This window comes from Apium graveolens, chromosome 8 (genome assembly GCF_009905375.1).
Source record: "Apium graveolens cultivar Ventura chromosome 8, ASM990537v1, whole genome shotgun sequence".
Taxonomy (NCBI): Eukaryota; Viridiplantae; Streptophyta; class Magnoliopsida; order Apiales; family Apiaceae; genus Apium; species Apium graveolens.
The window spans coordinates 34,831,042-34,903,130 of record NC_133654.1 but is presented as its reverse complement, the minus strand read 5'-3'; the positions used below and the strand labels follow the sequence as shown (position 1 = coordinate 34,903,130).

The 72,089-nt window shown below is 35.3% G+C and overlaps 1 long non-coding RNA gene and 1 other non-coding gene across 7 annotated transcripts; one reads left to right on the top strand and one right to left on the bottom strand.

Moving 5' to 3' along the window:
• Positions 1-36,337: 36,337 nt before the first annotated feature.
• On the bottom strand, positions 36,338-40,287 carry LOC141677145 (uncharacterized). Of its 6 annotated transcripts, XR_012557348.1 has the most exons (9): positions 40,130-40,287; positions 39,166-39,967; positions 38,754-38,906; positions 38,405-38,629; positions 38,074-38,263; positions 37,338-37,644; positions 37,102-37,226; positions 36,906-36,973; positions 36,338-36,785 (listed from the first exon to the last, which is right to left on the bottom strand). It is a non-coding gene; the product is annotated as an uncharacterized LOC141677145 (long non-coding RNA). The 6 variants fall into 6 exon arrangements; XR_012557349.1 differs by having other exon boundaries at positions 37,338-38,263; positions 38,356-38,629; XR_012557347.1 differs by having other exon boundaries at positions 37,338-38,263.
• A 27,435-nt stretch (positions 40,288-67,722) lies between these two features.
• On the top strand, positions 67,723-67,829 carry LOC141681155 (small nucleolar RNA R71). The gene has a single exon (XR_012558597.1). It is a non-coding gene; the product is annotated as a small nucleolar RNA R71 (small nucleolar RNA).
• The last annotated feature ends 4,260 nt before the right edge of the window (positions 67,830-72,089 follow it).

Here is a 72,089-nt window from a genome sequence, read left to right as displayed (position 1 = left end):
ACAACACACACACACACACTATATTAACCTATAAATGAAATATTATTTGAAATGACCCTGCTTTACATAACCGTGGATCGCAACAGGTTAAGGTATGAAAACAAGCCACAACCTTAACTTTTATTACAATGTACCCAAATCCCAACTAATTTGACTTACAACTGATAATGAAATTGTTCTTACAATCTTACTATCTCACTACCATATAAAGCTCCTGCTAGCTCGATCCAACTCAATGAGGAATCCTAGCTCGTACTCTGGACTAAGAAACCACACTATCAACCATATCCTTTTTAACTGTAGAATACATAAAAAGATTCGCAAGTGTGAGCTAACTAGCTCAGCAAGTCATAATAACGATAACTGAGGTTAAACAATGTTCAAATGGAATGATTCAGAAGAATCAAGTTTCTTGTTAAACAATCATTAGAATTGGATATTCATTTTAAATTTTAAAACCAAGGTTAGGCTCCTGATCAGTCACGCACTAACGCCGAGCAAGGCTCTCAGCTTTGCTCAATATATTGGATCCAAGGCACACATTGGCCTACTACGACCACAAATCCGGTCTGACTACGAATCTGGTCCACATAAAGAAAACTATCCAATTCTAAAATAGTTCAATATGATAAACAATGTACTTCAATGAAACAGGATCATAATCAATGATGATAAAACACTTGAATAAAAGTGTAATGCAATTCATGGGTATCACAAGGGTGTATCAAAGTATGTATAAGAAATGGCCTTCAGCCTGTAGGAGAATCAGGTATTAGATGAGCAAGGATTTTACAAGGTTTATTTCTTTGATGTCACAAGGTATGGTTGAGTATAAAAGTTTATGTATGTTCAATAATTCTATTCCAGTGTTTGGTATATGATGGGTATATATTTGTGGAGTAGTATCATATTTGGCAGTTTAGTATCTGGTAAATCAACAAGGAATGGTTCACAAGGAATAAGGCTTATGACTCAAAGATCAAATGATGTGGCTCAGGTTCAAGGTTGAATGATTCAAAGTACTTACAATATAAAACAGAGCTATTTTGAATACTTAAAAATATGTCACGAGAGAATTTAGGAATATTTGCATTATATCTCGAAAAAGGTTTAGAAGTACTTGCCTTGCAGGGCTTTATAATTATTACTGATCGACTTTGAGCCGACTCTGCTGCTCAAGCTTTATTGTCTATCCACTAGATCACCCTGGATTCGACATCAACACTTAAGTCCTTTGATTGGAACCTTACTGAGCTTTTCGACTGACCACCAAACTATCTTTCGTCCAATATCAATTCTCGGTCCTTCCTACTAGAACCTACAGAGTCGAAATACCCTAATTTAGACTTCCAATTATGCTTGACATATCCTCACTAACAATCTACCCGTGCGTTAACAAAACCCGACTCGTAACACATACATTATTGTAATACAGGCATCAGTTAGGGTTCATGTATTCAAAACTCAGCTTAATATTCACTTCTGGAAAATACATATACTCATTGTTTCAGAAAATGGGTTGTCAGTTATATTTTACAAAATAATTCATTTATAATTATATAGTTATATACATTCGACTGATATTTCCGATATTTTACAGGATACGTTCCCGAAATTCGGGCAGCGTGTCTTTTGTTTATCGGACTACCTGTCGAAACATAATCGACGTCAAATCCCAATCAATCAATCCAAACAATTAATCCAACAACCACCATTTATAGTCCCAACCACTCAACAACAACCGCAATCAATTACGCAACCACAATTTCGATACAATCTTAATAATCACAATCACTTTAACCGTTTCATTACAATATTTACGAATTAACTAATTCGATCCAGAATAAAAATATAAAACTAATTTTATTTATTTTAAATTATTAGGACTCAGATATACATCATCATCGTCCACCGTCGGCTCGCCGAGGCTCATCGCCGGCGGCGATAAAATTCACGGGTTTTCAAATATATCGGACATCCTTCGCGAATTTCATTGATTAAATTGTATAATTCTGCAAAATAATCTTTTTAATTCACGAAACTTTAAATCATTTAATCTGCAAAATTAAAAGTGCAGTTAGTAAATAAAATGAACAATTGACAGCACAGCCCCTCCTCGCCACGCGCCTCGCGTGGCCGGGAAGAACCACGGAGACCGGAAAAGAAAAATGAAGGAATTAAGCCATGGCATGGACACCCGACCAAATCCTGTGCACACATACAGTTTACACGACACACACACACAGCTATATACACACACGACATATACAATTACACACATAACACTCACCACCGCACCAGAATACCTCGCCGGAAAAACTGGCGGAATCAAGGCGGCCAAAGCATAGCAGAAATGGGGAAAAACAATGGCGGCCTTAACAGAATCCGGGGAAAACAAATTTTGGGGGAAATCAGGGGAATTACAGAGACAGGGGAGGGAGACGAGCTCAAGAGATTATACAGAATAGTGAATGGCAGCGTTGTGGTGTCTGGTTTTATTTATTTATTTATTTCTCCCCCACCAATTGCTTTCCACGTGTATTACAATTGAATATAAATCGAACACGTGTTCTGGTAATCCTTGAGACTGAATTTCCGACTCGTTTTCCTCAATTTAACGAATCGAGGTGCACGCAAAAATACACCGAAAAATTCCCGAAATTCTATAAAAATTCCCGAGATAATTAAAAGTTAATAAAATAAAATCTTCATAATTTTTAAAACATTTCTGAAATGCGCGACATACACGCAATCCAAAATTAGCGAACCGAGCTGCACTTTAAACAAATTCATAAAATCACGAAAATAGACTTGAAATGTTACAAATATCCTGAAGTTTATAAAAATATAAATTTTGTAATTTTAAAATAATTTCTGAAACATAATTTATACCCGCTTTTATCAATTAAAAGAAATAACGCGCGGGTGAAATTTATCCCAAAAATTTCCAAAATAATTTTAAAATTCTCAGAATATTCCAAAATTACATAAATATGAGTTTCATAATTTTTAAAGAATTCTGGAATTAAATACAAATTTTATAAATAAATGCGAACAGAAAATCATACAGGGCTAAATAATTGATGAAATATTGATTTCTAAATTTTATAAAATCCCAAAAACAATTATTTTAATTATAGAACCATAAAAACAATTTTTAGAAACAATCCAAATAATTATGAAAGATAAAACTGTAATAAAATCACTTTTTAAAAGCGAAAAAAATCATATAACCCAATAACTAACCACGGACTTAAATCCCACACACTAGTAATCACATATACACAATAACAAAACAGTAACTCGCTGACAGAACCCATATACATATTTTATTTATTTAATTATTCAGAAATTATACATTTAAATAATACTAAAAATATACGAGTCGTCATATTCTTCCCCCTTAAAAAGATTATGTCCTCAGAATCTGATCTAACTAAATAAGTGAGGATATTTGTCAAGCAAATCTGACTCTAATTCCCAAGTAGACTCTTCTACTCGAGGATTTCAAACGTACTTACTATAGATATACCCTCATTTCCAAGGACTCGCCTTTAACGATCAAGAATTTGGATCGATCACTATATGCAGAACAAACTTGGACAAGAGCCCATTGGCTCCTAATCAATCACTTAATTCAAATCAGATACTTATCACTTTAATATTGACAGGAAAAACATATAATATGTACATACTGTTGTGACGGTAACATCAACTCATGAACAACTTTATCTATATTTATCAATACCTCGAATGGTTCACTAAATTTAGGACTCAACTTGTCCCTTCTACTCATACTTATCCAATCTCTTTCAAGATGAAACTTTTACTAACAATACTGGTCCTATTTCTATATTCATACTCTCTCTCTATACAAATCCGCCTTCTTTCTTTGTCTACTCTGAGCTGCTTCAATCAATATCACTACGCCCTTTGGTGTACTGAATTAACTTAGGATTTAAAAACTTTCTTTCTCCCACTTTACCTCAATAAAGTGGGGACCTACACTTGCGTGGCATTCTAAAGTTGACATCGATGATAATGATCATCACAGTTTTTCCTTAAAACTCAACCTCTCAACATATCTTATATTTCCTGAATTGCTTCCTCACTTTGACCCTTTGTTGAAGGATGATAGGTAGTACTCATTTTCAACTTAGTTTCCAAATATTTAAACATCTCATATTCGTTTCTAACAGTTAAGGCTGAAAAGTAATCTCATATATTCACTTATTATCACCTTTAGGTATTTGAACTTCATATTCCACTCTTTCTAATTCATTTATTAACTCCTCAGTGGTCTTACTTACATCTAATCCTTTCTTTCAGCACCAGGCATCTGTTACCATACGGCTTTGTTTAGGTAGTTGTTGATGAATTAATCAGAATCTTTTGTTAACCTCGGTCAAAATTTCATACTTGAAAACTCAATGTATAGTTGCTTTCCTTCTAATCTTTGGAGGAAAATCCTTGGGCATTCCACACAGACTTTCTTATTCTTTGAATAGTTGAGGATGTTATCAATAAATACAATTCGCTTATCCGAGTACTCCTTATACACCATGTTCCTTAATTCCTTATAGTCAACTGATACACTTGTTATTTCACATAATATCACCAGAGCTTGCAATGCTCATAACTCATTTTATTCATAATCTCTGATATGTTCTCAGGTTGGATCTTAAGTTAATCCCCGAAACATAACACACTTCTTGATTAGGTCTCGTAAGTAATCAATTCTTTGTAGGGGTCACTTATTCTTATTCATTGTTTTGTTAAACTCCCGATAATCAGTACACAATCTCGTAATTTCATCCCTTTTTTCTAACAACATCACTGGTACACTTTATGATTCGCTTCTTGTAAAACCACTCCTTGGTCTGCCTTGTCCACTAGGCTTCCGATACTTCGCCTTAATTCTTTGACATGTCTAACACTTCCTAATCCATTTTGAAATTTCCTTCTTATACCTGCTTATCAATATTTTCTTTAAATTTCCGTATATCTTGGCATTTCTTAAATAAATTAAATACTTTATATTGTGAATTTCCTGTAGGATCCCATTTCTTAATTTTGTTTACTTGTAGCATCCAAGTGCTGGAAGAAAATCTGAGAATATCGTGATCGTTCTTTTGAGTGCATAAATTTCCTCTTACTAACTGTTAACATTGTGATCCATTATCTTCTCTTGACATCTCTTTATCTTTTCTTAACAACTCTGACTGAAAGGTCATACTACCCATCATTGTTTCCTTTGGATTATATATCTGACTTCTAACTCCAACTTCTGAAATTCCATAGGTAATTCTTTCGGTGCAGTCTCTATGTTTATTTTCTCCTTTTTGTTTATCGCTTGCCACTACATTTGCTTTTTCTTGTGAATACATACTCAAACTCTTATGGCCCGTATAGATCTTAAACCTTCCTCCATACATGTAATGTTTCCCAATATTTCAAAGCGAATATTATTATTACTGCTAATTCCAAATTATGAGTAGGGTACTTCTGCTCATAAGGTTTCGGTTGTCTGGATGCATATACAATAACTTTATTGTGCTGCATCAACACACATCCTATTCCCTTATGAGAAGTATCACTATAAACTACCAAATCTCCTTGATACTTTCAAAGTGATAAAGCAGGTGTTGTAACCATTCTCTCCTTTAACTCCGCAAAACTTTCTTCACCCTTCTCCATTTCATATAAACTTCTTGATTTTTCTGGTTAGCTTCGTCAAAGGTATTGCAACTTTCAAGAAATCTTGAAAAAATTTCCGATAATAACCGGTCAATAATAAAACTTCTTACTTTTATTGGTGCTTTTGGTCTTTCTTTATCCATATTAACTTTAATTTCTGTTGGATCCCCTTTGGTCTCCTCCTCACTGACTATTTATGCTAAGAATTATACTTCCTATCATCAAAACTTTCACCTTGTAAACTTTTCATACAACTTCTTTCTTCTTCAACTTCCCATCTATAATTAAATACTTTGCATGGTCCTCCTTTGACTTTAAGTAACATAAATACAACTTATTTGGATCTTCCTCCAAGATTCTGTTCATCAAGTTTAAATATTACTAGTATATCGGTTAATCCAAATGACAATACTAGAATTTTATAACAACAGTACCTAGTTCTAAAAATTATCTTTGATATGTCCATAGGTTTAATCTTCAATTGGTAATACCCAAAGCTTAAATCAATCTTAGAAAATACTCTGCTTCTTTCATCTGATCAAACAAATCATTAGTTCGAGGTAACGGATACTTGCTCTTGATAGTAAACTTGTTGAGCTTTCACTAGTCGACACATAATCTCCTACTTCCATCTTCCTTATTAACAAATAATACTGGTACACCATATGGGGTACACTAGGTCTAATCGCTCCTTCTTCTAACATCTCTTGCATTTGCTTTGCTAACTCCTTCATTTTAACTGGTGCCATTCTGTGCGGGGCCTTGAACACTTGTTTCATTTCAGATGCTAAGTCAATCATGAACTAAATTTCTCTATCTGGAGGAAATGTTGGTAACACGTCTGGAAACATATCTTGAAACTCATTAATTACTATAAAACCTTCAAATTCTGTTTACTCCTGACTTCTATTCATAATCACCGTAGTGCCTACCTCTTGGTCACCGTAACCTCTTAGCTTAAGCAATCGTTAACAAATTCTTTACCTTCCTTCATCTTCTGAACCTCATCAAATTCTCATTTGGCATCTTCAGAACTATCTTTCATCACGACGGTCTATCTAGGCATCACGCTTAAATAGTTAATCCATTCCTTAGAATAATGTCAAATCCTCTTATCTTAAATGATATCAATTCTTCACAACTTATTGCCAGAAATCTCAATTCCACCATTGGTACTCACTTATTTAACAATTACACGTTCTTGACTTGCTAGTCCTTTAGTCATAATCTTATCAATTCAACAGGGTAATTCATCTTATCAACAAAACCTTGAGAGATAAATGATCAAGTTGCTCCCACATCTTTCAATACTTTAACGCATAAGGTATCCACAATAATCATTCACGTCATCACATCCGTATTCTAAATAACATATTTCACAGGAAAAATCGCAAACTCTCGTTCTCGGAGACGTATTCCTTATTGGAGTAGATTCTCTTGACTCTTAGTGCATCCCTGACTGGGGCTAGTGATTTGTAATCCTCTCCATATACCCTTGTTTCCTTTTCATGCATGAGAGGTAGATGGAACCTTGCCCGCTTGGTTCATAATACGTTGATTTTTGTTTGAAAAACTCTTGCAAAGAATGACAGTACAACGAAACAACTAGAAGGATTCACAATTTAACAAAATTAGAGTTGAAAAGAAGTAATGATTTAAATATGAATAAGACAACCACATTGGTACTTAAGATGGCCAGTCTTTCGTACCATATGGCATACAGCACATGATTAGGTGGCGTCCCACCCAACTCTTTATCATCCCGACAAAGCGTCTCACCATAATACTGATCTTCCCAATCAGAGAGCAAACTTGAGGGAAAGAATTAAATTTAAAAGGAATGAAACATCCTCATTTTTCTTATCACCGTAAAGAATTTTCAAAGAAAGAAGTTCATACATATTTAGGATTCAAAAAGAGAATATATATACTGTAATATTGCAGAAAAGAATGATACTATTGGTCACCATCCACATTTCACCCCTGTACCTCTTCTGAGCTGGTTCGATCAATAAATCCCATTTGATTCATTTAATAACTTCAGAAAGTCTGCTGAAATGTCATCGTAATTTAGGCACTAGGATAGATTCTTACTTATTTGTGTCTTTAGGTCATACCTGCACGTTTAATACTCTAACAACTCTATCATAAGTGCGCTCTTACCGGGTAACTTAAAGTTTTATCTATGCCACTAAAATGACGATTCTTTTATTAAGAATGTTCTTCCTTTAGAAAAGTCTGAAAATCTTCCCAATCTTCTTTGGTCATGCCCAAGCTCCTTTTAATTCAATGAATTCTTTAAACTTTAATGGTCTCTGCAACTAGATGAATAGCTTTTCCGTACTCTGGTTATGTTGTTAATCTCATCAAATAAGATTCACATTCTGCTATTAGGATTAATCGAAACTGCCTCGTAATAGCGGGTCCATTTGGCCCTCGGAATCAACCATACTAATTTCTGGAACACGTACTTTCTAAGTAATATGGTCTTATAATAAACAAGAAACTCAAGTAGTGATTTGACAACCAATTTTTAAAACTTATTTTATTCAAAAAGGCTTTTAGAAATTTTGTAAGGGAAAATCTTTTTCAAAAACTTGTTTAAAAATTTAGAAAATCGTACATCTGGTTTTATTACTATATGAGTTGGTTGTTGTCCTTCCTACCTATAACAAGGTACCAAATTAAAGAAATGATCACAAAAAGGTTCATTCACTTCAATCTACCTTTTCCCCTTTATTGGTTCCATTTGTCTTCCTTAACTGACGAAAACTTCAGTTATTGTTGCATGTTATATTATTTGTAGCTTCACATCAAAGTTTCCATACCAGTAATACCTCCGTCATCATCTTTGTCGTCGTTAAATAGAACAGGCTATCCAATAGTCAACAAGTCGGCTGATGTCACATCACATGGTTACAATATATATATATATATCCCATCGTCATAACACCAATATCTAACTTCAAGAGAGTTCCAGATCCATACTTTTCTCTAATTCTCTTTCAAAACTCATCTAATCCCTTCCACATTCTAATCAGGGTTGGCCTATTCACTAATGGCTCTTGTAATCTGGCAGCAGCTATCCTCCGGAACACTTAAATCTTCTTTCTAAACTTCTTCTCACCTTTATTTATATCTCAGGTACTCACCATTTACTGTAGCTCTCGAATCCATCCTCGTAAGTACTATTGCTTTATAGGACAAGTTTTAAATTGGGGTATACAACAAAGTGTAGAGTAAACGGAAGAGATACACTCACATCCGAATGTCCAATAAAACAAGAATAAACAGATGGAGGTTCTTAAATAGGTACTCATATCAAGAGGTGGTAAAATAGCGTAGAATAGCTTGAAGGGGTGCAGCTGTTATAACAGGAGGTAATACAGTTAATACTGGTGGGATAACAATATGCGAGTCAAATATGGGATAAAATGACGATCCTCAAACGGAAGGCTCCAAACGATCAGATGATACAGGGAAAATAGGATCTGCCATTTCCGTTATCTAGAAATCACATCGCGAGCTAAGAATCTTGAATCGCAACACAAATCGTATCGAAAACCTACTATACAGTCGCACTCAACCTTACGACGTCCTATCTTTCTATTTCCTATTCCTAATCCTAACCCTCTACCCAATCCCGATAATCTAGGCTTATTTCAGTGACTTATAACCTGTAGCTCTGATACCCACCTGTGGCGCCCTCCTAACCCGGGTCGGAAGTTTGAGGTCCACAACACACACACAATATATAAACCTGTAAATGAAATATTATTTGAAATGACCCTCCTTTACACAACCATGGATCGCGACAGGTTAAAGTATGAAAACAAGCGACAACCTTAACTTTTATTACAACATACCCAAATCCCCACTAATTTGACTTACAACTGATAATCAAATTGTTCTTACAATCTTACTATCTCACTACCATATAAAGCACCTGCTAGCTCGATCCAACTCAATGAGGAATCATAGCTCGTACTCTGGACTGAGGAACCACGCTATCAACCATATCCTTTTTAACTGTAGAATACATAAAAAGATTCGCAAGAGTGAGCTAACTACCTCAGCAAGTCATAATAACGATCACTGAGGTTAAACAATGTTCAAATTAAATGATTCAGAAGAATCAAGTTTCTTGTTAAACAATCATTAGAATTGGATATTCATTTTAAATTTTAAAACCAAGGTTAGGCTGCTAATCAGTCACGCACTAACCCCGAGTAAGGCTCCCAGCTTTGCTCAATATACTGGATCCAAGGCACACATTGGCCTACTACGACCACGAATCTGGTCTGACCACGAATCTGGTCCACATAAAGAAAACTATCCAATTCTAAAATAGTTCAGTATGATAAACAATGTACTTCAATGAAACAAGATCATAATCAATGATAATAAAACACTTGAATAAAAGCTTAATGCAATTCATGGGTATCACAAGGGTGTATCAAAGTATGTATAAGAAATGGCCTTCAGCCTGTAGGAGAATCGGGTATTAGATGAGCAAGGATTTTACAAGGTTTATTTCTTTGAGTCCCAAGGTATGGTTGAGTATAAAAGTTTTTGTATGTTCAACAATTCTGTTCCAGTGTTTGGTATATGATGGGTATATATTTGTGAAGTAGTATCGTATTTGTGCAGTTTAGTATTTGGTAAATCAACAAGGAATGGTTCACAAGGAATAAGGCTTACGGCTCAAAGATCAAATGATGTGGCTCAGGTTCAAGGTTGAATGATTCAAAGTACTTACAATATAAAACAGAGCTATTTTGAATACTTAACAATATGTCCCGAGAGAATTTAGAAATATTTGCATTATATCTCAAAAAAGGTTTAGAAGTACTTGACTTACAGGGCTTTACAATTATTACTGATCGACTCTGAGCCGACTCTGCCGCTCAAGCTTTATTGTCTATCCACTAGATCACCCTGGATTCGACCTCAACACTTAAGTCCTTTGATTGGAACCTTATTTGAGCTTTTCGACTGACCACCAAACTATCTTTCGTCCAATGCCAATTCTCGGGCCTTCCGACTAGAACTTACAGAGTCGAAATACCCTAATTTAGACTTCCGATTATGCTTGACATATCCTCACTAACAATCTACCAAATCATGGACACCCGACCAAATCATGTGCGCACATGCAGTTTAAACGAATTTCTTTTCCGACTCATTTTCCTCAATTAAACGAATCGAGATGCGCGCAAAAATACACCGAAAAATTCCCGAAATAATTAAAAGTTAATAAAATAAAATCTTCATAATTTTTAAAATATTTCTGAAACGCGCGACATACACGCAATCCAAAATTAGCGAACCGAGCTGCACTTTAAACAAATTCATAAAATCACGAAAATAGTCTTGAAATGTTACAAATATCCCGAAGTTTATAAAAACATAAATTTTGTAATTTTAAAATAATTTCTGAAATATAATTTATACCCGTTTTTATCAATTAAACGAAACAACGCGCGGGTGAAATTCATCCCAAAAATTTCCAAAATAATTTTAAAATTCTCGGAATATTCCAAACTTAAATAAATATGAGTTCCATAATTTTTAAAGAATTCTGGAATTAAATATGGATTTTACAAATAAATGCGATCAGAAAATCATACAGGGCTAAATAATTGATGAAATATTAATTTCTAAATTTTATAAAATCCCAAAAACAATTATTTAAATTATAGAACCATAAAAAAAATTTAGAAACAATCCAAATAATTATGAAAGATAAAACTGTAATGAAATCACTTTTTAAAAGTGAAATAAAATCATATAACCCAATTACTAACCACGCACTTCAATCAAACACACTAGTAATCACATATACACAATAACAAAACAATAACTCGTTGACAGAACCCATATTCATATGTTATTTATTTAATTATTCAGAAATTACACATTTAAATAATACTAAAAATATACGAGTCGTCATAGTGTTATGTGAGCATATGTGGCTATATGAACTATTATGCTTATAAGATAATTGCAAGCATATTTGTGTATATAGGCCTAAGTGCCAAAGTGGTTAATTTCGGTTTATAAGTAGGTTGAGTTGGTGAGAATATATTATAATGAGATAATTATTATTTTGTGTAGTCTCGCGAGACGAGGGTAAACTTGTCATTATAGTCGAGTAAAACTCCCAGTTGCTCCCACCTACCAGTTAAGTCAAGCCTTTCTCAAGGCAAGTGTTTCAACCTACCTTTTTGTTTACACTGCAAGTGTGTGTTAGCCCAGCTTTTATATATGATGCGAGAATTCTAATTCACCTTGATATACATGTACACATCTATCTTTCGTATTATAAGCAAGTGCCATGAACCCTCAAGTATTTATTGTAAGTAGTTTACTTTACTTGGAGATTTCTATGCAAGTGATTCAAAAGTCATACCATGCTAGTATACCAAAGTAATTGTGATGTTGAACCATGTGCAAGTTATACTCAGTAACCTTATCTTGATACCTAAAAGTCAGTTATTCCTTAAAGTTGTTTATGATTGCTTAATAACCATATTCTTACCCCTAAAACATGATACCCTGTTATACTTTGGAACTGATGCTCACCTTCTTTATATTTTAATACCTATGTCTTATCTGGAACCATTACCTTGAACCTAGTATGACTTAGTTCCTTTATACTATCCAACAACCCTGTTAAACCTCATTGTCAAATTCCGTGTGAATAGAAACTTTGTGATTCCATTTGATAAGGTATCAGTCTAGTTGATCATGGTTTTAAAGTTGATCTAGAACCCTTGATAAAGATGTTCATTGTTTAATAGTTTAACCGTCACTTGGCATCAATTCAATTTTTATAATAAAACTTAAAAGGTGGATTTTCAGCTCCAAAGGGGGACAAATGTTTTCTTTAAATAGTGGATCTGGACTGAGATGCAAGTCATTTCCACTCTTAATTTGTAGGCTTAAAGGTTGCCTAGGGATCCCATTAATGTTCTAGAACCCAGCAAGGTTCGGGATTACTTCGCGGCTGATCACCGGTTGTAATCCGTAGCATCATAAAATGGTTTTTGATAAAGAAATGGTTTTGAACTATTTTATTACAAGAAAAAGATGCCATCACCCTGAAAGTTTATCTCTTGATACTATAATGTTGAATCTTACATTTCCATTATTATTCTTTTATTCTTGTTTATGTATATTATAGCACTTGTTGAGCATTTGGCTCACTACTTGCTTTACCCTGATATTACAGCTAGCAGATATGGTTAGATTCAAGCAGACAGCACGTAAGACTTGTGATGCTGATTCGTATGTTCGAGCTCAGGTAGATTAGTGATCGTTTTGTGTGAGGACTCGATATTAAAATCAGGTTGTAATAGTTAATAGTGTTGGGCTGTTTCAAACCCTAAACTGTAAGATCTTGGATTCGATGTATTTATTTCCTTTTGTTAACTATTTTAAAAATTCGTATAGTGTCTTTTGTTAAATTTGGGGCGTGACGGTAGCACTCGACGGATGATCAAATATAGTCCCGACGGATGATTTCATATAGTCCCGACGGATGGTAATTTGACATCCACCGGGTGAGTAGCTAATGTAATAATAAGTATGTAGGATTTTATCTATCACAGAAGCATGGTAAAACATTTTTATTGATATAAAATCCATATAATATGCATACAGATCGTAAATTAAATCGAGGGATCGTTTCTAACCTTTAAAAGCGATCCAAGAACCACGAGCGGAGATCCCTAGCAGCTGCTCCTCAAGTGTTAAGCACTCCACCGATATCCACCAAGAAATCGATATAATGAAGGAGGAGGAGGTGGAGAGAATTAGGGTTTTTGTAAATTTTTAGGTTGAGGCAAAAATAGTGTTTATAATAGTATATTTATAGGCAAAATTTTCAGCTGAAAATTTTCCCATAAAATATTATTATTATTAACCCTTTATTATTCTCACTAATAATTAAAACACCTTTTAATTATTAATCTTTTTTCTAAACACTTTAGAAATAATTCTCTCACTTGATTTAATTTCCAAAAATTAAATTCTTAATTAATAATATTAAAAACTTTTTATTAATTTAATTTATAATCAATTAAATCTCATTTAATCAATTATTAAATTTGCCAATTAATTATTTATTTCATAAATAAATAATTATCAGCCATTATTAATTAATTCCTCCACCATTAAATCATTCTCTTTTTTGGTGTGACCCTGTAGGTTCAATATTATGCCGGAAGTAGAAATAAATAATAATAAAACTATTTTATCATTATTTATATAAACTCTCTAATTCATTAAATATGATTAATTAATTAATCATATTTATTCTACATCGTGAGGGATACTTCTCAGCATATCGCGACTATCCGGATAATACGAATTCACTGCTTAGAATACCAAGAACCTATTCAGTGAATAGTTACCGTACAATCAATTCCTTCTACCCTGCAATGTCACGATTAAATACAAGACATGGAACTTGTGTCAAGCCTATCTTATTTAATCACTTGCTTTCCCATTCACTATGCTTAGTTCTATTTAATGTAAATTTGAAACTCCTTTCTAATTTCATTCACTCTGGCCAGAGATTCCTGAACTAACATAAGTGGATCAGCATTGAACATTCTTTTCCTACACTGGAAGGGGTAGATCCCTTATTGATCATACACCATCTTCGTGTACAAATTCCTATACCCAGTAGAGCCCTTATAATTGTCCCTTGAGACTAAGAACTAAACCAAAGCATAGTTCAGTGTACACAAGATGACTATGATGACCTCAAGTCTAAGGATACTTGTACAACTATCACTATGTGAACAACTGCTGACACGTGAGTGAACTCCATCAGTTGTTTAGCTGTGTGAGTCATGTTCAGTGAACTTATTCTATAATAAGCACCTACATACTAGCTATAGTGTCACCACACAAATGTCTATGAGAACAGACATCCTTCATAATGAAGCAAGCATAGTATGTACCGATCTTTGCGGATTATTAATTACCAGTTAGTAATCCTACGACCAGGAACTATTTAAGTTTAGAGTTCTCATCTTTTAGGTCTCATTATTATGATCTTATCACAATCCATAAAAAGCTTTACTCTAAAATGTGGTATATCTTATTTAAACACTTAAAATAGATAGAGCCCGCAATAAAAACAAAACAAGTCTTTTATTAATATCAATGAAATCAAAACAGATTACATAAAAGTTATTCCTAAATCCTCATACATGATTGGACTTAGGACATATCTCTTTCAAAGTATTGTAGCACATTTCTACAAACAACTTTGTGTAGATTGTTAGGAATATGTGTATTAGTTTGATGATAAGTTCAGCAAAACACTTAAGTAGAAATCTAGTGTTTGTAGCCTCAACGGATAAGACCATCTTGGCTATCCGTTGAAGGAGTAGCCTTACTTAGCAATAAGTTTGGTATTGTAGCACATCTCACTCTCTGGTTTCAAGCTGTAATTCTTAAATGTTGTTAGGAGATAATCAGTCATGTTGACTATTAATGGATGTACAAGTAGGAGGGCTAATTGTAAATATTTCATGCCTTGTAATTTTGTATAAGTGAAGAAGTATCAACTGATATTGAAGATCTTCAACGGAAAAGAAACTAAGCTTCAACGGATGTCTCTAACGCTTCAACGGATAAGTGCTTCAACGGATAAAGCCATCAATGGATGAAAGCCTCAACGGATGCACTGCTAGAGCATCAACGGATAAAGCCATCAACGGATGATAGCTTCAACGGATGCTCAGTCTCATAGCAGTTGATAGTGACAGTTAACAAAGCTGACAGAGGCACATGGATTGACAGAGATGTGGTAGCCTATTTCAGGAACAGCAGAAAAAGCAGCCGTTTTTAGTCTGGTTCAAAATGGAAAGTTAACAGATAATTCCATATTACACTGGATAAAAATGGAACAGAAACAAGTGGAGAACTATTGTCTTATTGTACTTTATCTTTGTCTTCACTTGTATTCTTGGGATATATAAACCAAGTAGTGGCTAGTAATTAGATATGAATTTTTCCCTGAGCTGTTTAGAAATATCAAGAGAGAAAATCATCTAGTTTGTACTAGGAAGCAGCTGTGATTTAATTTTGAATCACAGATTTTCTGAAATAACACATCTCTGGTGGAACAACAAATCCACTAGAAAAGTTTTTAAGTTCTTTGTGTTCATTTCATTTGTGTTTAAATATATATCTATCTGCATCAGCTCCAAGCAATTCACACACATTTGATCACTCAAACACTTAGTCTTACAAATTGCTCAAAACTTGAAAAAGTTTTGAGATTTACATTCAACCCCCCCTTCTGTAAATCTCATTGTTAGTCCACTGGGAATAACAATTGGTATCAGAGCAAGCTCTTAACATACAGAGAGTTTAAAGATCTATTCTGCTAACATCATGAGTAAGAAGGATATTGGTATAAAGATTCCAATCCTGGAAAGAGATAACTATCATCACTGGAAGGTGAAGATGCATTTACATCTTCTCTCTCAAGATGAAAGCTACATCAACTGCATTGAGAATGGTCCTCACATCCCACACAAGGTGGCCACAGCTGCTACTGCTACAGTTGCTGTTGGACAGTCTATTCCCAAGCCAAAGGCAGAATGGACTGTTGAAGATATTGAAGAGGTCCACAAGGACAAGAAAGCCATGAACATTTTGTTTAATGGCCTGGATCAAGATATGTTTGACAATGTCATCAATAGCCAAACTGCTAAGGAAATTTGGGATACTGTGCAGCTTATCTGTGAAGGCACGGAGCAAGTTAGAGAAAACAAAATGCAGCTTCTCATTCAACAATATGAATATTTCCACTTTGAAGAAGGAGAATCATTGAATGATACATTCAACAGATTTCAGAAACTATTGAATGGATTAAAGCTGTATGGGAGAATGTACCAAGTCAAGGACTCCAATCTAAAATTTCTAAGGTCTCTACCAAAGGAATGGAAGCCTATGACTGTTTCTCTAAGAAATTCTCAAGATTATAAGGACTTCACACTTGAAAGATTATATGGAATTTTGAAGACTTATGAACTTGAGATGGAGCAAGATGAGCTGTTGGAAAAGGGAAAGAGAAAAGGAGGATCAGTTGCACTTGTAGCTGACAGTGAAAAAGTTGAAGCCAGAAATGAGGAAAAGACAATGCCAAGTCTCAAATTGGCACAAGCAAATCAGAATCAAGCAAGGGTAAAGAGCAAGTTGCTGAGGATGAAGACAATTCCAGTCAGGATGAATCTGATGATATTGATGAACATCTGGCCTTTCTGTCCAGGAGGTTTGCAAAGATGAAGTTTAGGAAAAACACAAAGTCCACTAAGCCAAACAAAAACATGGTGGACAAATCAAAGTTCAAATGTTACAACTGGGGCATTAGTAGACACTTTGCAAGTGAGTGTAGGAAGCCAAATTCTGAGAAAAAGAAATTTGAGCAAGTTGATTACAAAAGGAAGTATTTTGATTTGCTCAAACAAAAGGAAAGAGCTTTTCTCACTCAAGATGATTGGGCAGCAGATGGGGTAAATGAAGATGATGATGTGGAATATGTCAACCTAGCCCTGATGGCTAATTCTGATGAAAATGAAACTAGTTCATCAAGCAACCAGGTAATTACTACTGATCTCTCTCAGCTTTCTAAACATGAATGCAATGAAGCCATAAATGATATGTCCAATGAATTATATCATTTGCGTATTTCTCTTAAATCACTAGCTAAAGAAAACACTAGGATCAAAGAAAATAATGTGTTTTTAAGTGATAGGAATGCTGTGTTAGAGAGTCAGGTAATTGAGCTTGAAAAGATTAAACTTAAATGCTTGACTGTCGAGAGTGAACTAGAAGAAGCTGTTAAGAAAGTAGAAATTCTTTCTAAACAGTTAGAAAGTGAACAGGAGGTAATCAAAGCCTGGAAAACATCTAGGGATGTTGGTGTTCAAATTGCCAAGGTTCAGGGAATTGAATCATTCTGTGAGGATGCCTGGAAGAAAAACAAAAAGAAGTTAGAATTAATTGATGGATTGTCAACGGATGTGGAATCAACGGATGATGAAAGTTATCCGTTGAAGGAAGAAAAGGAGCATCCGTTGAAGGCTCATCAATTAAAACAGGCAAGTTCTTTTAAAAATAAAAAGAATGATTCAACTCTCAAAAACTTTGTCAGAGAAGGAGCTAGTACATCCAGAGATGTCAGTAAGGTGAATATAGGACACATGACCTTATATCAGTTGAAAGATAGGCTTAAGTTGGTTGAGGATAAGAAGGAAACTAAAAGAAAATCTAAAAGAAATGGGAAGGTAGGGATTAATAAACATAACAATTACACACCTGATAGGTATGCTCCTAGAAAAAGCTGTGTACATTGTAAAAGTGTTAATCACCTATCTGATAATTGCAAATCTGTTAAAAATGCTCCCATGCCTTCAAATCCCTCCATGCCTAACATGTCTATGTCACCTCTGCATGCTATGCCTGTTATGTCTCACCAGAATCCCCATGCACATTTTGCAAACATGCCATACATTAACAATCCTTACTTTACTGCATTTAGTATGCCTCAAATGCCATACAATATGCCTATATGGAATAACATGTTTGCACAACCTATGCCTTATCAAATTCAATCAAATGTGTTAAATGATTCCATGACTAACCCTACACTTCAACCAACCACATCTGAGACCAAGGTTGACCCAAAGTTACCTAAGTCAAAAGATGCAGGAGGAATGAAGTCTAGGAAAAAGACTAACAAGGCTGGACCCAAGGAAACTTGGGTACCAAAATCAACTTGATTGATTTTGTTGTGTGTAGGAACAAAGAAGGAATCTATGGTACTTGGACAGTGGTTGTTCAAGACACATGACAAGAGATTTCACCTTGCTCACAGAATTTAAGGAGAGAGTTGGCCCTAGCATAACCTTTGGAGATGACAGCAAAGGATTCACTATGGGATATGGCTTGATTTCAAAAGAAAATGTCATCATTGATGAAGTTGCATTGGTTGATGGTCTCAAACACAATTTATTGAGCATCAGTCAACTATGTGACAGAGGGAATACTATTTCCTTCAATTCTGAAGCCTGTATTGTCACAAGTAAAAAGGACAATAAAGTGGTTCTAACTGGAGTTAGAAAAGGAAATGTGTACTTAGCTGATTTCAACTCTACAGATGCAGAATCCATTACTTGTCTTCTCAGCAAAGCAAGTCCAGTTGAAAGTTGGCTATGGCATAAGAATCTGTCCCATTTGAATTTTAAGACAATGAATGATCTGGTCAAAAAGGACTTAGTTAGAGGAATGCCTCTAGTGGAATTCACAAGGGATGGACTGTGTGATGCTTGTCAGAAAGGAAAGCAAAAGAAAGTATCATTCAGTAAGAAGCTTGAATCTGCAATTGATGAACCACTGCAACTTCTACACATGGATCTCTTTGGACCAGTCAATGTATTGTCAATTTCAAGGAAAAGATACTGCCTAGTGATTGTAGATGATTTCTCAAAGTTTTCATGGGTTTATTTTCTTGGATCAAAGGATGAAGCTAGTGAAATCATCATCAATCATATCAAGCAAGTCAACAATCATCCTGATTTCAAAGTAAGGAATATTAGGAGTGACAATGGAACTGAGTTCAAGAATTCAACCATGAAGATGTTCTGTGGAGTAAATGGGATCATGCATGAGTTCTCAGCTCCAAGAACTCCACAAAAAAATGGTGTGGTGGAAAGGAAGAACAGATCACTAATTGAAGCTGCAAGGACAATGCTTGAGGAGTCAAAGCTCCCAACTTATTTTTGGGCTGAGGCTGTTAACTGTGCATGTTATACTCAGAATATTTCTCTAATCAATCAAGCAAAATGCATGACTCCCTATCAATTATTCAAGAGAAGAAAACCAACTTTAAACTTTCTACATGTCTTTGGTTGCAAATGTTACATCTTAAGGAATCAATCTGATCACAAAGGAAAGTTTGATGCAAAGGCTGATGAAGGAATATTTGTTGGTTATTCTGCTGGAAAATCTTATAGGGTCTATAATCTGAGAACCAACATTGTCATGGAATCTGTACATGTTGTGTTTGATGATAAGAAGATTAATGGACTAACAGATGAGGGACATCATGAAGGACTCAAATTTGAAAATATTGAGATATATTGTGATGATAGTGAAGATGAGAATGATGAAGAAGACATCTCAAGAAGAAACCAGAGTCTGTCTTTGGATAATGCACAGAATGCTGCATCCGTTGAAAGTCAAAATTCAGCTTCCGTTGAAAGAAGCAATGCAGCATCCGTTGAAAGACAAAGTGCATCATCCGTTGAAGTTCATAACGAAGCATCCGTTGATCACAGTCTGTCAACGGATAATCACTTCACCTCATCAGTTGATAGAACTCCCATTTCCTTTCAAAGGATCAGCAACTCAGGGGGAGTTTCAACAAATCAACATTCTATCTCACATCATGACAATACTGAGGCAACCTCATTAAGGGCTAATCTATCACCTCAAAGGAAATGGACCAAGAATCACCCTTTTGAACTGATCATTGGTAATGCTACATCAAAAGTACAAACTAGAAGGGCTACTCAAGATGAATGTCTGTATAGTAGCTTTCTATCACAGGAGGAACCTAAGAGAGTGGAAGAAGCTCTATTGGATCCAGATTGGATTTTAGCAATGCAAGAGGAGCTAAACCAATTTGAGAGGAACAAAGTATGGAAGCTGGTACCCAAGCCAAAGAACAAGAGTTCTATTGACACAAAATGGGTATTCAGAAACAAGATGGATGAAAATGGCATTGTCATAAGGAATAAAGCCAGATTGGTTGCCAAAGGCTATTCTCAACAAGAGGGAATAGATTTTGATGAAACATTTGCTCCAGTTGCAAGACTTGAAGCCATCAGAATCTTTCTAGCCCATGCAGCTAATGCCAATTTCAAAGTCTATCAGATGGATGTCAAGAGTGCATTTCTAAATGGGGAATTGGAGGAAGAAGTTTATGTAACCCAACCTCCTGGTTTTGAAGATCCAAATTTTCCAGACAATGTGTATTATTTGTTGAAAGCACTCTATGGACTAAAGCAAGCACCTAGAGCCTGGTATGAGACTTTATCAAAGTTCCTTCTAGATAATCACTTCATAAGAGGTACTGTTGACAAAACTCTCTTCTTTAGAAATGTTAATGGCTCTAAGATACTTGTACAAATTTATGTAGATGATATTATATTTGGATCTACAGATGATAAACTTTGTAAAAAGTTTGCTAAATTAATGCAAAGTAAATATGAAATGAGCATGATGGGAGAGCTAACTTACTTTCTTGGTTTACAAGTTAAACAAGTTAGTGGTGGAATTTTCATTAGTCAAACTAAATATATTTATGATCTTTTAAAGAAGTTTGACTTAATGGATTGTTCACCTGCAAAAACTCCCATGGCCACTGCCACCAAGCTTGAATTAAACAAGGCTGAAAAGTCTGTGGATATTACAAGTTATAGAGGCATGGTTGGCTCACTTTTATATTTAACTGTCAGTAGACCTGATATTATGTTTTCTACATGTCTCTGTGCTAGATTTCAAGCTGACCCTAAAGAATCTCACTTAGTGGCTATTAAAAGAATTTTCAGATATCTCAAAGGGACTCCAAATCTAGGAATTTGGTACCCTAGAGAGTCTGGTTTTGATCTAATTGGCTACTCAGATGCAGATTATGCAGGTTGCAAATTAGACAGGAAAAGCACAACAGGCACCTGTCAATTTTTAGGAAACAAGCTTGTATCATGGTTCAGCAAGAAGCAGAATTCTGTTTCCACATCAACAGCTGAAGCTGAATACATTGCAGCTGGTAGTTGCTGTGCACAAATACTGTGGATGAGGAATCAGTTATTTGACTATGGTATAACTATTGACAAAATTCTAATATTTTGTGACAACACAAGTGCCATTGCCATTACTGAAAATCCAGTGTAGCACTCAAGAACCAAGCACATTGATATCAAGTACCACTTCATTAGGGAACATGTGATGAAAGGTACAGTGGAACTTCATTTTGTTCCAAGTGAAAAGCAGATTGCAGACATATTTACCAAGCCACTTGATGAATCAACATTCACAAGATTAGTAAGTGAGTTAGGTATGCTTAACTATTCATAATCTATGTCATCTATGTAATCTGTCTTGTAGCCTGAAATGAATTTGCTGCAAGAACAAAGTTGGCTTTAATCAAGACTTATCCTATCAACGGATATTCACTATCCGTTGAAATCCAAAATTGTTCTATCAACGGATATTCATTATCCGTTGAAAGACAAATACATTTCTGGTAATTTTATCCTTCAACGGATAAAATAGTGTTGTTCATCAACGGATAACTATTTACCGTATCCGTTGATGTGTCACGTTAGTGAGTCACAGCCGTTGATTCTTTTACTCAACCGTTGATACAGATATACAGTGTTGTATGTATTTGTATTTACGATAGTTTTCAGAATTTCTACAGTTTCTTTTATTCCTGAACGGCTTTCACTTACTTAAAAGTATCATTTAATTATTTTAATTTGTGTTTTAATTCAAGAAAGTATAAAAGCCCAATTGAATTCTTATTTTCACTTTACGCTTTCTTGCAATTATCATTCTCTTTTTCTCTCAATTCTCAAGTTCTTCTCTCCAACCTCTACTCACAAAAATGGCACCAGTAGTCAAAATTATGTCTCAAACAGGATTTGTTTATGAAAAGAATAATTTCATAGTCTTGGTTGAAAAGAAGGAAGCCCATTCTGATTATCACAAGATGATGGACTTCATCAAGAACTGCAAACTGAGCTATGCAATGCTGGAAGCCCCAACCATCTACTGTGAAGTGATTGAGGAGATTTGGACAACTGCAGAGTTCAACTCCACTGATATGACTATTGCCTTCTCTCTCAAAGGTAAGGACTATTGCATTAATTGTGATGATTTACAATCTTGCTTTAAGTTGCCTGAGAATAATGCCATGACACCACACACTGATAAAGATGTCTCTGCTATGCTAGATTCCATAGGCTATGCTTTTGATTCTACTAGTTTAGGTAGTATTAGAAGGAAAGGCCTTAGGAAAGAATGGAGTTTTATTGGAGATGCCTTTATTAAGGTTTTCTCTGGGAAGATTAGCAATTTTGATGCTATCACTTCATCTCTTGTTAATATGCTCTATATGCTAGTTTCTGATAGGTAATTTAATTTTAGCAACTGTGTTATGCTAGAATTAGGTTCCAGATTAGGTAACAAAGCTAATAGACCACATAACATCTAGTTTGTTAGATTCTTTATGTTATTGGCTAACCATGTTGCTGAAGGTTTGGTTATATCCAATGAGAATAATAAACTCAAATGCTGGGCACAAGAGAAAAGGGTCCTTGCAGACCTTTTGAGAATGAACCTCAACAGCCAGGTGCCATTGGTATACTTTCCAATCATGAATGCACCACAAGTAAGTGAGGTAAATGTTTCTATAACTCCTACTATTTCCAACCCCAATGTTTCTTTGCCTTCTAGTGTGGCTATGGAACCTGTGTCATTGTCCAAACAGGCTCCTACCAAAGCCACCAAATCTAAATTCTCCAAAGTCAAGTCAAAGAAACCTACCTCTGTTGTTTCTCAAAAGACAACAGTTGTAACAACTACCATAAACCCTGAAGGGAGTGAACAGGGTGTGAGTGGTGAGGGGAGGGGTGAACATCAAAAAGCCCCCCAGGATAAGGTGGGAGCGGTGAGTGGTACCCATTCCAGCCAAGCCACAGTCTCTCAAAAGACTGTAGTGGTTCAAAAGGAGTCCAGCACATCCCTAGTTGCATCCTCCCAAAAGGATGTAACTATTGAAAATAGTCCCCATCCAGGGACATGGAACAAAAGAGGGAGGGACATTGGAGCTACACATTCACCAATTCAAGCCTTTTCAAGGAAGAAGAAGGCCAAAACCCTAGTTTCCACACAAGGGGCACACACAGCACAGATACACCAACCGGTATCTGTGCCTTCTCAAATTCAGCTTGATGTGATTCCAGCAAATATGGAATCACAGCCCCATTCTCTCAATATAGACACACACCATTCCTCAAACTCTCCTACACCCTCTCTGGATGTGGATATGATATTCACATCAATTCCTGATTCTCCCTCATTAAAACTCAGGGAGGAGCCCCACTCAAAATCTGGTGATCATCATCTTTTAGATGATTTGTTGGATCATTAGCCAATTCTTTCAGATGTAGTTGCAGGATCTGTGTCACCTCACTTAAAATCAATCCACACAGATTCAACAATTATATCACTTTCTATTTCTACATCATTTCCTTCTTCAACGGATATCTCTCATCCGTTGACAAGTGGTTGTTCTTCAACGGATAAGCTTAACAGCAGTTATCCGTTGATACCATCAGTTTCCACTTCAACGGAAACTCCCTTTCCGTTGATGGCCTCTACATATTTAACAGAAACAACTCCAACTGTAGAGGACATGGCAACTGTACAATCACTTTTAGGCTTGAGGGAAGGGAGTGATTTTTTGAGTGAGAGGCTGGCTTGCTCCCAGGCAAAAGGAGAGGTTGAGAGTCACCAAATGCATGTTATTTCTTCCAGCATGGCAAAAGTAAGTGAGAGGAGTGCCACCTTAGAAGGTGAAGGTGAGGGTGTGAGGGTGTGTGTGAGCCAGGGGGAGCCCCTGATGCAAGAAAAGAGAGAAATTGAGAGAAAGGCAGGTACATAAGCTATAAGGGTGGATCCAGCCATTGCTAGTGAGTTAATGAAAGTGGATGATGCAGATAAGGGAAGACAATTTTAGCAACACTACTAAGCTGTCATTGATAACATTTCCTTGGATGCTGACACTTTTACTCACCCTGTTTCAGCCTATCAATTATTGGTTGCACGGGGCAATGTGGAGGCAGAACAGACACTACACATTGTACACACTTCAGAATCTCTTCTAAGAGACAAAGCTGCTGTCAACAGGCTGCCTTCTCAAGCTGGTGAGCCATCTGAAGAATTTGGAGTAAATTCTAATGATGATGACTCTAATTCTTTGAATGAGAGCATGAACTTAGGGGGAGTAGCAGGCCCAAGTTCTGTTCCTAATCTTCCTGCATGGGCATGGGCCAAACCATCAACACCAGGAGAGTTTGGTGTCACTTTGGTCAAACAAGTCATGACAATTCAGCAAGCCATTCAGGAGAATCAGGATGCTGGCACCAAGGCAATTCTTCAAGCTCATCTGGAATCTCTGCATTTCTTGCAGTTGCAGCATTACCAGCACAATCTAAGTGTGGATGAGCTCAAGCTGGACATTGCTGATCTGAAATCCTACAATGCTGAGAAATTGGATTCAGTCATACCCTATGGTACTATGCAAGATTTGTTGGGGAGACTAAGGAAGGCCTCTGATGCTGATAAGAGGTTGGCCAGATTGGAAGATAGGGTTCAAATAATTGAAGACTCTATGGTCACCATTCTTCAGAATCAACAAACTCAAACAAATCTCCTCATGCAGCTGGCACAAGCACAAGGCTTGACCCCTACCCTTGATGATAACAAAAAGGGGGAGAATAAAGGGGAAGGGGAAGGAGAGCCATCTACAACAGTTCAGATTTCTCAAGTGCTAGTTCCTGTCATCACAACTTCTCCACCAATTCAAGCCAAAGGAAAGCTAGATGGCATTGATCTAATCCAGATAGCAGCAGCTGAATTGCAAGTCAAAGAGCAAAGGAAGAAGATTGATGAAAAGATGCAACTAATATTTGGTTCTACAACTTCTCAATCACAATCTGTGAAGCATAGCAAAAAAGTGGAATCAATTATTATGGAACTCAAGCCAGTAGGGAGGCATAAGGATGGAGAAACTTCTTCCAAAGATCTGCAACCTATGGTTCTCAAGCCCAACAACAGATCCAATAAGGACTCTACAAAGAATCCTCTAAAAGAGGTGGATTTTCCTCTTCCAAAAGCAGATGAGGACAAGCTTTTAGGAAGAAGTATTGCATATCTCAAAGAGACCATGGATGAGGCTGTAAGGAGAAACATGGCTATTATTTTCAGAGAGGGAAAGAGCATATGTGTGATGCAAGGACATCCCAAATTCTCAATAGCCAAGAAGGAAGAAACCAAAAGGTTGAAGGAAGAAGCCAAACAGCTAAAGGCTGACAAAAGAGCACAAGCAAAGCTTGAAAAATAGCTAGAGTCAAGTCAGGCTGAAGATCAGAAAGTAATTGAAGACAAAGGTGAAGATGAAGCTATGGGGGACATGGTTGGTACTGAGATGGAGGAAAGAAGTAAGGAAGAATGGTAGAAAGGGAAAAGAAAGAAGGTCAATGCAAAGAGAAAGAAGGTAGATAAGACTGAAGAAACCCAATCAATATCCAAACCACTACCCTCCATTCCTGAACCCATTGTACCTGACCCCTTCATGAACATTCATGGTGAAACAATCATTCCCAAGGAGGAACCAATTGATTGGGACACCATCAAATTACCCGCCTTCCTAACCTCTTCTCCATCATCAAAGAAGCAGAAAAGAAGAATCAAATCAACACCCTCTAAAGCCTCAATCAAATTCACACAGAAGCCTAAGTCCAAACCTCAAAACTCTAAAGATGATTATGTTCACATCTGTGACATAAAAGAATTTTCAGACATTGAACTCTATCTGGATGAGCTGGAGGATGTAAGGGGAATAGCTGCCTACAGACAGCTACCAGAAAGACTAGTGTTCAAATACAAAGGAGCTGGGGAAAGAACATGGCCTCTTCACAGAATTCTGAATGAAGGCTACACTACCTTGATTAGAGTCTACTCAGCCATACATAAGGATTCTGGCTTTACCAGAACTGCCAGGACTGAGATTCTCAACAAGATTGCCAATATAAGGAAAACTTGGAGGGATCCCAATGCTTTGCCTAGAACTTTACTCATTCAAGAGAGAGGTATTACAATTCACAAATCACCTCATTGGTTGATGGAGTTCAGAGACAACAAAGGAGTCAGAAGATTTTTCAGAATTGAAGGTCAGATAAAGATTGCCAGTAATGAAACTCTCAAGAATATGCAATCTAAGTTAGATATCAATGAAGAAGATGAAGCTGAATTCTACAGACAACTTCAACTTCAAATAGAGGAAAATGACAGGAGGCTAGGAAAGAAAACCAGGGATCAAAGGAAAAGAAATTAATTTGCTCAAGCTAAAGGAGCACCCTTGGAAACAATGTATTTCTTCAATTTCATCTCAGCATATACACTTTTGCAGCACTTTTGAATTTCTGCTTAGTTACAGTCTATATATTTGTTAAGTGTTTTGTTATCATCAAGCTAAACCCAAATTTATGCCTACAGTTATAGTAGACATAAATAGGGGGAGATTGTTAGGAATATGTGTATTAGTTTGATGATAAGTTCAGCAAAACACTTAAGTAGAAATCTAGTGTTTGTAGCCTCAACGGATAAGACCATCTTGGCTATCCGTTGAAGGAGTAGCCTTACTTAGCAATAAGTTTGGTATTGTAGCACATCTCACTCTCTGATTTCAAGCTGTAATTCTTAAATGTTGTTAGGAGATAATCAGTCATGTTGACTATTAATGGATGTACAAGTAGGAGGGCTAATTGTAAATATTTCATGCCTTGTAATTTTGTATAAGTGAAGAAGTATCAACTGATATTGAAGATCTTCAACGGAAAAGAAACTAAGCTTCAACGGATGTCTCTAACGCTTCAACGGATAAGTGCTTCAATGGATAAAGCCATCAATGGATGAAAGCCTCAACGGATGCACTGCTAGAGCATCAACGGATAAAGCCATCAACGGATGATAGCTTCAACGGATGCTCAGTCTCATAGCAGTTGATAGTGACAGTTAACAAAGCTGACAGAGGCACATGGATTGACAGAGATGTGGTAGCCTATTTCAGGAACAGCAGAAAAAGCAGCCATTTTTAGTCTGGTTCAAAATGGAAAGTCAACAGATAATTCCATATTACACTGGATAAAAATGGAACAGAAACAAGTGGAGAACTATTGTCTTATTGTACTTTATCTTTGTCTTCACTTGTAATCTTGGGATATATAAACCAAGTAGTAGCTAATAATTAGATATGAATTTTTCCCTGAGCTGTTTAGAAATATCAAGAGAGAAAATCATCTAGTTTGTACTAGGAAGCAGCTGTGATTTAATTTTGAATCACAGATTTTCTGAAATAACACATCTCTGGTGGAACAACAAATCCACCAGAATAGTTTTTAAGTTCTTTGTGTTCATTTCATTTGTGTTTAAATATGTATCTGTCTGCATCAGCTCCAAGCAATTCACACACATTTGATCACTCAAACACTTAGTCTTACAAATTGCTCAAAACTTGAAAAAGTTTTGAGATTTACATTCAACCCCCCCCTTCTGTAAATCTCATTGTTAGTCCACTGGGAATAACATAGATTCTGTAGGAGCATATGAGACATGTTGACTACTAGTAGATATGCAGAATAGGTTGATTAATTATAAATATGAGATATCTTGTAATTGTGTGTAAGTAAAATGGAGTCAAGTGACAAATAGCTACCCGACGGATGATCAACAAAGCTATCCGACGGATGATCAAATTCAAATATCTGTTGACAGTGACAACATAGTCACATGCGTTGGGTGTTTGCAAAAGGAATGTGGCAGCCTATTAAACAGGAATTTGAGAACAAATAAGCATTATCATTTTCATGCTTTTATGAAGATATTTAAAGATGCTGGAATAGAGTAGTGAAACAGCATGGAGTTAGACTAGATATGTTTTGTTTTATTATCTTATCTTATTGTCATGTAAACTTGGTAATATATAAACCAAGTGTATCTAGTAGAACATTCAACTAAGAAAACATATTTCAAAGAGAGATATAAAAATATGTACTTGTCAAGAATTTCTCTGTAGTTTGTTTGTTCTACTTGTAAGCAGCTGTGAGCTATTCAAGCTTCACAGAGTTCTCATTCGATATATATATATATATATATATATATATATATATATATATATATATCTGGTGGATACTTTCAAATCCACCAGAAAGTTTTAAAAGCTTGTGTTTTTATTACTTTGTGTTTTGATTATATAACTACTTCATTCCGAAATCTGCAAATCAAACACTTATATATTCATTGAGTTAGAACTGTTTTAAAATCTTGAAAAAGTAGCCATAATTACATTCAACCCCCCCCCCCCTTCTGTAATTCTTGTTGTATTGTTAGGGAATAACACCCCCATCAGCAGCAGTAGGACGGGGAACGGGCTCGTCTTCCATCGGACTAACATCCCGGGAAGGAGAAGCTGTGGCCTCAGCAGAAGTAGTAAGAATGGGAGAAGGAGGAAAATCCTCGAGAGGAGGCCCTTGCACAGGGACATGAGAAACTGGATACGCAGAGAGAGTCACTTCCGGAATCTTCTTCCCAATCTCTCCCACTATCTGTTCCCAGCAAGTGACAAAAGTCTCAGGGAAGTTAGTATCATACTCAGTATTTCAGACTTCCTGAAAGTCCTGATATGCCTTGTAGTCATCTATCACCTCAGTTTGAGCCCTCTGAGCATCCGGTTCCAGCTTACGAACCTTCTCCTTTTCCTCATCCAATTCCTTCTCTACCTCACGGAAGCGAGTGAAGTTAGCCTCTGACGCCTTAAGATACATGTCCCTATCCCTTTCGGCGATAGTCAGGTTAGTCCTCACCTCCTTCAGGTTATAAAGGGTAGCCTGAAGGTAGGTGTTCATCTGCAAAAATATGTTTAAACATAATAAGTTGTGTGTATAGCACAGTAGAAAATGTAAACACTTAAGGGGGAAGAAGCTTACTGAAGCTATTTCTTGAGCACCAAGACGCTCGATATGTAGGTCATCAGAAGACTCTACGATCTCAACCCTATCACGAGGTGTAACCACGCTATCGGACCAAACAGCTGCCGCCTCGGAGCATCCCACAACAGTGTCCCTCCTCTGTAGGCCCCAGGTCACAGTAAAAGGAGAGGTATCATCATTAAGGCTAAGAGGCCTTTCAGATATGAAAGTTGGAACGGCCTCTTTAACTGTGACTGAAGGGCCATCACCAATCTTGATCTGCTTGTCGCGATGAGTCTCAACTGCGGAGCCCTTAGCAACACGGGCCTCCCTTTTCTTAAAAATGGTGTCCAAAGCTGCCCTAGCTGTACAGAGATACAAATACATAAGAAGAATGAAAGAACTATGGAATTAAATACCCTCGGGACCCAGGTCGCTTAGACCTAAATTTTGCAAATTGCCCTCTGAAAGAATGAGAGCGCAATGATGCAAGTTATCAGTTGTGATGGCCTTGATGGCCGCATCTTCATCTATTCCCAATTTTAGGTCTCTTAACGATCCGTCTATACTTTTTGAGAAATTGGGCCTGAAAAAATGGTCATAACCCTCCTCGGCATCCAAATACATATAAAACCACTCGCTCTTCCAAGTTGGATACGAGTCGGAGTTGGTGCCAGACACAAAGCAAGAACGGGCCAAGGATCTCTGAACTATCTTGACCCATCCTTGGTCCTCATGAGCATTTACAAATTTAAATAAGTAATGAAAAACATAAACGTTGGGCTCAAAACCGTGTTTACGAGATTCGGCCATGTGACAATGAATGAAATGCCAAGAGTTGGGCGTGAGTTGGGTTGGACAGACATGGGCCTCAACTAAAAGGCGAAAAACAAAGGGGTGTGGAGGAAGTCGAAAACCGGCATAAAAGGTTTCTTTATATAAATGAATAACCCTGGGTTTTGGGTAACAAGCCCCGTCATTTGGGCCAGGAGCCTCGGCCCTATAGAGAGAAGATATACCAAACAAACGAGCTATAGTGCCTACTTTTTCAGAGTTAAATCTAGAGGGATAATTATATGCATCTAAGTGTAACATATTAGGAAAGGCTTCCTCAAACTCGGTTAAAAGATCTCTAAGAGAAATAACTGAAGAGTGAACTAGAGATTTTTTAACTCGGCTAGCCCTATAAGGACGGGGAGCAGCTTGAGGAACTTGGGAGTGGGAGGAGTCGAAATCCGCCATGGAATTCTTATGAAGAATGCTTGAAAACCCAGAAAAACCTTGAAGATGGGGGAAGGAGATGAAAATTCAAACGGAATCTTCAAATGAGCCCAGAAAGCGGTGAAAACCATGGCAGTGTAGGAAGCCGGAAATCGCCTTTGTGGTGGAGATATTTGAGAGAAGAGTTGCAAAGAAAAATGTAGAGAGCAAATTTTTTGTTGAAGTGAAGTTTGAGAAATGAACTCACACTCCACTCTTTATAGACCTCCATAAGGGAACTCAACCGTTTGTAGGCCAAAGGAAATGGGCATGTCAGGGCGGTAAGCCCATAAAATTTGAATTTTAGAGTATTATACCAAATTCGGGAAGGATCTAGAATGTTCTTCACCAAAAAATCAATATATATAATTATTTACCTGAGATTTATAAAAAATCACAAGGGAGAAAAGAGGTGGTCAACCACGCCTAGAAGACAAAATTCCTAGGCGTGGTTCACAGAATGTCTCCTATGCGGGGGTGACCCACGCCTAGAATGTACTAGGGCATAAAAGCCCATACCACGCCTAAGAGACACAATTCCTAGTCGTGGTTCATAAGAGGCCTCCTAGGCGGGGGTGACTCACGCCTAGGATGGATGCGTATATATAATATATTATTTATATATTAACGCAATTCCTATTACTAATGCGTATTTTTGAATTTTATGTGTTAAGAGTTTAGGAAATAAATCAGCTAATTATTTTTAGTATGTGATTTATTTTCTATCCTTGTTGTATTGGCAGTTGGGATTTGTCTTGACTGTGTTACGGTCTATTTAATGAAAACTGTTTTATTGTTTGACAAAAAGAATACCTACCATTTAGCGGTGTGAAATTTTTTTTACGGGAAAGAGGTAAACTCAATATTTTAAATAATTCTTCTGATCATGATTAACTTTCCTCTATTGGGTATCGGGGCATAAAGTGCTGTGAAAATAATATATAACAACTGTAAAAACCATAAAAATCTACAACCCATCGCACGATCCATGCGAAAGACAATATTTAATTCTGATATGGGATGAAATAAACCTTAATTACGTCATTAATGTTGCATTAATTACATCTAAGACTGTAAGGCACATTAAAGAAGGTCATATATATGACATTCAGACCAAGAAGGTTAATACATTGATCAGTTGATCAGGCCTAATGGAACAAAGAAGGCCCAATAGCCCTGAATATTTATTAATTTCGTAATTAATAAATAGGGAGGATTAACAGCTCTTTAAATAAGTTCAATAAGTAATATAACTCTATGGAAGATAGCCTAGAAGGCATCTATACCAACAAGGAGTCTGATTCCTTTATTATAGGACTCCAAAGTCTATCCAAACTCTGAGACTTGTCCCCCAAGTCTCATAACCCTAGTACAATTCAAGGACTCCCAACATCTATATAAGGGGTCTCACCCCTCTTAACAGAACTACATTTTTTGGCTTGATTCTCTAATTCACAGAGATACGTAGGCATCTCGTAAAGGCAGAGTTAAGCTACGAAACACGAGAGCAGCTATTAAAGGTCTTGAGCTCCCGAACCCTAGTAATAAATACTATACAATTTTTTATCCATAACAAATTCCTAGTTAAGATGTTTAAACAATCACCACGTATCCAATTGCAATATGATCTACGCCTTGAAGGTATCCACACAAATGATCTAACGGAGGATGAGCATGTGCTATCACTCTAACTTCAGAATTCGTCTTCTTCTTCCTCTCTCCCTCTCTCTCTCCCTCTCTCTCAGGCTACTAGGGTTTCGTATATTTTTATCTAATAAAAAAGCAAAACCCTAATTTTTCCCAATGAGATATTATATAAACAAGAGAAAAGGACTTCTAACACGAATCTGATTTTAGAGTTCTAATCAATATGAAAATCCCAGTTATTACTGATTAAGTCTTACTTAATCATCCAACCACTCAATTTCAGATTTAATAGTAAATTTGAATTTCCTATTTATTTAATTAATTAAGTCTTACTTAATCAATAACAAATAATTCGAATTACTTACTTTTAATTTAACTCTGAATTTGAATTAAATAATCCTTCAATCATTGTTTATGTGACTCTTTAGGTTATTATTACGTTGACAACGATTTTTAAATTTAATTTAAAATCGTAAATAATGAGCGGCATCTAATAATACATCATGGATACCCAAGTAATAATAATTAAATCGGTGATCGATTAAACCTTTCGTCAATAATGTACAATGTAATATATTCCCTTTAACCATATATATAGATTAAACTCTAGGCATGTAATGTGTCATCCTCTTCATAATTTAATCAAGGTTTCCTTGATCAATGAGTAGACTATCATTTTAAATCAATTTTTGAACACGGCGTAACGCATTTCATAGTCTAGCTCACACAAAAGGGCAATAATATCACTTTAAATATTGATCTAGACTATGAAATGCGTTACGCTGTGTTCAAATATTTTCACTGTGAGAATTACTTATGACACAATCGACATGTAGAATCTCACATTAGGCCTATCCAGCACTATGTATATTTTCATGTGCATGTGTTTTCGACTTTAGTATCACTATACCTATGATCAATGAGATGTGATAATCAATCAACAAACACACCACTCTTGATGCATTATTATTCTCCCTTAATAGTATTACTCGATGAGGGATATTTAGAAATATCGATACTATTATCATAATCTCATTTCTAAGTCACATACTTAGAGATATAGAATTCATATCATATTCCAAGTATATTTATTAATCTAATATTTATATCGCAGTAAATTTAGACGTAAATAATCGATGAAACATAAATGTTAATAATCTAAATGTCATAAAAAGAAACATAATAGTACTGTCTATAGGGAACAAACACTAACAATCTCCCACTTGTGATGTCTCTAGAGCACAAACACTAACACTCTCTAGATACATCAATAGCTAATAGGTCTATCTAGTATATTTCTGAAAAAGTTAAATTTGTTTGGTTTTAAAATCAGTTCTATTTTGTGTTAAATTAGATTTGTATTTAATTGATTTTAATATTTTATTATGGAAATTTTATTTTCCTAATTTAAAAGTGTTAAAGAATAGATTAATCAGATTATATCCATATATATAATAAGCATAATGGACTGCTTAGTCAAAACTTTGATTGTGTACTGTCAAAACAATCTCAACTGTTGATCTTGAATGATAAAAATAACTGATTAAGATTATATCTTATTAGAATAAGTATATTCTTAATATAACCATAAATAAAAAATAGTTTCTTAAAAAATAATTATATTATTCTAATACTATTTATTTACCAATTGGGAACAATGTTCTAATACATTCCTAGATAGAATATGATTAGAGATTTAACAAATCATAAATATAAAAAGATTATGTTGGATAGCTGTTTAAGGGGGTTGGATACAATTATCAAACAATTAAATATAAAAAAAGTAAAGTAAGAGTAACAGAATTTGTTTATTAATTCTTTTATTAACTGTTACAAAACTCTCTCAAGAAAAACAATATTTTTGATAGCTGCTAGGTTACAATGATAATCGAGTAATACACATCAATAGTGATAACTTATTCTTTGTTTATATATTATACACCTACTATATCAATCTCTATCAATTACAAGATAAGTTATAGTATGATTTATCTTGTTTCTATACATATCTAAATTAATAGCTTCGATCCTATAAATCAGGAACCGACAGTAAACCATTCCACAAATCTTGGGATTATGTAAATCAACAAATCCTGATTTATACTGCAATATTGACACCAAGTCACATCCTGACAGCTTCACAAATCCTGATGCAGATCCTGACTAGTTTACAGAACCTGATTTCCCAGCAAATCATGATTCCGACTTAGACAGTTTTCCTAACAATCTCCCCCAATTTATGCTTTGTAGAGTATGCATAAATACTGTAGTTCTGTCTGATGCCAAAAATAGAAAGATAAATGTGAAGTAGAATGTAGAGCATACTCAGTTACTGATGTAGATAGAAAGTTCATGGTTCTTAATAAACCCTTGAGTATCTCTGTACAAATGCCTTGACTTTTTCATCAATCTTCTTTCTAAGCAGCTGCTTCAGCCTATTCTTCAAATTTCTTTCATAATCAGATTCATCAGACAACGAATATATGGCAGCTCTCAGATGTCCAATTGGAATCATTTCAATTATAAGATCATCAAGTAGTACATAACAAGTTCTCATATCATCAGAATTTAGAGTTAATTGCTTTGAAATAAGCACAGTTTCAAAGACAGTTGTACTTCTTTTCATATTGACTTCCTGATAGATGTTGTTCATGTACATAGGAATGTAATTTCCAAAGTACTCAAATCATATGTCAAGAATTCTTCTTCTGATAGCATAAAAGATTAAATCTGACCAATCCTTAGAAGCTTGATTTTTAACCATGAGTAGATAATGGATATATTTCAGTTCTTTGGTTGACATCATCATCAGCTTATCATAAGTACTTGCAGCTTATCATAAGTACTTGCACTTGATCTTCTTGCAGCATCAACAAAATTTTCTCCTTTGGTTCTGAGCCATCATGTTTATCAATGATAATTTTCATAGCTTCAAGCCTATTAAGATGATCAACTGTAATTTCTTGACCAGGTCTATCAGCTAGTGTAAAATTCACCATTTTTGAGTTCATAAATTCAGCTTCATGATGACGAATACCAGCTCTTGTGTGTGGTCCTGACAGACTTAGAGCTTGATGCAGATTCTAGAACAATCTGAAATACATTTAAGAATATTCTAAAAACAGATCTTTAATCTGAAATTAGAATTATCTAGAGTCTATAATTAATTTAATGTATTGGGAAGGTGTGATGGGGAATGCTAAAGTCTTAATTAATAGTCAAAAGCACCAGAAGTTTCTAGAGCTAGTAGTCTGTGATCTTCTGAGAATTATATATACAAGTTCCCAGCCTTGTATCTGGAAGAACTAATTAAATATTTTCCTAAAATTTCTCTAGAAACTATTAAGTTTGTTGTGTTTAATCCTTATAAACAGTTTATCCTTCAACTCCGACTTCTCCTATCTTACTTGCACTACGTCATAGATGGCTTTAACCAACACCAAAAATGTGTTGCTATAGACCCCTAAAAATGTCGCTATAGGCGAAAATGGGTCTATTGCAACACTTTTTTGGTGTTGGGTCTAAGGCCGTCAATATAGGTATCTAACCTTATACCAGTGTCAATCTATAACACAGCAAAATATGCTACTATAGATATTAATTGCAATAGAATTTCAGAGTATAACATAAACATGGTATTGCAATAAGTATACTAACTGACAAAAAATGGGCCCACATGTGGGCCCCGCATGGGCATGACACGTGGCAGGACACGTGGCTGGATCCCACTTGTGGGACTTGCATATGGGGCCCTTTATCATCTATGGCAACAAACCTATTGCAACACCTTTAATGTTGCAAAAAAGAAATTTATGCGCATAATTTAGCACCCTATTGCAACATACTAATAGACTATTGCAACACCTAGACTATAAAAAATTGAAATATACTTTTCAAATACTTGATTTCCCATTAATTCAACATTCGCAACCAATTCAATTCATCCAACCATTCTTAACTACACATCCAACCATTACATTTTGTCCAACCAACAATTACAATCCCTCACACCAAAACATAACTTAAGAAATACAACTACTCTTGCTAAGAATTAAACGTGCAAGATAACGCAAAAGCATACAAATCTTTAAAAAGTAACGTAGAAGAAAGATAACAAATGGTCTAAGTGCTACGACCACCGGTAAAAGGAGTACCATCAGCTCATGTGTCACCTGAAATTGTCCCACAAATCTGAGCCATGTCAATGTTCAACCTGGGGTTTGCTTTAAGTAATTTCTGCAGGACCAAGCTCACGTTGTCTTGAACCTTCTTAACCTTGGCAACTTCATGAGAGAGCTTCATGTTGAACTTTTCTTCGACTTCTTCAACAACATCCTGTTAAACAAATTAAAATATATAAAACTCAATTGTCTCTGCAAGCCTGATGACTTTTCATATTAAAGTATAAGAATCTAATTTCCTAAATTAATTGTCAATCAAAACAAGCAAACATACCATAGATAAGTAGACAGCAAGCCATCCTGCAATGCAGAAAGCAGCTGACATTCTCATAGCCTATATTCCTAGGCCAGCAGAATAAGAAACAAAACAAAATTAGCTAAATAAATTAAGCACAAAACAGCAGTCTAAATGTATCACAAGTTACAGAAATATTATATCATAAGGCTGGTAGAAAGTCATTGAGTTGTACCTTTTGCGGGCTGTTGAATTCCCGTGCAAAGTCCTCTCAGCTACCGCACGACTCACAAACTCCATAAATCCATAGCCTTCCGGCTGACCAGTTGACTTGTTACGGATAACTTTTGCAGACAAAACCTACAAATAATATTAACCTTCAGTTTATAAAACAAAGTAATATGCAAAATTCTAATGTTTTAAATAAAGACAGCAGAAAATTAATAAATAGACTCATAAAACTTGTCCGACCTGTCACGTTCGACATTAGTAGACCAATTGATAGCTTCTATCGACATGACGGACTCTACTGCTACTTTTGTCGAATTGTCGGACTCGTCGAGGTTGATCTTCCAAGAGCAGTAGGGAAAAAAATATCTAACAATGCATCAGACGTAAAATGCTACTTCATTCGGATAAAACTTATAGACCCTGATGATGTGAAAGATCCTATTTAATTGTATTAAAAGGATATTTCACATCACAGGGAGTTTTATTCGAATGATGTAGCATCTTACCTCTAATACAATGTGAGATTTTTTCTCGTCACAATATGAACCTATCTTCCATAAAATTCCTATTAAATTCTGACAATATATCCAAGAAAGTTAAAGCATTCTTGCACATAAAAATATTCCCATACGTTGCAACCCTATTTGGTAGCAGATGACATTCATGATCATAAGCAGTTTCCTGTTTATAAACAGTCAGTCCCAAGCTAGTGGCGATGTGCAGTAGCAAGATACGAATAAAATTGGTTAACATTGATATAAAGAAGGCTGTTTGATTCTCCCGTGTGTTATTTTATGTTTAAGCATTGTAAATAACTATGCAACTCTCAAAAATTATAAAACTCAAATACCTATCCTCCGCAGCTGTCTAGTTCTGTTTTGTGTCTAACTAAAACTTAAAAAAACACAATGTGACTTTAGTTGAAATAAGTCGAGCTATATACATACAGATAAATATTTCTTCATAAGAATCCCACCTGAGATTAAGAGATCAAGATAACGGGGTTTGAAATTTTACTTCTCAGTGGCTGTAACATCTTCAATATTTGCATCTTCAGGAGTGTTGCAACCCAATGCAGGGATGTTAGCAGTAGTTAGAGCTTCATCAGAGGCTGGCTGACTTTTCTTGGCTTGCAATCCAGTAGACCTTGCAAGATCAATCCATTGCTGCAATAAATGGATGACATTTAGCATGGTTAATATCATTACAATTTTAAGTTTATGGGAGAATCAGAACCCTCATCCTATTATCCTATCACCTAATAACAACATGAAGAATTGATAGTTATAAACTTCTATATGACTCACTCCACCCAACAAACTGTTGTCATATCGATCCTCAACAAATCAGCAGTTCAGTTCAATAAAAGTGCCATGCAGGAAAAGACCCATGTCTGTAAGAAGCCTTCATATTCATATTGAGAACAGTGAAGCAAGTTAAAAGAGCTCGAATGACCACAGTACATGCGGCTTCTTTGATGCAAATATGTCATTATCCAGTTCACTGCCATCTTATTCCATATGCCGACATCACTGTAACACATTATATCACATTACTGTACACACGTACTAAGCCAACCTAGCATATCTCACTCCTAGAGCAGGGTCTAGAGAACAAATATACTAAGAACATTTCATTGAAAAAATCACTACTTACTAATGGTAGGAAGGTTCATTTCCAAACCAACGAATTCAAGGAGCTTAAAGCCATCCATATCAGGCGTATGTACATCAATTAGGACTAAATCAAAACAAAATTTCCTCTTCCGTAGAAGATCTACAGCAACAGTAGCCTGAGAGCATGTTGTAACTGCAAGAATGAAAACATAGGTGAATCATAAGACTGACAAAAAAGCATCAGGCATGTGAATTTTAACTTAAGAACTTTTATTTCTACTATTACTAAATCATTTTAAAATCTATTATCAAATCATAACTGCACTATTCTGGACTCTTGCAAGCAGCAGCTCTTTTGTAAATCAGGTACTATTCCGTGCACCGGAACATGCTACAAGACTTACAAACAGAACATCATAGTTATGGTCATCACCATACAAACATGAACTGACCTTAAGAGGGCCATGTATCTGTACATAAATTATCAGAAGACATCTTGCTATCGTCTTGAATGGAAGCATCTCCCGACAAAGACTCATCAGATGCATCGACATTGTCAGGGAATGCAACTGCATTCTTCTGGGCATCCCCTCTTCGTCAGAACTTCTTACCTGTTTTCTTGCTTGCAAACACCCTGGTCTTATATCTAAGTTTCTGTTCGGTAATTAAAATCACCCTGGTCTTAGCTCTAAGTTTCTGTTCGACAATTAAAATCACCCTGGTCTTAGCTCTAAGTTTCTGTTCGGTAATTAAAATCCATGAGAGGGAGGAGGTGGTGATGGTAAAAGTACCAACTGATTCAAAACCTACTTATAAGTCTTAAAAACTTACAATTCACACAATGTATTCAATACACGTACAAGAAAATCAAAACTAACAAAAGAAAAGATGCTACTTTCACAATTCACACACTAATCAAAAAACTGCCTAATCAAACTCTAATCAAGAAACAATTTATATTGGTTTTTTATCCTCAGTTTTAATGCCTAAGTGGGGAGACCCAGAAAGTAAATTAGATATACAACAAGAAATACAAAGTATCAGAACAAGAAACACAAAGTAGATAAGTAAATAAATAAATACAAAAGTGGATAAATATATATAGCTAAGCTGAGGTTGGTTATAGATAGGCTACTTGCTGGTTTTGAAAACCAGGTAGAGTTCATGGTGAGCAAGCTATTATGTTCCCGAAGCAGGAGACCTCTTATTCGGTCCCAATACAGAACCAGCTTGAATCATCTTCGCTTCCCACAGCTAAATTTCACAACAAAAAAGATAATAAGTTCAAAACCCACAATTATATCCACATCAATTCAAAAAAACATAAAATCGACAACCAAATCATCATTGAACCCAACCAACCAAAATTGAAAACCAAATTAGTCTAGCATACCCTTGAATTAAATTCAACCTCACCTCGAAGCCTAATTTAGATAGAGAGAGACGGCAAGAAACTAGGGCCAGTGAATGAAGACAAAAAGGAAAGAGGCTAGTTTTTCTACATGAAACGAAGAGCAGAAAGTTAATCCCTAAAATTATTTCCCCCTTTTGTCTGAATATTTCACTTCCTGCCTCTGTCATCTGTCTAAAATTTAGCGGCCCAATCCAATTTTTTAGCGGCCAGCCCATATCAATTCATTTTTTAATTTTATAAATTTTATATGAGAACGTTTGGAAACTTACATTTCATTTCAAACGAAAGATTTCAAATGACAGTATTTGAGTTGTCATTTCAAATTCTCATGTTTATACTAATATTTGAATGTCCTGGATTTCAAATTAAATCCAAATCCAAATTCTCAAACAGTTTATTTGATCAAATCCAGAATTTCAAATGAAATCCAGTTTCTCAAACGGGCGATAATGTTGTTTAAATCATATATATATTATGAATATTATCATTAATTTATTAAATTAATTAATTTATGAAAAAGTAATAATACTACAGGGTTTTTTTTTTATAAAATATTTTAGTGATATCAATTAATTTTTTATTTTATTAAATTATTTATAAAATACTTCATTTAATTTTAAATGATAATAAAATATTTTGATTTCTATAAATATAAGAATAATTTTTTTATATTTTGGGCTTTCACTTTCCAAGAAACTCTACAAGGTATTTTATTCAAATATACTACTTTCAAAGATAAATTTAATTTTAAATTCAAGTTAAAAAAAATCAACCATTTATGGTAACACGGTCTATGTGTTGCACTAGAGAAGACATCTATGTCAACACTAAAGATTTATTGATCTATTGCAACATGTTATTATACCTATCGCAACACCAAAATCTGGGTGTTGTGATAAGGCCATAATTTCTTACCTATTGTAACGTTTTCTAAGGCAACACTAGGAAAAAATGTGCAAATAGGTCATCAATGGCGTAGTGTTGGCTGCATCAGGTGGTATCAGAGCTACCTTGATCCGTTAAGATTCTATTTAAGCATGGGTCCTCGAAGAGGTGGTAGAAATACTTCACAATCTAACGCTGTAGGCCCAAGTGAAGAAGTGAATGAATTGAGGATGCAAGTTGAGATTCTGACGCAACGTTTGGCTCAACTAGAGTCAGCTAACCATGATGATAATGAAGAATCCGAGAAGGGAAGCAAGTTTTTTAATCCTTTTCACAATCAGAGTCCTCGACAAGAAGCGCCAGTTCGAGAAAATCGAAGATGGGATGGACATTTTAAGATTGAAATTCCAGAATTTAGTGGCAGCCTACAAGCCGAAGAGTTTGTTGATTGGCTGAATACGGTGGAAAGAATATTCGAGTTCAAAGAAGTACCAGAAAATATGAAGGTGAAATTAGTAGCCATTAAGTTCAGAGGAAGAGCTTCTGCTTGGTGGGAACAGTTGAAATTAAAGAGGGAAAGACGAGGAAAAGGTAAAATCGCTGATTGGGAAAAGATGAAAAAGAAATTAAAGGAAATTTTTTTGCCATATAATTATGTGAAGGCTATGTTCCAGCGACTTCAGAATTTACGCCAAGGAAGTAGATCAGTTGATGATTATACCGAAGAATTGTACCAATTAGTATTTAGAAATGATTTATCCGAAAGTGAGGAGCAGCTGATTGCACGTTACTTGGGTGGCTTACGTTTAAATATCCAAGAAGCACTTGACCTGCATAAATTCTGGTCAGTTTCTGAGGTACAAAGCAGTAGCAGATCTTCACCGTCGCAAGGTTGTTTTTAAAGAAGGAGATTATGTATGGGTTGTTTTAACCAAAGATCGATTTCTTTCCGGAGAAAATCATAAGATGCATAATCGGAAGGTTGGTCCATGCAAGATAATGAATAGAGTAAACGATAATGCCTATAAGCTGAAACTTCCAGGTCACATCAAATCCTCTGATGTATTCAATGCCAAGCACCTTTTGCCATACAAAGGTGATGTTCCTGACTAAAACTCGAGGGCGAGTTCTCCACAACCGGGGGAAGATGATGCAGATTCTAGAACAATCTGAAATACATTTAAGAATATTCTAGAAACAGTTCTTTAATCTGAAATTAGAATTATCTAGAGTATATAATTAATGTAATGTATTGGGAAGGTGTGATGGGTAAATTCTAAAGTCTTAATTAATAGTCAAAAACACCAGAAGTTTCTAGAGCTAGTAGTCTGTGATCTTCTGGGAGTTATATATACAAGTTCTCAACCTTGTATCTGGAAGAACTAATTAAATATTTTCCTAAAATTTCTCTAGCAACTATTAAGTTTGTTGTGGTTAATCCTTATAATCAGTTTCTCCTTCAACTCCGACTTCTCCTATCTTACTTGGATGCATCAGAGCTTCAGCTTGACTTAACCATGAAGGTATATTTTTTATGTTGTCCATTGTAGGCCCACTTGTCTTTCCTCTCTTATGCCTCCAAGAACAAAGTTCAGACTCCCAGTACACTTCACCTCATCAATTTTCTTTCTCTTGTAGTCTATCCTTATAGGGAAGTAAGTTCTTTTCTTCTCTTTTTGCAAGCTCTTCAGGATCTGTAAATCTCCACCTTTCTCTTCTAGACCTCCAAAGCATGTTCCTGAATTCTTGATTTGCCCTGGTAACTGCTATCCCGATCTTTTCTTTTTCTTTTTTTCCTCCTCATCAATTTCAGCATTGTGAGAGTCAACATAAACAGATGAGATTTGAATATTTAAATGCTCCAAGACTGCTTCGTCTCCATCTTCAACAATATCAGGAATTGACCATCTGTCAGGATCATGAACTGAACTGTCAGGATTTCCTGTGTCAGGATTTGACATTGTTTTATCAGGAGCTGCTTCAATTTAAAGTTGCCTTGGTCTTCTCACCAAAGGCATATCGAAATCTTCATTTTCCACATCAATATCAGGATTTATCAGTCTGATTGCATTTCTTCTAGGTTCAGGATTGAGAAATTGAGGATCAATGATAATTTTTGGAACCTGCGACTGAGATGTCTAAAAAACTTCCTCAATTCAGACTCCACTAGACCTTGTCCTTCTTTGAGAGGGAATAATAGATTGATTTGAATGTTGCGATCTTCCTATACCACCTCTTCTACCACTTTCAGGTCCTCTAGTCCTTCCCAATCCTCTAGATGAACCTTGATTTTCATCTTGCAATTAACTTAGAATTTCATCTTGCTGTTTTAACATTTCTTATTATGACATGTCAGGAAATTCTTCAAGCAATTGAGTAAGGCCTTTTTTTTCAAACAATTCTTCGACCCTTTTGTCCTTGTGATAGATATTAACAATCTCACCAGCCTTTGTTTTGCAGGTTCTGTAGAACTTTTGAGCATCAGTATATGAGAGTGAGTCACTGTCTCAGTTTTTACAGTCCTTGCACCATCTTTGGAGACATGAGTTGACTGTGTGGTTTGAGTTTAAATTTCAGTTCTAGATTGAACCACCACAACATCAGAGGTCCATGTGGCTTAATTTCCACCATCATTATCAGGATTAACATCATCTTTTCTCAATACTGATTCAGGTGTACATGTAGTCTGAGCTACCATCTCCCCTTTTTTGGCATCAAGACTCTGTAATAACGAGAATGTAACGCCCCCAAATCCGGGGTCAGGAATCTGGGTCGTCACGTCATCCTCCAATCATGTATAACCTGTATTGATTTAATAATCTAACAGACTCCAATCTCATGTACACACACAAGTTATAGCCTTATAAATAATGTACACAAGGTGATCTTCTTTTATTACAACTCAAATATACTTTACAGGATCTTAAACAATTATTCGTAACCTTTACATGAAGTTACAATAATTACTACTAACATCTTATACCTATATGAATACTCTGGTCCACCTGAGACAGAGTTGTAAGGGATTTTCCCCACGATTTTAATTGACTAAGTCCCACACCGGTATACTGGTAACCTGTTGTGTTGTGACATTTAAAAGAAAGCAAGAGTGAGTAATAATGCTCAGCCATTATAATCAACGGTATAAAAAAACTGTTAAAGAAATTATATTAATCCGTATAAGATATATATATTTATTCAAAAGTAGTTTTCCTGGTGATACACATATTTTCAAAACCATGTATTTAATTGACTTATTACTCCGCAAATACCTTAATGGTAAACCCAGCACATAGGCTTGGGTTACGGTATTGCATCACAATTTCAATTGGAAGAATTTAGGACATTCACTAGAGCCCCCGTTTATGATGATCATTCGAAAGACGGAAATTAGTAACCTTTCTACTAGTAGGGGATGACTTCCAAACTCCTTGTTATCACCCTGGCCGCATACGGGCTATGTGTCCCATTTTGGGTATACAAACACTTCACAGGTCTTTAGGTACACATAGTACCATCTCCCACGGTACTGATAGTCTCCCCAATATACGAAGTACTGGATCTCTACCCCTCCCTTGTCCTTTTAAAAAATCCTATCATATCTCAAGAACTCGAATCACATCGAAGTTCTCCAAGCATTTTTCTTGGTGATAGGCACAACTCATCTCATATGTATATATATGTACTTCCGAGAATTTTCGGAGGAAGTACTAAAGATGTGAGTTGACCGTTGGTAATGGATAAATAAATAAGGGAGAGTTTCTTTTGAAACCATGCTCAAATATTTAAAATAAGTTGAGATAATATTCTTCGACAATCTGAAATTATTCGAATGATTTTCTGAAATTCAAAAAGTATTCTAAATCAGGTTTTATGATTTTTATATCATATTAAATCATTTAATAAATAATAATTAATTAAATAATAATTATTATATAATTAAACCCCGAATAATTATATTTTAAAAGAATATTTGAAATTATATTCCTCAACTAATTTATGTTTAAATTATTAAAGTAATCTTCAATAGATATAAGTAATCGAGTTTGCAAATAAATAATTTTTGGAGTATACTTCTCCTATTTAAAAATGAATATCCGAAATAATATTCATTATTCGAGTGATTAAATATAGTCGAGGGAATACGATCTTTGGAAATCGTTTTAAATAAATTCGAGGAATTTAATACTTTGCAAGTGGACATCGAGTCCCTTGGAATAAAATAAATACGGACTTTTAATCGTCCAAAATATTTCGGGATGATTCCCGGGTGTAATATCCCATATTTTCAAATATTATTATTATTATTATTTGGAATTATTTACGTGATTTTATGTGAATGTTAGTGAATTATCTGATAATTGGAATTGGTGTTTGGATGTTTATATGTGATATTATTTGAGTATTTTAATTTTTATGTGTCCAGAATAAAATATAGATAATTGTGATATTTTTATGGTAATTTTTGGACTGATAGATGATTTTATAATTATTTAAGGATTTATTAATTATTTTCTGAATAATTATAAATTATTTTATAAAGCCGGGAATCGTTCAACCTAACTGTTTTTGCGTTTTTACAACCCGAAATTCGTCCGAAAATTCCTTTCTAACCTAATCTGGTAATTCGAGACATTTTCTGTGTTTTAACTTTTTCGATCGGGATTAGGGTTTGACCCGTGCGCGGCCCGGCGCAAGATTTTCGGTACGATAACCATTTCGATAAATCAACAAAACCCGTATTCTCGAGAGACGAGATATTTTTACATTATTTTCGTATATGGTGTTTTATAAAAAGCTCGGGTTTGATAATTATTCAATTCTGGTATTGAATTGTATCATTTTTATAGTTACTTAGCGGCTAAATAATCTATTTTTGGATCATTTTATAGTTACTTAGCGGCTAAGCAACTAATTTAACGATCCAGAACGATCCAATATTCCATAAATATAAATAGCCTATTTCTTATTTCATTTATTCTGTTTATTCATTTGCAACCAGTTAAAATACCGTAAATACAGAGAAAACCCTAGAAACCGATACGTTCTTGAGAATCAAACACACGAACGAAGGCGGTATCGAACTCCGATTCGGGCGTGCAGCATATCAAAACGAAGCTCTCGAAATCTTCTTCCTGAATCAATCATCAGTTTTTACCCAGAAATTAAGGTATTTTTCTGATTTAATTATTTTAATTCAAATTAATTATAGATTAAATTATGAAATTTTATTCTTCATGTTGTTGATATGATTTGATGATTCCATCGTGTAGATAATAATTTTCTGGTCAATTTGGTATAATATATGTCAAAAATTGAGTTCAATAACATATAGAAAAGGGGGTTTGATTCTCGAAAATAAAATTAGGGTTCTTGATATGAATGTTCTAAATTGAAAATTGGGTTTTTCTGGGTTAAGGGTTATTGCTTGAAATTGATTGCACGGAATTATAGATCTTCAAAAGACGAATCGAGTGGTACCACTGGTTTTAACAGACGATCACTGGAAGGCTTTGATCGGAAAATTCGACCCAACTGGCGGCGAGTTTTGCAGCCATTTTTCCGGCCGATTCGTTGTTTTCTGGTGATTTTGTTTGCATGATTATGTTCCCGGAGCAAAGTAGAGTGAATACTGATGTTGTGGGTTATTTCTGGGCCGGTTTTGTGTCACCGGAAAAGCTCGGGATCGCCGTTAATGGCGATCGCCGGCGACCGGTGACGGGGACGAGGACAAAGTGCAAGTAGGTCCCCTCAGTTTTGCAATATTTTCATTCCAGTCCCTGTACTTTCAGAAGTTTATAAAAACAGGATTTCTGTTTTGTTTATTTTCAAAAATTATATTTTCTTTTTATAAAATTTTCAGAAATTAATTTTAATTATTTTAAAACTTCAAAAATTTATTATTTCTTTTCTGAAAATTATTTTTAATTCTAAAATAAATCTTAATTATTTAATTAATTTATTTTAGTTGATAATTAATTATTTAGTTAGTTAATTAATTTAAATATTAATTGATTAATTAATTTAATTAGTTATTAATTAATTTTAATTGATTATTTAATTAGATTTAATTATTTAAAATTGATTTAAAATTTCGAAAAATAGTTTCGAGCTTTAAAATATTATTTAAAAAATTTTTCCAAGCACGATAATTCTTATAAAATTTTTTTCGGGTTTTCGAGCCCTATTATTTAATTATAAAATGATTCGGAAACCGTTTTAATTCCGAAAAATATTCAAAAATTCATAATAAATCAACTGTTCGTCCGTTTAATACGAAACGAACGCGTATAGACTCAGAAAAATATTCCTCTTTCATTAAAAATACTTTCGAGACCCAAATTCTTTTGTTTTTAAAGGTCGCTTGTTTTGCAAGTTATTCTGAGTCAAGTGTTGATCGATAAATCGTCTTTTTGACCCGATTTCAGTTTTAAACATGTCGAGTCGAACCTTTTTACACACCGAGTCCTGTATTATATGAATTATGTGATACGTGGATTATGTGCTTACTTGTTATGTGAATTACATGTGTAATGGGTCAATGGTCTTGTGTTTGTCTGTTTTCTTTATGTGTGGGCTATCGTATGGGTAGACGATAGGCTTTTGACTCGTAGTTCTTCGAGTGATTATCGTTTAGACGATTAAATTTGTGTCTTTTAATTATAGATACGGATCGTTCGAGTGATCAGGACAGGGTGTTGGATAAAGAATGAGATGGAATGGCATTAGATATCTGGCTTCTAGCAATCGCAGGAGCAGCATATCGGTGAAGTGTTGAAAAGAAAGACGGTGATATTTTAAGACAGAATGTCAGAATAGATGCGTCATTGCGAGTGTGACTAACTGCTAAAACCCAAAGGCAAGTATCCCTATCATCACTTATTATTCAAGTGATATTTATTTTAAATCTTTTGATGCAAGTATTGCTTTCCCTATTCTCAGTTTAGAATCGATAAATGTTTTACATATCGCTGAATTAAATAATTCTGTTTATGCAAATGCTCATCTACTATTCTATATTCAGAATAGGCAAGTGTTTTTACTTATCCAACTATCGGATTTATAAATGTTTTGGATTTTGAGAAAAGTGATTTGGTTGCGAATATTCCTACCCAAGAATTGGGGGAATAAAATTATTTCGGGTGTCGATTATTATGACCCCATTTCAATAAAAGGTTTTAAGATTGGATCATAATTGCGAAAGTGACCGGGATAAACGGTCTAGCGGATGGGCTATTTCTAAGTGCCATATGGAATATTATGACATAATTTTTGCCACATGCAGGTATATTGCCTTTTTGTTTGAGTACTCGTGTTTTTGGGGTCACGTTTCTATGAATCATGACCTTGTGCTATCATATGGGCTGATCAGCATATGATAGTACGTCCGTCGGAGAATGATCCCAATCTAAATTATCATATTGTTTTTAATATTCATAGAATAAATAATTTATCAACTGTTTCTATTTTGGATAATGGTAAAATACAATTTTGATTCAGATTCTGATTGATGTTGATATTTAAGTTGTTGTTAAATATCAAAGGTGGTATTAATTTAGATGATTGATGTTGACTTCCCTATTTTAGCGCAGGTAGGTTGTGAGCATCAAAGTTCGTATTAATATCTAATTTGATATGACAGCAAAATAAGTATTAATTCAAGAGTTCAATTTTGAATAAAGTTTGTGATTCAATCCATAATCACTGCTTCTCGTTATTATGGTTTAGGATATTTCTGTAAACACTATTTTACGAGTTTTATTCTCGTCAAGATTTAAAGTATTGCTGAAGCATTTCGCTCAAAATATCATAATGGTTTTGAATACAATTAAGGAACCAATTCTGGGGTTCATCTACTAAAATTTTATGATTCAGCAGTTATGATTTTAAATATTCTGCTCTAATGCAGATGTCGGTTTTATATCAAAAGACCCTATAAATGTCATAATGATCTTGTTGAGCATTTCTTTCGCTCATACTTGCCTGTTTTCAAATTTAACCTCCAGTGAGGATTAGCTTGCGCTGTTTAGCTGCGTAATTCGAGGAAACAAATAAGAAGGTCTTGGAAGGTGGTTGGTCCAGGGTTTGCGGGCTAGTGTAAGTTTTATTGTGTAAAGTTGTTCATATTATATTATATTATAATTGTGTATTATATTTGGGCCTAGTATACTTCATTTCGAAGTTATACTAGCGGGTTTAGTTTTGAGTTGGAATTTATTGAAAAGAGTTTTAAAAGAAAGTGAAAAATTTATTTGTGGAATTTGGATTTCTTGTTTCTAGAAATGTAACCTTAAAAGATCTTGGATTAGTTTGGGGTCATAAATGATAAATATCTTCCGCTGGCATTTGTTTATTGATTAAACAAGTTGATTTGGATTGAGGTTTTATAGTGACGACCAAATCCTCTGACCCCAGATTTGGGGGCGTTACAGGTTGGTATCAGAGCTGAGGTTATAGTAAACTATAAACGAGAGTGTGTAGGAGTGTGTATAGCTATGTAAGGACGTTTGAGCTCATATCAAGCTCCTGTTGGACTATTGGATATAGTACCAACGAGTAAGTTAAGATAGGCGCATTCGTTCGAGATGGTTGTGTTCAGCTGGATGGAACTCCGGGAAGCTGCAAACTTCTATTGTGGAATCTTCCCAGGCTACTACGATTCGACGACGATGAAGATTATCGATATCTTTGGAACATGAAGAAGTGTCTAGAATCGGACGACAAGTCAATAGAAGAGTTCAGATAGAAGATAAGTATTAAGATTTTGGCAATACCTTCCCTTTCTATAATTCCTTTTGATATCTCTCAAAAAGAAGTAATTGTTAGAGGATATATTCCCTAACACTCATTTTCAATCATATCTGTGTTTTAAATGTACCAGAGGCTGCCGTGAAGCCTATTTTTCAGGTTTTGATAGCTCTGTCAAGTTATGATAATTAATTCCACTTTTCTTATTTGGTGAATAGTTTCTTGGTGATGTGACACCAGTTGCTCATTTGGTGCCAGAATTTTATTCTCTGGACTTCATTTTCTTCAGAAATATTAGCTTTGCAATCTTTCCAGTTTTATTCATTTGATTTTGGATTCTTTTGATATTCTTTTATTCTGACTGAGATGAACAACTCTATCTATAGGGGACACAAGGTATACCTTTCTGTGTAATAGGAGTTGGATGGGACGCCATCACTTGTGTGTGTTGTGACTACAAGAAGGTTAACAACCTTTAGTAATGTCTTAATTTGGGCATGCAACACCAAGTTCGTTTGATCATATTGATCTCTCAGTTATTCTTTTATTTCAACAATATTTTTCTCAAATTCATATTTTGGTCCCGTTATGGTATTAAATTCTTTTCTCTTTGAAATTTCATGATTTATTATCCCAAACATTCGAAGGTATGCCAATCAAGTTAAGCTGAGTTATCCTGTTCAAGTCAAAACAGGGTTATGTGATGGGATTACCAAGAGCAGCAGTGGATTGCAATGCGATTAAAATATCAGGGGCGTATAGCGAAGTCAATCTGTTTCTTTATTTCTCTATCTCTCTTTCTTTTCTTTCTCTCTATTATTCTTTCTCGCAATCAGTAAAAAGTGATTCTATTAAAGAGTTGGTCAAAAGGTGTAGATGGAACAATGTTGCAGAGTGAAGGTCTCGTGGTAACTGTGTGGTAAAAGGAATTGCAGTGTTATTGGAAATTCTGAGAAAAGTTGTGTAAGCAAGATTGGGAAGTTGGTTAGGAAACCCTTAGTGTTCTCTTCTGCTGATTCCAAGGACGGAATCCTTATAAGGGGGTAGATTGTAATATCCCATATTTTCAGATATTATTATTATTATTATCTGGAATTATTTACGTGATTTTATGTGAATTTTAGTGAATTATCTGATAATTGGAATTGGTGTTTGGGTGTTTATATGTGATATTATTTGAGTATTTTAATTTTTATGTGTCCAGAATATAATATAGATAATTGTGATATTTTTCTGGTAATTTTTGGACTGATAGATGATTTTATAATGATTTATGGATTTATTAATTATTTTCTGAATAATTACAAAAAATATTTTATAAAGTCGTGAATCGTTCAACCTCAACCGTTTTTGCGTTTTTACAACCCGAAACTCTTCCGAAACCTCCTTCCTAACCTAATCTGGTAATTCGGGACATTTTCCGTGTTTTAACTTTTTCGTTCCGGATTACGGTTTGACCCATGCGCGGCCCGACGCAAGATTTTCGGTACGATAACCATTTCGATAAATCGACAAAACCCGTATTCTCGAGAGACGGGATATTTTTACATTATTTTCGTATATGGTGTTTTATAAAAAGCTCGGTTTTGATAATTATCCAATTCTGGTATTGAATTGTATCTTTTTATAGTTACTTAGCGACTAAGTAATCTATTTTTGGATCATATTCTAGTTACTTAGCGGCTAAGCAACTAATTTAACGATCCAAAACGATCCAATATTCCATAAATATAAATAGCCTATTTCTTATTTCATTTATTCCGTTTATTCATTTGCAACCAGTTACCGTAAATACAGAGAAAACCCTAGAAACCGATACGTTCCTGAGAATCAAACACACGAACAAAGGCGTTATCGAACTCTGATTCGGGCGTGCAGCATATCAAAAGGAAGCTCTCGAAATCTTCTTCCTGAATCAATCATCAGTTTTTACCCAGAAATTAAGGTATTTTTCTGATTTAATTATTTTAATTCGAATTAATTATAGATTAAATTATGAAATTTTGTTCTTTATGTTGTTGATATAATTTGATGATTCCATCGTGTAGATAATAATTTTCTGGTCAATTTGGTATATTATATGTCAAAAATTGAGTTCAATAATATATAGAAAAGGGGGTTTGATTCTCAAAAATAAAATTAGGGTTCTTGATATGAATGTTCTAAATTGAAAATTGGGTTTTTCTGGGTTAAGGGTTATTGCTTGAAATTGATTGCACAAAATTATAGATCGTCAAAAGATGAATCGAATGGTACCACTGGTTTTAACAGATGATCACTGGAAGGCTTTGATCGGAAAATTCGACCCAACCGGCGGCGAGTTTTCCAGTCATTTTTTCGGCCGATTCGTTGTTTTTCTGGTGATTTTGTTCGCATGATTATGTTCCTGGAGCAAAGTAGAGTGAATACTGATGTTTTGGGTTATTTCTGGGCCGGTTTTGTATCACCGGAAAAACTCGGGATCGCCGTTAACACCGATCGCCGACGACCGGTGACGGGGACGAGGACAAAGTGCAAGTAGGTCCCCTGAGTTTTGCAATATTTTCATTCCAGTCCCTGTACTTTCAGAAGTTTATAAAAACAGGATTTCTGTTTTGTTTATTTTCAAAAATTATATTTTCTTTTTATAAAATTTTCAGAAATTGATTTTAATTATTTTAAAACTTCAAAAATTTATTATTTCTTTTCTGAAAATTATTTTTAATTCTAAAATAAATCTTAATTATTTAATTAATTAATTTTAGTTGATAATTAATTATTTAATTAGTCAATTAATTTAAATATTAATTGATTAATTAATTTAATTAGTTATAAATTAATTTTAATTGATTATTTAATTGGATTTAATTATTTAAAATTGATTTAAAAATTCCGAAAAATAGTTTCGAGCTTTAAAATATTATTTTAAATTATTTTCCAGGCTCGATAATTCTTATAAAATTATTTTCGGGTGTTCGAGCCCTATTATTTAATTATAAAATGATTCGGAAACCGTTTTAATTCCGAAAAATGTTCAAAAATTCATAATAAATCAACTGTTCGTCCGTTTAATACGAAATGAACGCGTATAAACTCAGAAAAATATTTTGCTTTCATTAAAACTACTTTCGAGACCCAAATTCTTTTGTTTTGAAAGGTCTCTTGTTTTTGCAAGTTATTCTGAGTCAAGTGTTGATCGATAAATCGTATTTTTGACCTGATTTCAGTTTTAAACATACCGAGTCGAACCTTTTTACACACCGAGTCCTGTGTTATATGAATTATGTGATACGTGGATTATGTGCTTACATGTTATGTGAATTACGTGTGTAAGTGGGTCAATGGTCTTGTGTTTGTCTGTTTTCTTTATGTGTGGGTTATCGTATGGGTAGACGATAGGCTTTTGACGCGCAGTTCATCGAGTGATTATCGTTTAGACGATTAAATTTGTATCTTTTAATTATAGATACGGATCGTTCGAGTGATCAGGACAGGGTGTTGGATAAATAATGAGATGGAATGGCATTGGATACCCGGCTTCTAGCAATTGCATGAGTAGCATATCGGGGAAGTGTTGAAAAGAAAGACGGTGATATTTTAAGACAGAATGTCAGAATAGATGCGTCATTGTGAGTGTGACTAACTGCTAAAACCCAAAGGCCAGTATCCCTATCATCACTTATTGTTCAAGTGATATTTATTTAAATCTTTTGATGCAAGTATTGCTTTCCCTATTCTCATTTTAGAATCGATAAATGTTTTACATATCGCTGAATTAAATAATTCTGTTTATGCAAATGCTCATCTGCTATTCTTTATTCAGAATAGGCAAGTGTTTTTACTTATCCAACTATCGGATTTATAAATGTTTTGGATTTTGAGAAAAGTGATTTAGTTGCGAATATTCCTACCTAAGAATTGGGGGAATAAAATTATTTCGGGTGTCGATTATTATGACCCCATTTCAATAAAAGGTTTTAAGATTGGATCATAATTGCGTAAGTGACCGGGACGGACGGTCCAGCGGATGGGCTATTTCTAAGTGCCATATGGAATATTATGACACAATTTTTTCCACAGGCAGGTATATTGCCTTTTTGTTTGAGTACTCGTGTTTTTGGGGTCACGTTTCTTTGAATCATGACCTTGTGCTATCACACGGGCTGATCAACATATGATAGTACGTCCGTCGGAGAATGATCCCAATCTAAATTATCATATTGTTTTTAATATTCATAGAATAAATAATTTATCAACTATTTCTGTTTTGGATAATGGTAAAATGTAATTTTGATTCAGATTCTGATTGATGTTGATATTTAAGTTGTTGTTAAATATCAAAGGTGGTATTAATGCAGATGATTGATGTTGACTTCCCTATTTTAGCGCAGGTAGGTTGTGAGCATCAAAGTTCGTATTAATATCTAATTTGATATGACAGCAAAATAAGTTTTAATTCAAGTGTTCAATTTTGAATAAAGTTTGTGATTCAATCCATAATCACTGCTTCTCGTTATTGTGGTTTAGGATATTTTCGTAAACACTATTTTACGAGTTTTATTCTCGTCAAGATTCAAATTATTGCTGAAGCATTTCGCTCAAAAATATCAAAATGGTTTTGAATACAATTAAGGAACCAATTATGGGGTTCCTCAACTAAAATTTTATGATTCAGCAGTTATGATTTTAAATGTTCTGCTCTAATGCAGATGTCGGTTTTATATCAAAAGACCCTATAAATGTCATAATGATCTTGCTGAGCATTTCTTTCGCTTATACTTGCCTGTTTTCAAATTTAACCTCCAATGAGGATTAGTTTGCGCTGTTTAGCTGCGTAATTCGAGGAAACAAAGAAGAAGCTCTTGGAAGGTGGTTGGTCCAGGGTTTGCGGGCTAGTGTAAGTTTTATTGTGTAAAGTTGTTCATATTATATTATATTATAGTTGTGTATTATATTTGGGACTAGTATACTGTTAGTGTATACTGAAAATATTTATTTGAAGTAGGTACATTTATTTCTGGCCAGTTTATTTGAGAATCATTTGAATGTTTACATGTTGTCTAATCTTATATATTGTGAACAATCTAGTATCAAATGGGAAACATAATATTAGATTGTTAAATACTGTTATATAATATAATAAGGTTCACAGCACAGGTGGTGTTGGACAATCCACTGGTATGGCTGTAGTATTATTTAGATTAGTTTATATTGACTAATAAATAATACTAGTATACTTTGTGTATATTGAACATGATCAAATTTAGAATTGTTCCCTTAATACTGATTAAGAAGGAGAACTAAGATTCTATGTTATTATTAATGCTTAGGTTCTTAATCTGGAAATAGTAATTGACACGTGTATATTATTTACATGCTTTGATTTATATATGAAATAATTCTTTTGAATTATATCATTATATTTTGGGTGATGGAATTATATACATGGTGGATATTATTTATTGAAGGAATCCATGTCCTGATAATATTCGGGTTAATGATGTCCCCTTGAAAGCTCAAAAAGATTTAATTATGTGAAACCCTGCAGGTGGAATTTATTCTGGCATAATTAAATAAAGGTTGAGTGGATGATCAAGGATAAAAGATATTAATTAAATAAATTATCAGTAATTTATTTAATTAATGGACATATGATATTTTAAACATGGGGAATTTAATAAGCAAATAATATTAGAACCGAATTAATTAAATTACGGTATTAGGAAAGGTAGTGCAAATATTAATTCTTTAGTGGATTGAATTAATATTTAATTACATTGGACTAGGCTCAAGATGTAATTAGAAGGCCCAACCTAATTATCCATGGTCCCTATTGTAGCCTATATATATTCTTATTCTCTTCTTGCTTGGGATTGGGTGAAAACAGATTGTAGCCACCAAGGAGCAAGAAGAGAGGATAACTTGAGAAGACGGAGGCCACACTTCGCTCAAGGGAATTTGGGAATACAATAGAAGAGCGTGGAATCAACCATTAACAAGGTAATCCTCTTTTCGTAATCTTTATCGTAAAATGTAGTAACACCCTAAGTCCGTGGTTCCCAACAATTGGTATCAAGAGCCTGGTAATGGGTTCTACGTTTTATGATATAATGTCCATGTCGTAATTATATATGCGTGTATATAGTGTTTTGCTTGTATTAGTTTTGATGCAGGTTGTTAATCCACTATTATGGCCAAGTATATTTTAATTATGTGTTTGGATCCCACGTGGTTTAATCGTGGTTAATTTTTGTTTTTGTTTCCACGTGGTTTAATCGTGGTTGTAATTTACACGAGGGTTGATCGTGTTAGAATAGATTTTACAAAATTAGTTTTGTATTAGATCTATTTTTTTGTAATTGTTCCGGGTATTTTGTAATAGTTATGTGCGATCGGAAATCAATTCCGGTAGTTTTTTATTCCGCTGTGCGATTACAAGGGGCTGCTGAGGCCACTGCGGCAGCTGGGACTGCTGGGGCTGCTGGGGGCGTCGGGGCGCGCTTGGGGCAGATTTTTTTTGAGAGCTGGATTTTTTTTCAAGGGCCATAATAGTGGAAAATTTATTTTAATTTTTTCCATTAAATTTTAATTATTGCTTTAATTTATTGATTATGTGTGTCGTTAATTATGTGTGTAATTCTTTTAAAATTGCATGTTTAACTTAATTAGGACGACATGGACATAAAATTTATTTATTGCTTTAATTAAATGTTATATGTTGCTAAAATTATGTGTGTATTTTGAATGCATGATTAGACATAATTATAACAACATAGGGCCCCATTTAATTTTAAAATTCCTCAATTTTAATAATAAAAAATTCTAAGTGGGAGAGGGAATTAATATGAAATCCCATGGTCTCCATTATTGGTTGTAGGTAATTTAACATAAAGACGAATATAAATTATATATACGTCACCCATCGTGGCATGTAATTTATGGTGTCTAGAATGTTATAGAAATTACTTTAACAAACTTCTTAAATTAATTATAAAAGGAATAAAATACGGATTTTCTTTATTTCTGATTTGGGGCAATTTTGTCAAAAACGAGTTCATCGAACTTGTAAAGCTGTGGGTTTTAAGCGAGACCGATGTGACTCCTCCACTACCTGGAAATCAAACCATTGATGAATATTGAATTGAAGTATTCTATTCAAGGCAAAATTACGAATATTGGAAGGTATACACGCCACCCATCGTGGCGTACCAAGTTCCATAGATTTCAAATAATTTAAGATTTGATGATGGTATACACTTAGCTATGAAAAATAATATAGTCCACCCCAACGTGGCATATTGTTTAGTAATAGGACCGAAGTAACATTTAAACAAAATTAGGTGGTATACATGTCACACATCGTGGCGTACCAGAAGCTTATGGTGTTTATATGTTAGTGCATTAAATTTTAATAATTGTTAGAGGAATCAATAGATCTTAATAATTAATGCACCCTTATTTATGTGATGTTTTTATGCATGATTCTCAGGATAAAATGGGCTTTAATCCACTATTCACCATACTTAAGGATAACAAACTTACCGGACCTAACTATATTGAATGGAAACGAAATTTGGACATTATGTTGACTGCTGAGGAGTACAAGTTTTGCACTTATGAACCCAAGCCTGAACAGCCTGCTGCTGATGCTCCTGAAGATGAGAAAGAGTATTATAAACGGTGGATTAAGGCTGATGAGATGTCGCGATGTTACATTCTGGCAGCAATGTCGGGTGTTTTGCAGCATCAACATCAGTCTATGGCCACTGCTTCAAATATGCTCTTTAATCTCAAGGAACTTTTTGGAGATCAGAATAGGGCTGCTAGGCAAGTAGCCATGAAGGCTTTAATGAACACTCAGATGGCTGAAGGCACACCTGTAAGGGATCATGTTCTCAAGATGATGTCGCATCTGAATGAGATAGAGATCCTTGGTGCTGAACTTGACGGGGAAACCCAGATTGACATTATCCTTATGAGCTTGTCCAAGAGTTTTGAGCAGTTCCGCTTGAATTACAACATGAACAAGAGGCAGTATAGTCTCGCAGAACTGCTGACAGAACTTCAGGCAGCTGAAGGATTATTTCGGCAGAGTGTTCAAGTGTATGTGGCTGAGAAAGGTTCTTCCTCTAAACCGAAAGGTATTAAGAAGAAGAAAAAGGCTCAGACACAGAAAGCTGTGAAGGCAGTGGGAGTTCAGGGTGGTGTGAAAAAGCCTAAGGGAAAGTGCTTCAGATGCAAACAGTCAGGTCACTGGAAATAGGATTGTCCTCTTCCTAAGAAGACAAACAATACTGGTATGTCTCTTTATCTAGTTACAGAAACATTTATAGTGGCTATATCTACGAGCACTTGGTGTGTAGATACATGAGCCACTGATCATGTTTGTAATTCTATGCAGGGGTTCCAGCTATCCAGAATGCTTAGAGATGGTGAGATATACATGTTCATGGGAGATGCTACGAAAGTAGCAGTAGTTGCAGTAGGAGTTATTCATTTATCTTTTGGTTCTGATAGGATTTTGGTTTTGAACAATTGTCTTTATGTACCTTCTTTTAGAAGGAATTTAATTTCGGTTTCTAAACTTGCTTTGGATGGTTATAATGTTTGTTTGGAACGTAATGTTTCTATTATGATGAATAAACGAATTATATGTTCTGGTACATTGCAAGACAATTTGTGTATAATTAATCCTAGTCAACCTGCACTGCAACTGCAATTTAGGGAATTGAACAACACATCTTCTAACTCTACTAAAAGAAAGGAACCTTCTAGTTTGAACCAAACATATCTTTGGCACTTGAGATTAGGTCATATTAACTTGAGGAGGATTCAAAGACTGGTAGTAGACGGGCCTTTAAGCTCATTGGCAGTGGATCCATTTCCAGTTTGTGAATCCTGCTTGGAAGGTAAAATGACTAATAGGCCTTTCAAGGCAAAGGGGAATAGAGCCAAACAAGTATTAGAATTGGTTCACTCTGATTTATGTGGACCCATGAATATCCAAGCAAGAGGTGGTTATGAATATTTCGTCACTTTCATTGATGATTATTCTAGATATGGGTACGTTTATTTGTTGCGCCGTAAGTCTGAGTGCTTTGATAAGTTCAAAGAGTACAAAGCTAAAACGGAGAAGCGACTTAATAAAAGTATCAAGTCACTACGATCAGATCGTGGTGGCGAATACTTTCTTGGAGAATTTAGGGAATATTTATCAGAAAATGGGATAAAATCCCAGTTAACTACACCAGGCACACCCTAGCAGAATGGTGTAGCAGAGAGAAGGAACCAGACTCTTTTAGAGAGTGTTAAATCGATGATGAGTTATTCGGATTTACCCAAGTCGTTTTGGGGACATGCCTTAGAGACAGCAGCTTATCTTCTGAACTTAGTACCTTCTAAGTCGGTTCCTAAAACCCCCTTAGAATTGTGGACCGGGGATAAACCGAGTCTAAGACATATTCGAATATGGGGTTGTCCAGCACATGTGCTGAACAAGAACGCGACTAAGTTAGAATCTCGTACAGAAGTAAAGTTATTTTTAGGCTACCCCATGGGAACGAAAGGATATTTATTTTATAGTCCGAAGAATCGGGATGTCATTGTTAGCACCAATGCAAGATTCTTGGAGGAGGACTATATAATGAATCACAAACCCATGAGTAGTGTCGTTTTAGAGGAACTAGTGGGAGGGACAAATAATACCCATGAAGCTGTAGTACAAGTAGAACAACCACAACATAATGTACAACCTGTCACTAATACCGCACCAGTGCCTCGTCGTAGTGGGAGGGTTGTTCAACAGCCTGATAGATTCATATTTTTGGGAGAGTCTTCAGACTTGGTCCCTGGTGAACGTGATGATGATCCCCGTACATACGAAGAGGCAGTACAAGACAAAGATGCAGATCTTTGGCAAAAGGCGATGAAATCTGAGATAGAATCAATGTATTCTAATCAGGTCTGGGAGCTCGTGGAACCACCCAAAGGTATAAAACCTATTGGATGTAAGTGGATCTACAAGAAAAAGAGGGGATTAGATAAAAAGGTGAAAGCCTGGAAAGCAAGACTTGTTGTGAAAGGGTATACTCAGAAAGAAGGTATCGATTATGAGGAAACCTTTTCACCGGTAGTCATGCTTAAGTCAATCCGTATTCTTTTATCTATAGCAGCTCATCTCGATTATGAGATTTGGCAAATGGATGTCAAGATAGCTTTTCTTAATGGAAGTCTTGAAGAAACCATCTATATGCAGCAACCAAAAGGATTCATTAAGGAAGGCCAAGAGCATCTGATATGTAAGCTTAAGAGGTCTATTTATGGACTTAAACAAGCTTCTAGAGACTGGAATATTCGTTTTGATCAGGCAGTCCAGTCATATGGATTTGATCAAAGTTCAAGCGAATCGTGCGTGTATAAGAGAAGTGAAGGTAATGCAGTGGTTTTTCTAGTACTATATGTAGATGATATTTTACTCATTGGAAACAATGTTGAGATGTTGTCATCAGTAAAGGCATGGTTATTCAAACAATTTGACATGAAGGACTTAGGTGAAGCGGCATACATCCTTGGGATCAAAGTTATAAGGGATCACAAGAAAAGGATGTTGGCTTTATCTCAAGAGCCCTACATTCATGAAGTATTAGCTCGTTTTAACATGCAGAACTCCAAGAAAGGTTTTTTACCTTTTAAGCATGGAGTTGCTCTATCTAAGAAGCAGTGTCTTTCGACACCTAAGGATATATAGAGCATGAAAGCAGTTCCTTATGCTTCAGCATGTGGAAGCTTAATGTATGCTATGTTATGTACGAGGCCTGACATCTGCTTTGCTGTAGGCATGGTTAGTAGATATCAGTCGAACCCAGGTCAGGAACATTGGAGTGCAGTAAAAACTATACTCAAGTACCTGAGAAGGACTAAGGAGTATATGTTAAACAGCTAAATATATTGAACGTAAGTATCATCTCATACGAGGAATCGTAAAGTGAGGGGATATAGTTGTGGCTCACATATCATCAGAAGACAACCGAGCAGATCCTTTCACAAAGAGCTTGCCAACCAAGGTTTTTAACAAGCATGTGGAAGCGATAGGAGTCAGATGGATGGACACATAGATTTTTATGTAATAGTGGATTAAATAAACACTGATGTACACATAGAATATTTTGAGTATAAGTGGGAGATTGTTAGTGTATACTGAAAATATTTATTTGAAGTATGTACATTTATTTTTGGCCAGTTTATTTGAGAATCATTTGAATGTTTACATGTTGTCTAATATTATATATTATGAACAATCTAGTATGAAATGGGATACAGAATATTAGATTGTTAAATACTGTTATATAATATAATAAGGTTCACAGCACAGGTGGTGTTGGACAATCCACTGGTATGGCTGTAGTATTATTTAGATTAGTTTATATTGACTAATAAATAATACTAGTATACTTTGTGTATATTGAACATGATCAAATTTAGAATTGTTCCCTTAATACTGATTAACAAGGAGAACTAAGATTCTATGTTATTATTAATGCTTAGGTTCTTAATCTGGAAATAGTAATTGACACATGTATATTATTTACATGCTTTGATTTATATATGAAATATTTTTTTTGAATTATATCATTATATTTTGGGTGATGGAATTATATACATGGTGGATATTATTTATTGAAGGAATCCATGTCCTGATAATATTCGGGTTAATGATGTCCCCTTGAAAGCTCAAAAAGATTTAATTATGTGAAACCCTACAGGTGGAATTTATTCTGGCATAATTAAATAAAGGTTGAGTGGATGATCAAGGATAAAAGATATTAATTAAATAAATTATCAGTAATTTATTTAATTAATGGACATATGATATTTTAAACATGGGGAATTTAATAAGCAAATAATATTGGAACCGAATTAATTAAATTACGGTATTAGGAAAGGTAGTGCAAATATTAATTCTTTAGTGGATTGAATTAATATTTAATTACATTGGGCTAGGCTCAAGATGTAATTAGAAGGCCCAACCTAATTATCCATGGTCCCTATTGTAGCCTATATATATTCTTATTCTCTTCTTTCTTGGGATTGGGTGAAAACAGATTGTAGCCACCAAGGAGCAAGAAGAGAGGATAACTTGAGAAGACGGAGGCCACACTTCGCTCAAGGGAATTTGGGAATACAATAGAAGAGTGTGGAATCAACCATTAACAAGGTAATCCTCTTTTCGTAATCTTTATCGTAAAACGTAGTAACACCCTAAGTCCGTGGTTCCCAACATATACTTCATTTCGAAGTTATACTAGTGGGTTTAGTTTTGAGTTGGAATTTATTGAAAAGAGTTTTAAAAGAAAGTGACAAATTTATTTGTGGAATTTGGATTTCTTGTTTCTAGAACTGTAACCTTAAAAGATGTTGGATTAGTTTGGGGTCATAAATGATAAATATCTTCCGCTGGCATTTGTTTATTGATTAAACAGGTTGATTTGGATTGAGGTTTTATAGTGACGACCAAATCCTCTGACCCCGGATTTGGGGGCGTTACACCGGGTTTATACTTTATATAAACTGACCAACTCTTGGTCTTACAACTTATACAACATGCTCTACTATAGCGTTAATATTCTTAAATAAAACACCTCCGGAATACTTCCGGGTTTTCATCAAATTGTACTGACCGATCCCCGGTCTAAAATATACTGTTCATATACACAACGCTACTCTCTAGCGTTATCGATTGAAATTCAGTAATCTTCATACACCAAAATCATTAATATATCGTACGATATTATATATCAAAATTCATAAAATATCAATACAACATCATGTATATATCATAATTATTTGAAAAACAAACACAACACAACAGTTTTAAAGAGGTAGGGTTTGAAAACTTGCCTGGAGTTCGAGATACGTTTTCCGACTTCCTCTCGTTCCGGGTTTTCTAATCAACAAATATCATAAACTTAATCAGTCTTCCTTATCCCATCACCGACTTATATTTATACTAAGTACAATACTTCATATTTCTTAATATTCGACCGACTCGAAATAAGTATCAATCCTTGGTCGAAACGGACGGTCAAAGTGGTCTTCTAGAGTTGACTTTACCGACTGTTACTATTACGCGACTCACAATCTAACATTTTTTATAAATAAAAAAATTAATATTTTAATTCGAAACCACTGTTAGGGCGAAAACACGCGCTAATATTCACGCAAGTATACGCGTTCACAAGTAGTATAAGATATAAATCAGATTCATTCCCACAGAGACTGATTTAGGTTAAGTTCAATTTATGCACCTATGCAACAATGTATGGTTCTGGCTCAATGCTAAGACAAATAACAAATTGGGTTTTGATTAAACTAAGAGATTATACTAAATAACATTAACTAAGAGAATTGAGGTTGAATTACTATATATGACAAACATGGGATTCTAACTTCATTCAATAGCCTTTTCATTCTTAACCTTAGCATGTGATGGTGATGACACTAATCAGATAACACGAAACTGATAAACGCCAACTTTCGTTGCAGAGTACCATTCCACCAGAAATCCACAAAAGTGATAGAAGCTGAATAGGCACCAATTATATTGAGACCCTATATGTCTATAGAATTTGACAACATAACAGTTTAAGCATAAGTTATCCATCTTGATTACATAGGGCAAGTAAAACGGTTAGAGTTACCTACGAATCATGCATACACATACATGAACCTATGCTAGCATGACAAGTTCTAAACCTCTATATTCACGGTCGCTTCAATAGAGATTAACACGCTATCTTATATGTTAGCTATGCACATAAGACGAATAAGTACAACCAATACTAGGATATCAATCAATCACCACACACCAATATATCAAAATAAATTAACTATAGAAATCCATAAGTAAATCGGCTAGAACCCCATGATAACGATTAGTTCATAATCGAACTCATCGTCACCATGGGTTCCAATGAAAGCATGGTATAAACAAGGTCTTAATAAACTGAATAATAATTAAAGTATGAATAAACGAGATCTAGGTTCAACAAGAACGAAAACGAGCATCCAAAGTTACAACTAATTCAAAGAATCACAAGTTGAAAACAAGATCTTCTTTTTCGGAGTTGTTCTGTGCTTCTAGGTCTTCTCCTTGGTATCCCAATCTTCCCGGATGATGAAAACCCTTTTTTTTAAGTATATATACGCCCCTAGTGGACCTGGACCCTTAAAATCGTCAAATTCCACTCAAAAAAGGTTTTTTCAGCGACCAGCCGCGCCCTGAGCGGCCGCTCAGCTCTGCTGAGCGCGTGCTCAGCTACTGACTGGGAAAATATTCTGATGAATCTTATTTTGACCATAATTTGAGTTCTACTCATCAGAATTAGGTGATTCAACTACCCGCGCGAAGCTATTGAGATTCTCTATAACTTTAAAATGGCCTTGGCTTCCAATTCTGATCACTTTTCATCATATTTCCTTTAAAAGCTCTTTTCTTCATGTAACTGATACCTGAAATGCAATAACACAAAAACACATCAAAATACCAACAACTTGAGTTCAAAACACCAATTTAAGCTTGTAATAAAGCATTCCAAGTGGATATAAAATCCACTTATCACACCCCCAAACTTGAATCGATATTTTCCTCAAGCATAAACAGACTCAAAACTACAGAACAAACCTAATGCATGAATGCAACTACGTGAATGCAACTAAATGATAATGCAATTGATCCCCTCTGAATAACCATAACCAAATGAATAAGCTAATGCCTCTAAGAATGCAATGACTTTCAACAGAGCTCAAATAAATCCCACAAACCAACTCACAAACCAGAAACGTGCGTGTGTGGATGCTTAATAGATATACTCTCGATACTAGATCAATAACCATAACTTATCTATCATCGAAACAATCAAAAGTTTATAAACAGAATAGACAATAAACGCATTATGACTCACAACACCTCATTTCTACTAGAGTTATACAAGGATTCACACTATTATTGAACACATAGCAAAAATGCTTATTTGACCATGCAATGAATGAGGTCCCAAAAGACGTATGCAATAATACCCATGTAGCGAGCGTTAGGTTAGCGGATCCCAGACTATAAAAGCCTTAGGTCACTAGGCACAAAGTCCCCTAGAACTTAATAACTCGAGTATTAAAGAGCTCACTCTTGATCAATTATGCATAAACACATACTTTTTTTCTTTCTTTTTTTCTTTTTCTTTTTTCTTTTTTTTTCAATAATTTCTGAATGAGTGCGTTTCGTTCCATCTCATTCAACCCTAGACTACTCATAAAAATATAAGCCGGCTACTAGCCATTTGACGCCTAGCCTTACAACAACTAGCAATGAAATCCAAGTTTTTCTCCAAATAAAAAAATCAGTGTTTTTATGTCATTACGAGAATATCACAAATTCTAAATATAACAAAGTGATTAAATCTCAACAACAAACAAGTATGATCATGATCTAGATCAAAAGCAACCCTATAAGACTTTATGAAAATATTTGTTTCTGGCATGCAAATCAATTCATTAAGACTTAAACATCCCTCTATTCGTCATCACCACACTCAAATCAACATCAACTTATCAAATATCATAGTTCATCTTAAGGGATCATGCTAAATATGCATGCAAATGCAACTATATAAAATCACATAAAAATAAACAAATATGTCCTAAATGAACAATCATGAAAAAATATGAATGAACTACAACTAAACATGCAATATGAATCTATATGAATCTATATGGACACACACTACTAATCCTTACTTTATCACCCCCAAACTTAAAATTTTCAATGTCCTCATTGAAGGTAATAATAAGGATTTCAGGCATACCTAATTAGCGGGAGATTCACCCTCGTCGGGTGGAGGATCAGGTGGCCAATCAACCTCGCCACTAGTGTCTCAGAAAATAGTACCCAAAGCGTGTGTCAAATCTTCAGCAAAATGACGATGAATGTCGTGCATGGCCTCCATACGCCTAATTACTCGCATGTACTGCTCATCACCAACACCAGTCCTATCAACTACCTGCTGCACATGAGAAGAACCCTCAATAGGCACTAGAGGATCCGTTCGGCTACCCTCTACATCATCAAAGATATATCCCAACCCCTTGTCAGGGGGTGCACCTAAGAATGAATAACTCAAGTGATCTGGCCGTCGGTTGAGCTCAAATATGGGAGCTTCTTGAGTAAATGGTTCAAAATGCTCCTGAGAAATTTTCAGCTCTGCTAACCCAAGAGAATCGAATGGCACATCCAACTTCCTCTTCCATGGAGGTGCATTCAAAACCTACAGTTGCTCTACTTTAAAACACTCCTCTTTAGCTGTGGGTAACTTTATTTCCTTGAACACATTAAAAGTGACCTTTTGATCGTGAACCTTCATCGTAAGCTCTCCTTTTTGCACATCGATCATAGTTCGGCCTGAAGCCAAGAATGGTCTTCCCAAGATTATGGGAATCTTCTTATCTTCCTCGAAATCAAGAATTACAAAGTCAGCAGGGAAAAAGAGTTTATCCACCTTGACCAAGACATCCTCCACTATACGTCGTGGATAAGCGATGGAACGGTCAGCTAGTTGTAATGACATGTATGTTGGTTTTGGATCAGGCAGACCAAGCTTCTTGAAGATAGATAAGGGCATCAGATTGATGCTAGCTCCTAAATCACATAAACACTTGTCGAATGACAAGTTTCCGATGGTGCAAGGAATAGTGAAGCTTCCAGGATCTTTAAGCTTCGGAGGCAACTTCTGTTGCAGCACAGCACTGCATTCCTCCGTTAGAGCAACGGTCTCTAAGTCATCGAGCTTCACTTTTCGAGAGAGAATACCTTTCATAAACCTCGCATAGCTAGGCATCTGTTCAAGAGCTTCAGTGAAAGGTATGTTGATATGAAGTTTCTTGAACACCTCCAGAAACTTCTCAAACTGCTTATCCAGCTTTTTCTTCTGCAGCCTTTTAGGAAAAAGGAGGTGGAGGATAAATCTGTTTCTCCCCTGTATTACCCTCAGGAGGAGTGTGTTCCACAGTAGTCTTCCTTGGTTCCACCTCTACTTCCTTCTGCACATCTTCTTCAGCTAAAACTTCAGATTCTGGAACTTGAGACTTTTCAGGCTCTTCGTCTTGCTGAATTTGGGGGCTTACAACCTTTCCAGACCTTAAGGTGATGGCGTTCACCTGTTCTTCAACTTCCCTCTTGCATGGATTGGCTTCTATATCACTAGAAAGCTTTCCTGGTGGTCGATTCAATAAGGCATTAGCAATTTTCCCTATTTGGTTCTCCAAAGTCTTGATAGAAATAGCCTGGCTTTGGCATATAAGAGCCTGGTTTTTGCACATAAGCCTTAACTCCTCCAATTCAGATTTTTCATTCGAAGATAGACCTGCATCATTAGTTTGTTGTTGAAGTTGGAGTTGTTGTCTTGGTGTAAATTATTGCTGAAAACCAGGAGGGTTAAATAGCTTACTTGCAAACTGCTGGAATGGCTATTGCATCACATTCTGATTGTTGCTCCAGCTGAAGTTAGGATGATTCCAGTTGTTAGGATAATAAGTGGTAGGAACTGGCTGCTGCGATCTCTGAAAGTTGCTCATAAACTGAGCTGAGTCACTAGATATAGCGCATTGCTCTGTCGTATGCGCACCTGCACACAACTCACAAACACTGGTTATCTGCTTAACACCATAGTTAGCCAGAGAATCGATCTTCATAGACAACGCCTTTAGTTGAGCAGTGATAGCCGTAGCTGTATCCACCTCAAGTACTCCTGCTACCTTGCCCTGTGGACATCTCTGGGTTGGATACTGATATTCATTAGCAGCCATCAGTTCAATTAGATCATAAGCTTCCTTATAGCTCTTTGCCCATAATGCTCCGCCTGATGCTGCATCAAGCATGGGTCTGGACTGTGCTCCCAACCCATTATAAAAACAAGTGATGATCATCCAATCAGGAATTCCATGATGAGGACACTTCCTAAGCATCTCCTTGTAGCGCTCCCAAGCTTCACATAGCAATTCTCCCGTTTGCTGCACAAATTGAGTAATAGTGTTCCTCATTGCAGCTGTCTTCGCCATAAGGAAGAATTTAGTAAGGAATTTCTGAGCAAGATCCTCCCAAGTAGTAATCGAACCAGCTGGTAGAGAGTGTAACCAGCTCTTAGCCTTGTCCCTCAGAGAGAATGGGAACAGTCTCAGCTTCACAGCATCTTTAGAAACACAGTTGAACTTGAAGGTGTCGCAGATCTCAATGAAATCCCTAATGTGCATATTGGGATCTTCCATTGAAGAACCCCCAAACTGGATTGAATTCTGCACCCATTGAATTATGCCAGGCTTGATCTCAAAGGTATTAGCTGTGATAGCTGGCCGGACAATGCTAGATTGAATGTCATTGATCGTGGGCTGAGAAAAATCCATTAAGGCTTTCGTTCGTGTTGCTGGATCTCCCATTGTAATGAATACCTGAAACACAAACAAATAAACTGTGAAAGTAAAAGAATCCGAGTCAGTGAACTTTAACGACCACTGATGACAAGCACATAAACTAAAAATTAACACCGAGTCCCCGGCAGCGGCGCCAAAAACTTGTTAGGGCGAAAACACGCGCTAATATTCACGCAAGTATACGCGTTCGCAAGTAGTATAAGATATAAATCAGATTCATTCCCATAGAGACTGGTTTAGGTTAAGTTCAATTTATGCACCTATGCAACAATGTATGGTTATAGCTCAATGCTAAGACAAATAACAAACTGGGTTTTGATTAAACTAAGAGATTATACTAAATAACATTAACTAAGAGAATTGAGGTTGAATTACTATATATGACAAACATGGGATTCTAACTTCATTAAATACTTCATTCAATAGCCTTTTCATTCTTAACCTTAGCATGTGATGGTGATGACACTAATCAGATAACACGAAACTGATAAACGCGAACTTTCGTTGCACGAGTACCATTCTACCAGACATCCACAAAAGAGATAGAAGTTGAATAGGCACCAATTATATAGAGACCCTATATGTCTATAGAATTTGACAACATAACGGTTTAAGCATAAGTTATCCATCTTGATTACATAGGGCAAGTAAAATGGTTAGAGTTACCTACGAATCATGCATACACATACATGAACCTATGCTAGCATGGCAAGTTCTAAACCTCTATATTCACTGTTGCTTCAATAGAGATTAACACGCTATCTTATATGTTAGCTACGCACATAAGACGAATAAGCACAACCAATACTAGGATATCAATCAATCACCACACCAAGATATCGAAACAAATTAACTATAGAAATCCATAAGTAAATCCGCTAGAACCCCATGATAACGATTAGTTCATAATCGAACTCATCATCACCATGGGTTCCAATGAAAGCATGGTATAAACAAGGTCTTAATAAACTGAATAATAATTAAAGTACGAATAAATGAGATCTAGGTTCAACAAGAACGAAAACGAGCATCCAAAGTTACAACTAATTCAAAGAATCACAAGTTGAAAACAAGATCTTCTTTTCCGGAGTTGTTCTGTGCTTCTAGGTCTTCTCCTTGGTATCCCAATCTTCCCGGATGATGAAAACCCTTTTTTTAAGTATATATACGCCCCTAGTGGACCTGGAACCTTAAAATCGTCAAATTCCACTCAAAAAAGGTTTTTTCAGCGAAATCAGCGACCAGCCGCGCCCTGAGCGGGCGCTCAGCTACTGACTGGGAAAATATTCTTATGAATCTTGTTTTGACCATAACTTGAGTTCTACTCGAGGAGCTTCTTGAGTGCTTTTAATATTTATCATAAAAGTTTCATTTTGATAAAATGAATTTAATTAGGTAAAAAGTATTTCAAAAGTCCGGTCAACTATAGAGTTTTTCTATTCAAACCTCTTTCACCTAAACGCTGATATCTCTCAAACCGTTTACTCAACTGACGCACCGTTTTCGTATGCGTGATCTAGACAAAATTTAGAACACATTATTTGAAAATGGTTTTCTAGTAACAGAGGTGAAAATCCCGAAGTGGCAGTTTAATGGCAGTAGGTGTTCTTGGCGATCACTCCTTGCGCGACCTAGGCTCTGAAATTTTAAAGAGGTCTTCCTCACTGTAGAAGTAAGTTATTGACCAAGTTTCATGATTTTAAACATTGTGTAAGGGCCTCAATTATACCCTCAAAGTCAGCACTAGGTAGCAGTTTGGTTTTCTCGACTACGTTCACTAAAACGAGCTTTTCTCCTAATCCGTAAATCGTCTTGGAACGATCTTTATATGGTTGAAAACTAGAAAACAAGAACTTTACATCCATTTCCAGTGGTGTGTAAAAATATTAAAATTCCAGTTCGTATTTATTTCTTAAAATAGTCCTAAATATAAACGGACATTACGACGGCTATACGCGTAACGATTCCCGGTGTTAACTACGTTAAATTCATTGACAACGACTCAAACACCTATTTCTTCATATTTATTGAAGTATCAGTCCCTAAACTATATGAAATTATCACCAACATCAATCCATAACAATCAACCATCCAAAACCAACTTTTTACAATCCAACCTCAATGAACTAACATGTACTTAAACATAACTCAAACTTAATCTTATAACTCAAGTAAATTAAAGGGTGGATGATGTTTATACCTTCCTTGAAGCTTTTTAATACTTAATAAAGTCCTATTATCCTTAATGAAGCCTTGGTCTAGCTTTAGGAGCCTTAAATTTCCATGAAAAATCAAGAAAATAAGTTAGTGATTTTCGAAGTTACTATTCACCCTCAACTTCAAACATTTTTTGTAAAATTGAAAACTTCATGGATGGGATTGAATTTTTGTTCGTGACTTACCCATGATATGAAAGAGTTTTGGTAAAAATTTGGTAATTTTTGAATGGGTAGAATGTGAGTTTTGAATTTTTCTTTCCTCCTTGTTCTTGAAAATCAGCATTGTTCTTGAAGAGAGAGAGAGAGAGAGAGAGAGAGAGAGAGAGAGTTGATTGGCTTGGCTTCCTTTGGAAGTATTGGATAATATTTGTGATATGTATTGTGTATTTATAAGGTGTGTTCAACAAGATGCTTCTAATTCAAGCCTAGGTCTTAGCTTTCACACCACACTTAACTAGGCATTTTAATTATTAAACATGAATTCTTATTTTAAGAATGTTGTCTTTCACTTTATTCTTAATTTAATTAGCTAGCTTGGATAATTTACTGCTAATTAATTTGTATGGGATTTGCATGTCCTTGGTTCGTTTATTTATTCCCTTACATATTCGCTTGGTCATTTATTCGTTTTCGTAATAAATCTTCGTAAGAGATTCGCGAGGTAAATCCTTTCTTATAAATCCTTTATGCTTTGAAACCTTGTACTTGGATTTTAATTTATAGAATTCTAAATTCTTAATCGTAATGTGATTCTCGTATTCCTCGATAGTCCGTAAGATAAGGTCATTTTACAAAGTTCATTTTTTCTGAAAATGAATGGATTTTACATACACTCATTTGGTACGTATAATCACAATATCAACTCGGAATCTTAAATTAAAAACTTGTATATGATATGGTCACAAAAGTTTTTATTAAAATACAAGGTTACTATTTGTAAGGGTCTTTTACCGATGTCAAAAATTCGGGTTTTTATAGAGAAAATGGCATATAGTTTCTGATTTGTAGCTTGTTGATTGACTTCAATAGCCGCTAGCCTCTCTTTTATCAAATCTTGATTTGATTCCACATGTAAAATCCTTTTCATCAAGCCATTGTGCTTATTTGTATCTTTGACGGTCACAGAACGGTCAACAACTTCTTCTTTTAAATCTATATTGGAGTCTTTGAGAGAAGATATAGAAGAATGGATCCCTTTAACCAGTACAATTGTAGCTTTGACAACAGTCTTTAACTCAGGATTGGCAATGGACTTTATAACATGATCCACTAGAGTGTGAGCCATTTCCAAAGAAATCCTCTCATTTTCCATCCTCCATGAATGATTCCACTCATGTGCCTTGTGAGAATTAAGAGCAGCATGGGTAGATGAAGATCCAAAATTAGAACATTTAGAAGCCTCCAAAACAGCTTTAAGCTGTGCTTCATCGAGATCATCATCACCAGAATCATAATCAGTACTGTAGGCTTCAGGAATATCAGAAAGATCAGGAACTGGATCATCAACTTTGTCTTTAAATTTAAGATCAAGAATACTAGTATCCTGTGATGAACCTGAAATAAAAGAACCAGTAACACCTAAGTCTCTCTGTTCTTTTAAAGTGATCTCATCACTTCTCACACATATATTACTTTTAATAGTAATATCTTGCTTACT